Source organism: Juglans regia, chromosome 16, assembly GCF_001411555.2.
Source record: "Juglans regia cultivar Chandler chromosome 16, Walnut 2.0, whole genome shotgun sequence".
Classification (NCBI taxonomy): domain Eukaryota; kingdom Viridiplantae; phylum Streptophyta; class Magnoliopsida; order Fagales; family Juglandaceae; genus Juglans; species Juglans regia.
In genome coordinates this window covers 16323979-16396067 of record NC_049916.1, presented here as the reverse complement: position 1 = coordinate 16396067, position 72089 = coordinate 16323979, and the positions used below count along the sequence as shown (strand labels likewise).

Here is a 72089-nt window from a genome sequence, read left to right as displayed (position 1 = left end):
TAAAATGTCATAATAGTTTGGGCTTTGTGTCATAAAATAACAAGAATCTAAATAATCTTCTCTAGACAATGATCATGTCAATTCAATCAGACTTTACTGCTTTCCAAGACATGCTCCACGAGACCGTATTATTTGTGACCATGAGATAACATGTTGAAGTACCAATATCAAGTTTTCATCTCATGACATAGTTTCAAGTTCAAGAGCATAAGAATAGATCATCTATTGACCTAATAGGGCTCATATAATGATGGAGCAGGGACTCATCCAATCACTTCCTCATACGATCATTTGTAATACATACAATATGAAAATGTATGTTACGGCGGAACTCCCACTCAATTGGACTTGTCCCATTCAAACACTGTAGGATTCTTATTCTAGTCGTCATAAAGGTCTCTAACTTGAGTTTCTTAGCACAGTCACTCATCTATCTCCTACCCGAAATCTCACATTCCGCTTTAATTAGGCTTCATGAAATTGTGCACATACTTTATGTCTAGATCTTGTAAGTCTCATCTTAGCCAAGCTAAGGTGATATTTTTTAAATTTATCTTAAATGGTTCCAAAGCATCAATATGTTTACTTCCTCGTTTTCAAGAGCCAAAATAATCAATTTGTCTCATATTGCTCACTATTCAAGTGCCAAAGTGATCATCCATGTGAGTGGACTGATCTTTACCTAGGGACATTTATAATGTACGTTTTTCACATAGTATCAATTAACTTATGATATGAGAAAAAAATAATAATCTTGTTGGCGCAATAGATACTAACAGTGTCAAATGTACAGTAAAGTCAATAAGGTATTCTTAACACAACATATATCAAATCTAATGAATTCCCAAACTCCTAACTTAAGCTTGAAAAATACTTCTACTAGCAGCCTAATAGCCTTAGTTAGAGGATCAGTTACCATCTTACTAGTAGAGATATGTTGTAGGATCACCTCACCTTGTGTAGTGAAAATGAATATCTATTTGTTTGATTTTTTCATGCTATTTACAATCATAAGCATATGCCAAAGTTTCCATATTATCACTATATATCTTAACTACTTCCACAAGAGTCATTACCTCTAGGTGTTAAAAAAATCTTCTCAACTAAAGAACCTATTACAGTTGATGAATAAGTAATGTACTTTGACTCTATTGTGGATAAAGCAATGCATGATTGTTTATTATTATACCAAGAAACACAATAAGCATAAATCATAACCAGTTGTGGATTTACGTTCAATCTCGTGCATGTGTCCACCCTGGTAGCAAAGAGCCAGATTTTCTTTCTGATGAATGTATTGAAAAATCATCTTAATTGTTTGCCAATGAACAATTCATGGGCCACTCTGATAATGGCCAACCAATCCAATTGCAAAACAAATATCAAGCTGTGTACATAACATTACGCTTTAAGAGCAATGTTCTAGGCTGTACTTATCCCTTGAAATTTTAACCTCAAGCACATAATTTTCTTCACCTATGTCTTTCATCTCAAAAGTAGAGGACAAATCATAATTTTGTGGTGACAACTATCTACATATCATTTTCAGCCAATACATTGTCATCCACGTACAAACATAAAATTTAAAAACTCTTCCCTTGTACATTTGAAATACATAAATTGGTTTTCTTCTAGCTACTCAAAGCCAACTGTGATACCTCGTATTTTAGTGTATTTTAACTAAAAGATTATTTTAATTAATTTAAATATCGGTTCTCTTGTTTTAAAATTTATTGGATTTCTCGTTGGTTTATTTTATGATTTTTTAAGTTGTGAAAATTATTTTGTTATGCTTTATTAATATTAATTATTATTTTGCAAAATTTATTTTAATTTAAATTAGTTGTTTGTAGGTTTTAAAATTATTGAGTTGTTGGATTTAATTATTTTATTTTATTTGGGCTTTGTGTTTAAATTATTTTATTTAAATTTATTGTTTTGAAATAATTTTTGTTGGATCATTTTGTCACCCAAGTTGTGAGGATTGGACCTCATTTATTTCCCTCCATTTTTCTTTTTCCTCTTTTCTTCTTCTTTCTTTTTCTTCTTTTTCTTCCTTCCTCCCATGTTTCCTCCCTCGCGCACGAGCCCCTCTCTCCCTCTCTCCCCATGCGTTTTTCTTCTTCCTTCAGCCTGCACCGTCATGTGCCGCCATGTGCCTCACTACCCCTCCCATTCTCTTCCTCTCCGGCCGGCAACCACCCCTTTCATTCCCAGCCCCTCCCGCGCCACCATTAGCCTCCACTCACGGCTTAAAGCCGCGGCCACCATTTGCTCCAATGCCGCCGTCGCGCCACCTCCGACCACCATCTCTTCACCACATCATCCTTGATCCCCCAACAACCTAAACCACTCATCCCCAGCTCCGATCCGCCACCAGTAAAGCTCCACCAACTCCATTTCTGTTTTGAGCATTTTTGCCTTCAACTGCCCTCTACGCCGCCACCCACGACCAACCACCATCACCTAGGGGTGGCAATATGTGACACGACTTGTTAATCCAAACACGACACGATAAAAGCGGGTTAGGGTTTAACCTTAACGGGTTTGGGTCAAAACGGGTTGACCCATTAAGACAAGATAGCTTAACGTGTTGATAACAGGTCAACCCGTTTTGACCTGTTTTGACCCGTTAAAAATGTTAAAGTTACAATTATACCCTTATACCTAAGAAATAAAATTGTTGAGATTTTAATTTCGATATTTTTATTATTTAGATTGCAATTTTTGACTTGTAGTTAATTTTATATTTTTTATAGATATTGTGATTTTAACATTTATATAAAATTAAGCTAAACTTAACTAGATTAAACAGGTTAATTTTAGGTTTATTCAACCCATTTACATAAATGGGTCAAAACAGGTTAACACGACATGACCCGTTATGTTAATGGGTCGTGTTAGGATTTGAGATTTTGACACGATAAGCTTAATGGGTCAGGTTAGGGTGAACCTATAAAATATAATATACATGTCTTGACACAATACGAACAAGATCCGTTAACACGTTTGACACCCCTACCACCACCATTAGCTTCACTGACATCCCTAAGCCATTCCCTTGTAATCTCAAGTCTTCGTTTGTCCCCGTTCAAAATCTTGCATTTTGAGACCCACGGTCATAGTGCATTTTGCACCGTTACGTTGTTGTGCCGCCACCTCTTGCACCCCCATAATCCTTCGAAAACAATATTATAGCACTGTAAGTATTTTTCCAAATAAATTTTTAGATTTAAATGTATTTTTGCGCTAACTCGTTTATTTACTGTGATTGGTTGGTTGTGCCAGACTTAGTCCGAGGAGTAAGGGGGTCGGTTGGATTAGAGGATGGAATTGTTTGTGTGATTGGTTTATATTGGGATTTTTGGGTTGTTGGATAATGATGTCATGTCTTGTATATTGCATGTTTGCACGCATGTTCATGTTTGTAAATGGAAACTAGGTTTTCATGTAATTGCATTCATGTTCATGTGTTTATTGAAAATTGGATTTTCATGTGAGAGAAAGGAAAGAGACTATAGGGATGGTGGTAGAGTCCCACCTGTGATTCCTGCCCACAGTGCACGCGGTAGGGATGGTGGTATAGTCTCGCCTGTAATTTCCGCCTACAGTGCTCTGATAGGTACTCATGTGTGGAAATGAACATTAGGGATGGTAGTAAGCAGGGATGGTGGAAGAGTAACGCATGTGATTCCCGCCTACGGTGCACGCAGTAGAGATGGTGGTAAGTAGGGATGGTGGTAGTCTCACCTGTGATTCCCGCCTACGGTGCACGTGGTAGGGATGGTGATAAGCCGGGATGGTGGTATAGTCCAGCCTACGATTCCCTCCTACAGTGTCCGATAAATGGTTGAATTTTGTTTGAGTCATTTTCTGGGAAAATGACGGATTATATTTTTGGGCCAAAATGGGATTTTGGCTAGTGTTGGAAAACATTCATTTTCATGAAAATGATATTTTGGGTCTGATGCATATTTCATCATACGCATGCATGTTGGTTGCATTAATGTACTTTTATCTCGTGAGTTGTTTGGATTATTACTTATCTACAGTATCGTTTTATGGTATTGTAGATTTTGATGCAGATGAGGATGAAGAGCCTGAGGGATCGGCTCCGTGAAGGGAATGACATGTGGTTGCTTTTGGATTATAGGATTTGTTTCCCTTTTGTCTATGTATTCAGCTTTTTATTTTATTTTACGGATAACTGTATAATTTTTTAAAGGCAATTTATTTTGAATATTTGTATTAAACAATTCTGGTACTTAGTTGACTACTTTTAATTTGTCCGCTGCGACTTTTGTGGTGCTCTTGTTGCTTGTTGTACACACTTAAGCACTTATCGTTGGGATGTGTGACCCGTGTTGTCATCATCCCGATGCCACGATTCCTGAGTTTCTGTACGTGGGAGTCGGGGCGTCACAGGTGGTATCAAAATAGTTCAACTCTGGGTAAAACCCCATGTCCCATAGGTGCAGTACCTGAAAGTTTTAAAGTTGCAATTTGAAATTATTTTGTTTGAAGTATGTTATTTTAATGGTTTTAAGTTATTGTATGCTTTTATATTTTGTTGGTTTTATTCTATTTTATTTCATGTTATCTTGTTGTATTTTAAATTTATTTTGCTATAGTTATATTTTAATTTGTTTTGAGTTAAAAGTGGGGTTAAAGGTTACGCTATGGCAGGAAGATGGTACGACCGAGAATGTCATCAATAGGTATTAATATTTAGTGAAGTATGTTTGAACTCTTATCGACTTGGGTTGCTTTCATAATCTTGAGGCTTGAAAGGAAAGGCATGGTCTGGGTGATCTCTTTGGGGAGTAGGATAATTGAGGTTTTAGATTTCGTGAAGATATGACATGAGGCTTTAGAATATGAGGTTGTAAGTTCAACAAACTTTTAAGGATAGGTTTACGTGAATTTCACCAAAGGTTTATGGTTTTACAGACTGTAGGAAATGATATGTTATCATTTAATATTTTAGATTTCGAAAGCTTCGGGAGTCGATTGTTTTATTATTGGATATAAGTTCATCGATCTTACAGATTTCGGAAAATGATTCTTATATAATTTAAGATTTTAGAATTGCAGATTTGAAGGAATGATTTGTAACAAGATTTAAGTTTTTAATTCTGCAGGCTTGGTGTGCTAGCTTGATTTATTTTGGAGAATGATTAGTCTGTGACCATTAAATGGTTGATCAGAGTTGAGTTATTGATATACGGATTTTCAAGGGGATTATTTCTTTGAGGATTGAAGGTATTGATCTAGTTTGGATAATGATTGTTATTAGTTTGATGTTTTAGACGCAGGTTTTGGGATTTGAGCCATATCGAATTTAAGGGTAATAGTTGGTGCAGATTCAGGAAGGAATTCTTGGTGATTTTGAGGAAAGTGTAATAATTCATGGTTTTGGGAGATCAAGAATTTTCTACCAAAATGTGATAAGAGTTTTCTGGTTAGTAGGTGTTGGGCTACCTTGTACTTGATGGTGTTATGTTGTGATATAATTAAGGATTCAAACCTTTTGTTGATCTAAAGGAATTAGTGGTCTTTTAAAATTTTGAGATAATACTTGTAATTAGAGATTAAACTTTTGGTGGTGCGGATTTAGGATATGATTCTTGTTGATTTTGAAGGAATAGGTTTGGATGATGGAAATGCTTATTGATGGTTAACTTTGGAAGTGGCTAATAAGTTATCAACTTGTAGAATACAAGGAATGTTTGGAAGTTGGTTTGGAAGTTATAGCATAGGAGTCGATTGTGGTTGGCAGATTTTTGTATGGAGCTAATAATCATCGGAAATTACTAAGTGTTGTAGTAATATTTTTGTGGAAGTGGAGATTTTGGATTACGTGGCTGCCCTAGGAGTACTAGACGTGAGGTGTCATTGGGAGACTAATGCGATTATGATGGAATCGCCTATGGGAGTAGACTCGAGACAACATTATTCATGCCTGTTTGGGAGTTTTTGATGGTATGATTTTCTTAAGTGTGTTCTGAGTTGTATCTTGTAACTGCCTTAGCGTTGATGTTTGGTCTTGCAAATTTCGAGGACAAAATTTTATTTAAGAGGGGGAGGATGTGAGACCCCTTATTTTAGTGTATTTTAACTAAAGGATTATTTTAATTAATTTAAATATTAGTTCTCTTGTTTTAAAATTTATTGGATTTCTGGTTGGTTTATTTTATGATTTTTTAAGTTGTGAAAATTATTTTGTTATGCTTTATTAATATTAATTATTGTTTTACATTTAAATTTCTCTTAATTTAAATTAGTTGTTTGTGGGTTTTCAAATTATTGTGTTGTTGAACTTAATTATTTATTTTACTTGGGCTTTGTGTTTAAATTATTTTATTTAAATTTATTGTTTTGAAATAATTTTCGTTGGATCATTTTGTGACTGAAGTTGTGAGGATTAGACCTCATTTATTTCCCTCCATTTTTCTTTTTCCTCTTTTATTTTTCTCTTTCCTATTTTTCATCTTTCTTTTTCTTCTTTTTCTTCCTTCCTCCCACGTTTCCTCCCTCGCGCACGAGCCCCTCTCTCCCTCTCTCCCCATGTGTTTTTCTTCTTCCTCTAGCCTGCACCCTCATGCACCGCCGTGTGCCTCACCGCCCCTCCCATTCTCTTCCTCTCCGGCCGGCGACCACCCCCTTCATTCCCAACCCCTCCCGCGCCACCATTAGCCTCCACGCACGGCTTAAAGCCACGGCCACCATTTGCTCTAATGCTGCTGTCGCACCACCTCCGGCCACCATCTCTTCACCACATCATCCTTGACCCCCCAGCAACCTAAATCACCCATCTCCAACTCCAATCTGCCACTGGTGAAGCTCCACCAACTCCATTTCCGTTTGAGCATTTTGGCCTTCAACCGCCCTCTACGCCGCCACCCACGGCCAACCACCACCACCATTAGCTTCACTAACATCCCTAAACCCTTCCCTTGTAATCTCAAGTCTTCGTTTGTCACCGTTCAAAATCTTACATTTTGAGACCCACGGCCATAGTGCATTTTGCACTGTTACATTGTTGTGCCACCACCTCTTGCACCCCCGTGATCCTTCGAAAACTATATTATAACGTTATAAGTATTTTCCCAAATAACTTTTAAGATTTAAATGTATTTTTGCGTTAACTCATTTATTTATTGTGATTGGTTGGTTGTGCTGGACTGAGTTCGAGGAGTAAATGGGTCAGTTGGACTGGAGGATGGAGTTGTTTGTGTGATTGGTTTATATTGGGATTTGTTGGTTGTTGGATATTGATGTTGTGTCTTGTACATTGCATGTTTGCACTCATGTTCATGTTTGTAAATAGAAACTGGATATTCGTGTAATTACATTCATGTTCATGTATTTATTGAAAATTGGATTTTCATGTGAGAGAAAGGAAAGAGACTATAAGGATGGTGGTAGAGTTCCGCTTGTGATTCCCGCATACGGTGCACGCAGTAGGGATGGTGGTAGAGTCCCACCTGTGATTCCCGCCTACGGTGCATGCGGTAGGGATGGTGATAAGCAGGGATGGTGGTATAGTCCAGCCTGTGATTCCCGCCTACAATGCTCTGATAGGTACTCATTATGTGAAAAGAAACTGTAGAGATGGTGGTAAGCAGGGATGGTGGTAGAGTCCCGCCTGTGATTCCCGCCTACGGTGCACTCGGTAAGGATGGTGGTAGAGTCCCACCTGTGATTCCCGCCTACGGTGCATGCGGTAGGGATGGTGATAAGCAGGGATGGTGGTATAGTCCTGCCTGTGATTCCCGCCTACAGTGCTCTGATAGGTACTCATTGTGTGGAAAGGAACTGTAGGGATGGTGGTAGAGTCCCGCCTATGATTCCCGCCTACGGTGCACACGGTAGGGATGGTGATAAGCAGGGATGGTGGTATAGTCCCGCCTGTGATTCCAGCCTATAGTGCTCTGATAGGTACTCATTGTGTGGAAAGAAACTGTAGGGATGGTGGTAGAGTCCCGCCTATGATTCCCGCCTACGGTGCATGCAGTAGGGATGGTGATAAGCAGGGATGGTGGTAGAGTCCTGCCTGTGATTCCCGCCTACAGTGCACGAGGTAGGGATGGTGGTATAGTCCCGCTTGCGATTTCTGCCTACAGTGTCTGATAAATGGTTGATTTTTTATGAATCATTTTTCGGGAAAATGACGGATTTATATTTTTGGATCAAAATGGGATTTTTGCTTGTGTTGGAAAACATTCATTTTCGAGAAAATGATATTTTGGGTCTGATGCATATTTCATCATACGCATACATGTTGGTTGCATTAATGCATTTTTATCTTATGAGTTATTTGGATTATTACTTACCTACGGTATCATTTTCTGGTACCGTATATTTTGATGCAAATAAGGACGAAGAGCCTGAGGGATCGGCTTCGTGAAGGGAATGACATGTGGTTGCTTTTGGATTATGGGATTTGTTTCTCTTTTGTCTATGTATTCAGCTTTTTACTTTATTTTATAGATAATTGTATAACTTTTTAAAGGTAATTTATTTTGAATATTTGTATTAAACAATTCTGGTACTTAGTTGACTACTTTTAATTTGTCCGCTACGACTTTTGTGGTGCTCTTGTTGCTTGTTGTACACACTTGAGCACTTTCGTTGGAATGTGTGACCCGTGTTGTCATCATCCCGACGTCATGATTCCCGAGTTTCTATACGTGGGAGTCAGGGCGTCACACCAACTAGTAATGACCACATAAAATCTGAAGTATCATTGTCTATACGATTGTTTAAGGCCATAAATGAAGCGTTTCAACTGGCATACTTTATGTTCTTGTTTCTCTACGTCAAAGTCCACAAGTTGATCCATGCAAATCTTCTTGTCTAGTTCTCGACTGAGAAATGTAGTTTTCACATCAATTTAGAAAAGTTTAAAATTTAAATGTGAAACTATAGCTAGAATGAGGTGATGAAGCAAAAGTCACTACAAAGGAGAATGTTTTTCATAATCTATACTTTCTCTTTGGGTATAGCCCTTCTTCATTAGATAGGCCTTATACTTGTCAAATGATTCATCTACCCGGCGCTTAATTTTTAAAACTCAATTGTTTCCAATAGGTTTGCACCCAGCTGGAGGATCAACTAGCTCCCAAACTTGATTCTTTGCCATATAACTCATCTCATCTCTCAATCCAACTTGCCATTTATTTAAAGCAGGTGAACTTAGTAATTCCTCATAAAAAGCAGGCTCATTAAGGTCACATAAAGCACACATGAAATATTCTTCTCCAATGGTACTGTAACTCCCTCTAGTTCTTACAACTCAAAACATTCAAGATCTTTCTTTGGGCTCTCTGAATATCTTATGAAGATGTGCTTATTCACCATAGAGCTAATTTTCCCATATATATAGGAAATGGTGTGAACATAACCTGCAGAGCCCTAAGGTTACAAATGTTCCATGCGACATTCTATAATTCATATGGGGCTAATGGAAAAATGTAGGCAATAGCTAAAAGAGCATCCCAAAATGATATTGGTAGATTAGCTTATGCCATCATTGATCGAACCATTTTCAATAAGATACAATTCCTCAATTCCCTAACACCATTTTGTGAGTGGAATGGAATAAATAGAATTAGTTCAAAGAAGAGTAAAAATCTTTTGTGTAGTCAGCATTTCCTCTATAAAATGGATTTCTATATTAATCATATCTCAATATTTCTTGTGTTGCATGCTTTACAAAAAGGGAGCATAAATGAGAAGAAAGCAAATAACCTTGCCCAACTTAGATCTCCTAATGGATCTTAAATGAAATAGAGAGATAGACACATAAAGTAGAGCTTATAATATTTATTGAATATTTAATATGACCTATAAGTTCGAATAGGAACTTTAGGAGATCTAAATCCAATTTTGTTTAGAAGTATAATAAAAATTAATGGAAATAAATATTTTGTAATACTACCATTATGGCCTTTTCTTAAATTTTATTTTTTCTATTGAAAAATTGTGTTTTGAGATGATTTCAAGTACAATTTTCATATTATAACTCTTTCAAATATAATTTCACATGAGGAGTATATAAAAAAATCATATCAATGTGTAACCCTTTTGCAAACAAACAATAAAAGTTACTAAAGATCTATTTATGATTATTTTTCTTTCATTAATTTCCATTCCATCCCCTCCATTTCTCCAAACTCAGAGGGAATAAAAATTTAAGTTATGAAAGAAATGAAAGGAATGATCACTAGTATTCCCTTATATCTACTCCATCTCCCTTTTATAAAACTTCCAATGAGGGAATGCTCCTTTAATTTCTTTTTATTTAAACTCCCAAAAAAGGAAAATAATGGAATATTTTAAAAGAATTATATATGCATTCTTTAATTCGATTCACTTCTCCCAAACAAGCCGTAAGGAAAAATTAGTAGATACCCTTGAAGTATGAATGAGCATCCCATAGTAGAAAGAGAGTACTACATTTTCGTATTCAGGACTACTTAATTGATAACCACTTTAGAAAAAGCTCATGTATGCGATCGAATACAAGTAGTATTGAATATTTGAAAGTATCATATGTTCATGAAATTATTTATGCCACTACAACAAATTTTGGCTTTTGGGACGAAATGAGAATCGTCCCAAAACATGTTTTTTAGGGACGAAAATCAGATTTCGCACCAACAAGTTGACAGATGTCATTATCTGTTCGAACATATCATTTTCCGTTCGAAAAAAATATATTGGGATGAACACATTTGTGCCTATTTGAAATATCGTTCGAACTGATACTTAACCATTCAAACCAAAATAAAGTGAACCTTCGAATGGTTATTTGGAACCGTCGAACGTTAAATTAGCGGGTTAAGTTACAAAATTATAACGGGAATTTGAGTAACTGTTCGCACAGTTAATTTGGATGTTTGAAGTTACCGTTCAAATGTCATTTAATGGTTTGAACGAAAATTTTGGCGGGTTAGATGAATAAAAGTATGGCGGGTGTAGAAAACACGTTCGAAGGCTTCTATATGTCCATTCGAACATTGATCCATTTTTAATTTCCAAAAATTTCCTTATTAATTTAGGTAAATATTTAGTTTATATAATAAATATAGTATTTAAATAATATAAATAAATAAAGGAACTCAATAAGTAACTTAGAAAGGAACTCAATATATAACTAATTTAGAAAATGAAAAGACAATGAATATTTAAATTAATTCTACAAAATATAAATAGTCATGATTGTCCATACAAAAAATAAAAAAAAAATGCAAATAAAAGATATACATTATTGGCCTAATCTCATAGCGCCGTCTCGACTCCACCAAGACGTGTCTCAATATCTATCAACCGAGACATGAGCTTTAACTCAATATCTGCCAGGGCGACCCAGACTGCATCAATGATCTTTGATGTCTCTGCGCGCATCTCTGCACGCACGATATCTACAATCTCCTCACAAGTAGCAGTGCATGATGTGCCTTGTGTAGATGCCCCACTCGATACGCCCTATGCATATGCCTTACTCGATACACCCTGTGCATCTCCCTGAGTGTCAACCGCCTTTGTAGTGGGTGCACGAATACAAAATCTAGAGTGTCCCGTGCTACGAGACAAGTAAGTGCAGTTGATCATTCCAATTGGCTCCCGAACACGCTCAAATGCATTTGGCTTGACTCCCTTCGCTAAAAGAAATAGTGTGAGCAGGACCCCAAACGACAATATATCTGATGTAATATAGGTGGCCTCTAATCGAATCCTAGCGAAGATATATCTTGCTAGGTCGTTAGGCACCCCACGAGTGACGCGTAACATAAATCGTGCACGGTCCATGCTAAGCTCAGTCTTGTGCAGTCGCGGATTGATGTTGTTGGCTATTATAATGTTCATGATCTTGAAAAAGCTAAATAAGTCCGCCTGTTTGATGCTCTTGCTCCTATCATAAGAAGGAGCATCTAGACCCACAACCAACTGACGAACCTCATGATCAGTGAGGCCATCAAACTCATCTACTAAAACAATATCCTCTTTCTCAGTAGTCTCCCTATTGCCTGCAGGTGTAGACTCCCTAGGCACCATGCTAGGATATGCAGTGGGCAGTCGAGGGATACCAAGAAAATCGACGACTGCATCAACTGAAAATTGCACTTAGATGCCTCGAACGAAGAAGGTGTATGCATCATCATCCTGGCCGGCACTATCAAGTTATGTATAGAACTCAGATACAATATCAATGTAGGCAACAATCTTGTTCATCCCTTCATCCTTCAGTCGATGATCGGTGTCCAACCACGATCGAGAACAACAGAGGCTAGAGAACGTCTCTCCCACAGAAGATCCTTAAAGTCATCGATCTTCACCTGCCGCTCCAACAAAACAGTCCTCTCTCAAACTTCTTCACTATAAGATTGCCCTGACTTGGCCCGCTTCTTTCCATGAGAAGCCATTGGAATGAAGCTGAATTTAATTTATAAAATTAACGACAATGATTACAAAATATCATAGTTATAATTAGATCAAGGTAATTATATCTAACAATATAACATATGTTACATTATCTATTCAACTCTATAAAAAAAATAAAAAAAAGAAATGTACCGTTCAAATGCTTAGCTACACGTTCAAACGGTTATAGAGTGGATTCGAAGGATAATAGGCCACCGTTCAAAGAATATAATATTGGTCCGAATGTTAACCATTCATGTGGCTTTCAAACGTCTAAGACACATTCGAACGGAGATTCCTTATTTGAGCTCAGCAATGGCTGAGTCGACTCAGTCATTGCCAAAACTGAAAGGAATCAGTGGATTCCTTTCGATTTTCCACAAACAACAATAACGAGAGGCCGGGATGACCATAGAACCATCCCGGCCTCCATTTCAAGCCATATATGGGATTGTAATGGGATTTTTTTCAAAACCTCATTTCCAACCCATTTAAAACGGATTAAATATTAAAATAATGGGATAAGTGGTTGGGTGATCACATACCTGTTGCGGGTTGGAGAGTGGTGGTGGACGGTAGCTTTGACGGCGGCATGTGGTAGCATTTGGATTTGTTGCAGCAGAGAGAATGACCAATACGTTCTAACGGCACTAGCTAGGTCTGGACCCGATATTCAAGCGTTATTTTTGGGAGGAAATCAATTGCTACAAAATCAATATTTCACAAAAACATTTTTTGTGACAAAACCGATCGAGCCATCATTAAGAAAAAAAAAATGTGAAGATTTTTTGTTTAATCGACACAAATATGCATGATTCTGTTGTAGCGCATGCAGAATATATTTATGGTTGGTAGCTATTCAGTGTTCATTTGTTTATTTTGGACGTCCTAGAACTAACCTATTCAGTGTTCATTTGTTTATTTTAAATTCTTCTTTTAAGTGTTCTTATAAATAATCTCTAGTACTGGATATGACATCATGAAGCCCAAATTCATAAATGGATAGAATTATATATTCAATATGCTTACAAATGATAGTGAGAATGAACATTAATATATCAATAATATTATATATAGCTCGATTGATTAGCTACTCTTCAACTTTATAAAGTAAAAGAAAATTTTTATAATTTGATTGAAGAATAGTTAAATTGTTTTGTGTATATCATGTTATATTCCTGAATTCTGAATATCTGATTTTTAATTTGTGAAAAGTCAAGAGCTATGAGTTTAATGCTCTCAAAAATAAAGAAAAAATTTTGATATCTTTTATAAATTCCTTGTCAATTAATCAATTGTATATTTGTAATATATCCAAACCAAATTAATATAATTAAAGTACGTACTAAGAAAGCCGAATCCTTAGTCCTATATATGGAATTTCGTATGACAAACTACTAATTTGTCACAGCTTGTACTTAACGTGCTTCACAAATCATGTTGACCACATCATAATTGCAAACGTTAATTTTTCCAGATATATATATATATATATATATATATATATATATATATATAGCTTTAAAGGAGTACTCATGTCGATCGTCGAAACCTTTTTTTTTCATGTTGCATGCTTATTTCTGTTGGACGTACAGACTATAGTACTGATCTAAATTTGGTTTTGGGTATGCTATATTCATGATCCAATCAAGCATATATAACAACGGGAAAAGAAAAAATAAGAGAGAACAACTGATCTTCTGTATATATATGCCATGACAAAGTCAAAAGAAAATACCAAACTCAAGAAAAAATAAGGAAGAGGAAGGAAAGCAACGACTTTGATAAACTTAATTACTCTTTTATTTATTTTATTACCATGATAAAATAAAGCATTGATAGCTCAGATCTTACACATGTATCTTGAGAATTTTATCTTCCTAATCATGACATTATAATCGGTACCCTAATAATAATGCATGGGCATGATCAGTTTCCCCAGCCATATTTAAACTTGTACTGGTTCGTTTTACGGTTAAGTAGGGAGATTCCAGTATCTTCTGCTTTCCAGATGCAATGGTTTCCACCGCACTCTCTCTTTGTTATTGCATCACTGACGGTGAAAACTTTGCTTGTAAACCCATGTCGCAGATCGCAGCTGAAATCCATGCCGCGTGCAACATCGTAGTGGAACTCATACTCCTCCTTTGGCAAAAGAATTTTAAGGGTCAGATCGATGTATGGTTTCGCGTTTTTGCAGTTGACGTTAAGCACTTTGTTGTCAAGTTGGTTGACGAACTTCACATAGTTCGTCCTCACGCGGCGGGGAGCCCTTGCAGCGCTGCTCAGGCCCAAGGCCAAGGCGAGGACGAGTGCAAGGCAATACAACTTGGCAATTCCCATGCGCTTCATTTTAAGATGCCGACTGATGGAGGACAAGACGTTCTTTGGCTGAAATATGCACTTTTTGCACCTTGACAGCCAAAGAATGCAGCTCTGATCTCGATATTGCTCCAACACAGTACGTCCTAAACTATTGTTTCTTCCCAACTTTATATTGTTGTCTTTACTTGTAAACTTGTGGCCTGTCTCATTTTTAGGGCATGGAAAGGAATGCAAGGTCGAGCTTGATCTGCTATGAAGTATTGTTCGAAGCTAGTCGTACGGCAGACCACGAAAACTACGTACATGGCTTGAAGAAATGTCCATTTTTAGCTAAAATTTTCTATGGCTTTTAACCGCGGAGTGCAAGATTAGTAAATATATAATAGAAACAAACTATAAGACAAGGACCAGAGATGTTTAGGGTACTTGAATTGCCACATCAATATATTATATATGGAATAGTGATAATACATATAATTAATTAATTAATTAAATCCGTTAAAAAAATGCAAAAGATTTGATGACCCCTAATATTATCATACCGTACGTTAATGGAATCCAAATTAATAATTTTTCTTGGTCAATTAACCCAAGTGGGAACAAGTTTTTATGCTTATCTAAAACGTCGACTAGCTGAAACATTAATATTTAGAGTGAAATCCGTCGACGTCGACACACCGGAATATTTAGAGTGAAACCCTTCTATCAATAAATGGTCTCAGATATATAAATTATGTATCTTGGAGCGGCTAAAAATGTTATTTTGAAAGGTAGCCCTCAATATCTCAACTAATGATCTCTGCTTTTATCATGCATGGAATCAATTATGCAACAGTTCAGGTCTCCAAACACCTGATTTTCATGTTTTGCATACATTTTTTTATTTGATTATAAAGTTATGTATGGATTATAGTGTTAGTATTATTACTATTTTCTTTATTTAGTTCAGACTTATAACTAGTTTTATTTTATTAAACAATTTGTAATGTATTTTTTAAATATTATTTAATTATGCCTATTTGTTTTAAATTTTTGGTTAAAATAAAAAATTAACCGTTCAAATAGGATACATCAAAAAAAACTGTTCGAACATCACAATCAACCGTTCGAACGGCTGTTAACTAGCAAATTGTTCGATTCTTTCATTATACGTTCGAACAGCTTACTCAATTCGTAAAATTGTAAAAATATAAGTTATTTTCGATCATCAATTTATTTGTTCGAACATTCCCACATGTCTATTTGGTCGAACGGACTAGTATCGATTGACCACCCATGTAAGATACGTTCGAACATACATATCCGTTCAAACATTTTTTGTTGGCGTTCGAACATCTTTCTGGGAAGAAATTCAGCCATTGCAGAAAAAAATAGCCGTTCGAACGATTGAGCAAATGCTCGTCCCAAAAGATATTTTTTGGGGCAAAATTGTGATTCTTGTCCCAAAATAGATTTTGGGATAATGATATTGGGACAACCTTGAGATGCTAATTTATTTTCGTCCCAAAATGTATTTTGGGATGAAAACCCAATCTTTTGGGACGAAAATTTTCATCTCAAAAGACATGATTTGTTGTAATGATAGAACCCACGGGCCTATGATATCTTAAACGAACATCTACAATTGTTTCTATTTTTCGAGTGTTTTGGAATTTTGGTTAATTGCTATTGATAAATAGTGAATACTTTGGTGTACTTTGATGTATATGTTGTGCAAATATGATAGGTTCATTTAGTGGCTCACAAGTGGAGTTGGAGTGTGGTCGAAAGAGTTTTGGAATGGGCAACAGCGGCAACTGCAGATGAGGAGTCTAGAGTGGGAAGGTTCGTGGAGGGAATAGCGTTGCCAATCTGAGGAAGCATTGGCAGAATGGCGGTCTTTTGAGCAGGCAAAAAATGGAACCCCATCGACTTCGCCTCTTTAGTACTGGGATTCTAATGACGATGATGATGGAGGTATGCCTTTTTCTTACAATCCCCCCTTTCAAGTATGCATCATGTAGACGAATAAAACCCTTTCAAAAGAACACACGATTCTGTAAAGTAAAGACATGTTTAAGCATTTTTCTTTCCTTGATCTTACATTGCTGAAAACGAGATGTGGAGAACATAAATTACACCAAAGAAAATATGCACTACAAGGGTAGTGTATATTTTGGCGTAATGGTCCAAGAAATTGCAGACTCCGAAAGATAATATTACCATGGGTTTTTAATATGGAGTTTTTAATGCTTGAATTTTTTTATAAAGATATTGCAGACTCCTAAAGGTAAAATTATTCACCATTGTTCTTACATAAGCAATTCTTTGTTTTTGCATTTGCTGCTAATAGCTTGAAGGATAACATGTTGACATTCAAACATCTGCATTTATCTGAACACTTAAAAGTGTCTTGATGTTCCATTTGAAATTCTGATTATCTTTCTATGTTTAAAACTAAATTAAGGTTCATTTGTTTTCTCACTATGTTTATCTTCAAATCTTGTCTTGTATGGACAAGTTAAAGTAAATAGTGGCTTACTCATAATGAAATTGTATTCTTCTTAGATACTGAAATTTTGAATGTGTTGATTCTAATTCTAACTGATAGCTCTAATAAGGACCCTGCAAAGTTGTGGTTGAGGCGTATACCACATATGAAAACTAGCAGATAATTACTGGTTATTCTTGTTAGATAATTTATTGATGAGTAATGCTACGTACAGTCTCCAAGTGGGGACTGCTCATGCAAGTCTGGATAATTTTATTTTTAAAAATTTTTTAAAATTACAATAATATCACTCTCAAATTACAATAAATTACATTTAATGAAATATATTAATGGGTCTGCACACGCAGTCCTCTGTACTTAGAGACTATAAATAGAATTTCTCTCCATTGATTAGTTCTTTCAAAAGCTAATTTAATAACTTGTCCTAACATGTTGTAAATCTTAAAGAAGCACGAGACTTCTCCAAGTACATATATGTGTTCAAAGTAATATGTTGATTATCAATAACATCCATACTGACATGACATATATCACTGTGTGCATTGGCTGGCTTTTTATTCTTCTTTATTTCCTGTTTCAAGGTCAATTCCTTTGCAAGTAGGGGGAGAGATTTTCTGCATCCTCCGTTTGAATTTGAATTGATCCACTATTTCATAAATTATTATTTTAATGATATTATAATTTAGATGTAGAGCAAAAGATGCTTTTGTGCACATATTTCATTATTTTCATATACGAAAGATGCTCAAATCCTTACCAGAAACTTGAATGGGAATCTTTGTCTATTGATCTCCTGCTTCATCCTGATGTTCATGGATGTCAATTTAGCCTGCTCCCGAGAAGGAGGAAACTAGAGAAATGATGATGGCGCAAACTGAGTTTTCTTTGGGTGGAGAGTACTTCATAGAAGGAATATCAGGACAAGCTTAAGTAATACAAATCTGACTTTTTAAGTTTATTCATGTATTTTGCTAAGAAAACTATTGTTAGAATATCCAATGTCTTTTAGTTTCCATATTACTCATAGTACCGTTATGTTTTAGTTATTATTATCTATAGATGCTTGTTAAAATTTACTTTTCTGCCCATATGCATTAGACTATTGACTAATCAATTTTATTTAAAAAATCATATTATTTTTGCCCTTTGTGGACATTAGAAAAAGATTTTCTCTCAATTAGGCAAACGTGTCTCGTACGTTACTCCACAGCTAGTGTGTGTATATATATGTGTGTGTGTGTGATTTATTAGAAAACAAAGCACATACACATATATGGAGCAGTTATTTTCAATATCTCTATATATATAAAGCGGCTATCAAACGGTACTAAACGGAAATTCTTGTTTTAACGGAAGAAATTCTTATTTTAACGTCTACCAAATGGAAGTTCTTGATCCCATTCTCTCAAAGCTTCTCCCCCTCCCACTCTCTCGCTCTCTCTCAATCTTCTGTATATTCTCCCACTCTGTATATCCTCTGTGTGCTCCTTTCGTTTTTTCCAAATGGGAATTTCGATGATTCGTCCCTCTGAAGATTTTCTTTATATTTCAGTTTTATCTTTATGAGTTTGATTTTCTCTTTGGTTTGGATTCGCTTCCGTAAGTCAGTCTGATGATTCTTTGATTGAATTGCTTCAAAGTCTAGCAGACATGGATATAACATTTCAAGCATTCAAGGTAAATTATGCTACCAAATTTTTCTTGGGATTTTTAAATTAATCTCTTCGAATTATAATGGTCCTAATTTCTTGATGAAATTTACTCTGTTTTTTTTATTCATTTTGATATTTCCTCTTCGGTTTCTTTTCGATTTTTCGGTTGCCTCTTCGTGTTTTACATTCATTGCACCGTTCGGGAACCAAACTGAATGTTAACGATGCGACTATCTATTGAAGTTCTTGATCGTGTTCATTTCTGTTGTTGATTCTGATTTCTGATCTCCGCGAGTAAATTTATCATTTATACACTCATTTAGTTTTCATATTTTTCTAATGTTTAAGAGCAGAGTAGACAGGGCAATGATCATAATTTCTTGATGAAATTTACTGTTTTTTTTCTTCATTTTGATATTTCCTCTTCGGTTTCTTTTCGATTTTTCGGTTGGCTCTTCATGTTTTACATTCATTGCACCGTTTGGCCATTTTGTTTTAACTATACGGACAAACTGTGCAAATAAATGGTTTGCAGCTTTGCTGGTTCATTCACCATTAATTGCACCGCTTGACCCTTTGTGGGGGACACTTGCTGAATGCAATAACAATTGAACACTTCATTTTGAGACCGACTTTTCATTTGAAATTTGTGAGTCATTGTATCAACTTAATTTGTATGGTTCCTGGTTGAATTTCATTTTTCTGTTCTGGCAGGATTGAAATTACTTATTTTTCATTCTTCTACAGACATGCACAAAAGCTGCAAAAAATGATGAGATGAAAGCACGCAACATATTTGGATTTGAATGGTCTGAACCCTTGGTTACATTTGCACTCTTTTGTGGAAGCTGTTCTTCTTCTCCTGTTGTAAGTTTGTATTCAATCCTGGTGATATTCTTAATTTGTGGGGGAAGTCCCAAGTTTTTTTTTTTAATATTTTGGACCATGAGAGTATAATTCATGCGTTCACAACTGTTCATAAGGTTGATTTTTAATTGGAGAAGTACCCTATAAGTATAATCAGTTTGTTTACAGATTCTGTTGATGAAATTATACAGACAACGACGCTTTATTTATATACTCAGTGAGCTTTGTTGGATATCAGATAACAATAATAATTAATACCCATATATTTAAATAACATATATATACGTATTTGATACTGATTTGAATGCATGTTTATGAATATCTACACATAGCCCCACCCTATCAAGATGGTGGGTTCTTTTCAGAGATGTGATAAGGTTTTTATCTGAAAGAGGACAAGAAAAATGAAATCTTAATGCATTGATTGTGCTTCCTTCCGTTCATTATAGAGAAATGGAGTTTGAAGGAATAGTCTGTTACTCTGTTATAAGTTTCCTGATCGTGATCATAGGTGATGACATCTTTTATGGATTATATATATATATATATATGCATGTATCAGTTGCTGAAATTCGGATGTCTTATTATGTCATTAGATTTTGAATAATTGATGACAATGATGGATAACATTATTGCAAAAACTCAACAAAACTAAGTTCCATCCGTTTAAGAAGTATAGCTGTATAGGTTCAACATATGATGAAAAGTTTGTGAATGTGCTCTTAGAAAGAGATGAGTTCACCTGCTGTTAGGTAATATTTACTCCTTTTGGCTTGTCTATTCTATTATTATGTTTATGAGTGGTTGACAAATTCTACTTGAAATTTATTTTATAAAACAAAGTTAGAAAGAGATGCTGATGAAGAACAGATAAAATTCGCTTACAGGCGCTTTGCCAAATTTTATCATCCAGATGGTTTGTCCTTTATCATGATTTCACTTAATCGAAAGTTCCATATGCATTATATCTGGGTTTCTTTTGTCAACTAACTAGGCAAACGTGCTTTGCACGTTGATACTGTCCTAGTATATATATATATATATTAACTTATTAATTATGAATATGACTATCTTGTATTAGTCCTATAAATTACTACGGCCATGAAAGACCATTGATGATTGGTGATCAGTCCATGAATAACAAAATGTTGGGTTGTTAATATCATAAAATTGAGCCGTTCTCAGAGGATCGGGATACAATGAGTACTAATTCCTCAGTAAATGTTGTACGATATATGGTGTATTGTAATTTTGGGAATTTCTGGGTTGCATAGTCATTATAAATTAAACATTTGTAGATTTACAATATAGTGGTAATTGTCCCAATTTGTTTTAGGTTACACTAATCAATTTCTCAAGTGCAGGCTTTTATTGTTTAACCTCGGTTAAGACATTAATGTTTTGATATTGGTTTGGGTCTAAACTCAAGATCAACATTTGATTGCAGGATTAACAAAGACGTAACTAAGGTGTCACTTTTATCCCACTAAGTATGATGTAGCATATTTATCACCAGTAAATGATCATTTATTGCATGCTTCTTTATAATTTAATGGTGATGAATGTGCCACATACTACTTAATATGATCAAAATAGGATGAGAGTTTGGTGTATAGCATTACTCATTTGTCAAATATGGCTATCATGCCAACTGAGTTAATGGACATTCTAGGTAGGCCTTTAACCCGACGTGATATAGTCAGTTTTGTGCCAGACTCGATCTGAGAAAACAGATTTAAGGTGCCAAACTAGTCCTACCTGACCCGACCCAAATAGAATCGGTATGACCCGATTTTTTATTTTTAAATTTTTTATTTCTTATTTTTAATATAAAATTGAAAATCTTGCACCCTTTTCTTCTTCATCTTCATCAGGCAGAGAAGCCAGCTTTCATTTTTTAATTGAATACCAATTTATTTTCCCCCTAATCAAACTTCAACTTTCAATATTATCTATAATTTCTATCATGCTGATCTCTATAGGAATGCTGAGATTAAAAGAAAACAAAGAAAATTATTATGAACCAGAAAAAAACTGACATTACCACTTCCTTCCCCTTTACACTTTCTCGGAAACCAAACAAATACAAACCCACTAAATATTGGACTGAGTTTGATAAATACTGGACTAAAATATCCATATTAGACCCACTAAAGATCCTTTAAATATGGACTAAACACAGGAAAAAAATCCTTTAAAGATCTAACATTGTTTTCAACACCACAATATTTTTCAGGATTAGCCTCCAAATCGTCCAAAATCATTTGCTCAACAACATGCGTCTATCCTGCACAACAAAAGAGTTCATAATCATGATCATGATGATATAGTAAATATTGATCATACCTAGCAATAGATTTTTTCTTTACTTAACGTCAAAATTAATTTTTTTCCTTCATTTTCTCACGAGCCAAACAATTAACACCATAACAAGAACCCATTTCATTTTTTCCTTCCTTTCCTCATGAGCCAAACATCTAAAATACAACAGATTATATTCAAATACCGAGAAAAAAACCCACAAAATTCAGAAACTTGAAGACTAAGTGAACCAAAAATACCCATAGAACTCCAAATTTGTAATGGGAATCGAAAAAAAAATTTACCCCATGTCATTCAATACAAGAAAGACCTAGAAAAACTTGCTCCAAATCTATGTAGAAATCAGAAAAACTTATCATAATCAGAGAAAAAATTATGAACCCACTCCAACAAAAAACAATGTCTAAGATCCAAACGATGAAACAGAAGAAGAAAAGAAAATCCACAAAAGTTTTAATTGAAAATACTGAAAATGCAAATTAAATGTGAAGCAAGAGAAAACCAAACCAAAAAGATTAACCACATACCATTTCATTCTGAAGTCCTTTGCTACAAACCTCCATTTTCGTTCGTTTCACCGTGAGCAGAATAAAAAACAACCACAGAGCAGAATCCTAATCTCAAAATCAAACCTTGTTTATGCAGATCTCAAAACACGAAAATAGTCATTTACCAGTGAGGAACAATGTTTACAGGTATGGAAGGAAGGAAGGAAGAGAGACGAACGGTGGATGAGAGAGAGAGGGGAGAGAGAGCTTACATAGGGTTTGAGATCTGAAGAGAGCAGCTAGGGTTTGAGATTTGAAGATAGTGATGTTTTTATAGTCGGACGGGTTGACACCCAAAACACAAATCCGCTTCTTGTCGGGTGGGAGATCCGATTAAATAACAAACCGATAAAAGCCAGGTCGGGAGTTCATTTTAATCGGGTCCAGCGGTTCTTCAGATTATATGCATAGCCCTAATTCTAGGCATTGATCAAAGCTTGTCATGTTGGATTTAATTCCTCAGCATCTATGAGTTTTTATATACAAGGAGTATTTGTGACAAGTTATTTGCGACAAGATTGGACTCATTTTGGTAGGAAATAATTATTTTAATAGCAAATAAACATTTTTCTTGTAGCATGATTACATGCATTTTAATTTAATTACTTTCTTAATGCATGAGATTACTTTCTTAATGCATGAGGGGAATGGGGAAATTCTGGAAATTCAATATGTTGAGCTTGGTCTTGACAATTTGCACATATATATATATATATTTGTGAATTTATATATAGAATCTGAAACTTTGTGAGCATGTTGTGGACAATATTCTTGTACTAGTGATAATTTGATCTTTGTGACATATTTTGTCTTCGTTATGACATCGTAGTCTGTAGATATCCATAGTGGTATAATGAGGTCTGTATGACCGCTGGATGGCTGTCTTTGCGAAATTGAGGAGACCGCTCATGCGCGATGGTCATGTGATGTCACATACATTGGATATCTTTGTCGCATATATCGATTTCTCCAATCATATGAATGTACGTAGATAATATTTTATTTTGTTGGAATATTGTATTGGTTGGATTGTCTCCTCTTGATTTGTTGTTTGTAGTTCTCCGAAATATAGTATTTGAGGGTTGAATTTATTTGAGGAAAAAGGCATTGACCAAGCATAAATTGACACGATACATTTTTAAGTGATTTTATTGGCCACCACTTGAATGAAAATCCATTTGAAATGTAACGTACTCAGTAGCATAATAGATGACGATAAAATCAAAGATGAAGTATAACATCTCTCAAGTCAGTTTGGAGTTACAATGAAAGTTAAATAAAATATTATTTTTTAATATTATTATTTTTTTAAAATTTGAAAATATTAAATTGTTTACTATATTATTTCGACAAGATAAATGTTGAAAATAGCCAAATGCTGTATATCCCTCTCTGGGTCCTGGCTGTGAACAACCGACCAAGTCCAGATTGCACTATTTTTGTGCTATGCAGTCAATTGAATTCAAAAAATGGGAGGGAAAACAAAGCCAAGTACATATATAATCATCAATATCATATCCACGGTAAGATAAGACTGAAAGTCTTGATGCACAATAAAACCAATTTAACTATATAGCGCTCAGAGTGAGTGTCACAAAAGTAAACCAGAGTCCCATACCGTTCAACTAAAACTGAGTTCTACAAACAATGTGGGCTCGTTAATCTAATAAAGACAGACAAATAAAAAACAAAAAAAGTGTAATTTTACATAGTTTCAAAATGTAAGAGATTAACGCATTGAGTTCCCAGTATCAGTTACTCAACAATTTCTTCCCCAATTCCCAGAGCAAGATGAAGAAAACCAAGAAACAAAAAAAAAAAAAAACAAAATATTATTTTTGGTCCCTCCCGTTTGTCAAAACTAGAAGATATTTCAATGAATCCACACTTCTGTTCACCACCTCTCCCTTGGCCTCGGCCTGCCAAAAATATCGAAGCACAACGCCATTAGTAGCATTTCGGCATGTTTCGAAATATATTTCACCACCAAAAGGTAAATCTACCACACAAGTTGTAGAGAAGAAAAGAAAAATGTTTGTGCATTTCTGAAGGTTTATCAGCTTCCAGAATTGATAGCAAAGAAGATTTCTGGATTTTCAATTTAAGTGCAAATTATTCCCACACGGCTTTTGCAACTCTTATCTTTCTACTTGATATAACTCCCCACCCAAATAAAGTTCGGTGTTACCCACTTGCCACAATACAACTTCATATCCTTACAGTTCTAATCAGGATTCTGTATCTCAACTAATTCCAGAACTTCTCCAGTTATATTTCAGGAAATTGATAAAAATTTTAGTTCTGGCCCCTGTTTCAATTTCTGAATTCAATATTGAACATCTAAACATTTGAACATCATAAATTCCTTTCTATAACAGAAAATTCTAGGAGAAAATCAACATAAGCAATGCATCTGATAGAATAACCATACCTGTCTAAGTCTCGGTTAACATGAAATCCTCTATCCCTTCCAGCTCCAAAGGATCTTCTGCCATCAGCAGACCTTGTCCACACATCCCCTGTGCCGCGCGATCGAGGCCTATCCATGAACTCCAGATTTCTTGTTTCCTCAATTGACCCAGATTGAGAAGGTGGCCTCTCAGGAAAGCCAGCCACCCTGCCTGCTCCAGAACTAGGCCTGGAACCAGGCCTAGAACCAGGCCTTTCAACCGCTTTCTGCCCAAAGCGAACTTTGACATCCAAATCATGAACCAGTGCTTCCAATTCCGTTTCTTTGAGACGTATTCTATCACATAAACTGGATTGGTCTCCACTAGACTCTTGCAGAGATTCCCTGTTTGCTTCCGTGGTAGATTCCCTCTGAAATTCCTGCTTTAAATGATATAATTCTTCTTTCAATTTCTTTTCCTCCTCTGTTTCAGGCCTGCAGCATTTTTCCTTTATAATTAAACACTGCATGTTCATAGGAGATCCATACCACACATAACATCAAACAAAATTGACAAGAAGTTGTGTCCACAAACAAGCACGTAGGAAAGGGCATCCAAAATCAACCAAAGGACCAAGTTTACAAAATGATACATCACTAAAGAGATATTGAAGGAAGCCTCAAGCTGCAAAAGCTAGAAAAGGTTCTAGTAAATCAGTATGATATAAATAGTATAGATGCAAGAATAAAAAATTTGATTGGATGAATATCCAGTGGTGTATTTTCATCATGATGCAGGAAAATAATAAACAAATTAAGGAAATTCATTGTTTTGAATTCTGGTAAATAGAGGGGAAAAGCCCTTGCATACTTTACGAATGGTTTATACCCGCACAAAACACTGGAGGAGTATACAAGAGATACTGGGAACTAGAATGGTACAAAGGCACCTATCAAAAAAACGAACAGTACAAAGAAAAACTTTTTTTTTAAGTCATCCAAGGTTTTCACAAGGCAAAAGGCAAGCCCTGGTATAAAGGAAGTATACACGAGTTCACCTAATCAAAAATAGGAAAAGAGACAAGGAAATTATGGAAATTCAGCCCCCCTTTTTTTATGATGATGGGGGAACCACCCCACAGCAGAGCCTTTAGGACCCCACCCATGGAACCTAAACTCCCAGGGAGACTAGCACAGCAACCCACTGCCATGGCCTCCCACTTAAATCGCAGTTTGATCCCGGGGGGAATCGAACCTGTGACATGGGGTACATGCACACAAGTTCACCCTTACCACTTGGGCTACCCATGGGTGGGCAAACTCTATAGAAGCTACGCAAAGGAACAAAGTAATAAAAAAGAAAGTTTTAGGCTACATTTGGATAATGAGATGATCTGTGAATAGTAGTAAAAAATAATGAATAGTTGTGAAAAAGTAGCGAATTGTGAATAGTAGCAAACTGTTTGTGAATAGTAGTGAAGTAGTCTCACAAACACAGCCTTAAACTACTCTAACGTCCTCTCACGATCCTCAAAATTTCTATCATTCATTTCCCTCCAAATACACCATGCTAAAAAAATGGAGACCATTGCTACAATTTGGGGACCACCACATAATAGTCCTCTCCAATTGGGCTACTTCACTTACCAAACACAGCCTAAGGTTAGGTTTGGATTGAGAAACACTCTCAACCCATCTCATCTCATCTCATCATTACAACTTTCACAAATTCCCACATAAAATACAATAAACAATTCAACTTTTTCAAATCCCAAAACAATAATAATATTAAAAAACAATATTCTAACAATATTTTATTTAACTTTTAACTTTCATCTCAACTCATCTCATCTCAACTCATTATCTAAACCTAACCTTATGCAAATGCCACTCGGAGCCTAAGCGCAAACACATGCCTAATCGAAGTAAAGCGCACATTTTAAAAATAGTTTTTTTCTTTTTTTTTTTCCTTTCCTTTTAATATTTTCTAATAAAAAGTTTCATAAAATACAATATAAACGATTGAAAAAGCAAGGTAATAAAATATTTAGTCTCTTAACAAATTCATGACAATCAAGTTGATCAACTAATTGTACAAAATGTAAACATAATATTCTACATACTAATCAAAATATGCATAAGTTATAATAGCCATAATCAAAATAAACTAATGGTTGAATGCAATGACCAAAAAAGAACAAGAATTGTAGACATTGACTTATATACTTACATAAGCAACACAATACGATCCTAAAGTGTATAATCATCCTCATCGTTAAGAATTGGAGCATCATCCTTGTATGTTTTTTGCACCCCAACTAGGTGTTTTCTCTTATATCCATCCAGTGTACTTGGCTACACCTATTGGTATTAATAAGTTTTTACTTATAAAAAAAAATCATTGTTATTAAAAGATTTGTAACCCTCATCATATTCCGCAACTACAACTTCTAAATTAATGGTTCATAAAGGGAGTAATGTAAAAATTGATTTATATACAATTTTTTCACAGAAAAAATAAAAACAAAGCACACTTTGTTTGTTGTTAGCAAAGCACTTCAGCCTTACAAATTTACACTTAAGCACGCTTTTACCAACACAGCTCCAAAGGACTTCTAGATGTTTCCAGCTCTTCCAAAATGGCAATGAAACCCTTTTGCTACCCCCACCCACCATATTGCTGAAACCACATATCTTCATTAACTGTTTTTTTTAGGTTAAAGAAATTTATTAAACCAAGTAATTGGGCATAGCCCAAGTACACAGGGAGTATACAACCTTCATTAACTGTTAGAGCCACACTAGAGAATGTATGCCGAGACCCTGAGGATTGTATGCAGTCTTTCTAAATTTCTGCCTGAGAATGCATTCCATATTGGATATAAACCAAGAACACTAAGGCCATGTTTGGTTAATTTTTATGTAAAAAGATTTCAAAAGTTTTTCAAAAACTTTTAAGGTTTTTCCAAAAACTTATCAAAAAAAAAAAAATTCAACTTCAATCCAAACATCTTTCAATCTCAAAAAAGTTTATATTTCAACTTTTTCATCCAATCATTTGCCTAAATTTCAGTGAAAAGTAAAAAACACAAAAATTAAAACAATTTTTACAAGAACTACCCTAAGAAAATTATAAAACAACTTTTCAACTCTATCTATCCACACTACAAATCAAATACAAAACAAATTTAGAAAAAAAAATATTATTCAAGTTTTCCCATCTATTATCACATAACCCAATAAACAATACATCAAAAAAATTCTCAAAATTTCTCTTAACCGAACATACCACCCTAGCTCTTCCTTGAGATACCGAGTGGAGATCTATAAAACAAATTTTTGAACTTGTCACCTTTTCAGGTGCTGTTACCCTTGCACCATGGTCCTCATTACCATTTTGCATACGTAATTATCAATTAATTGTGTGCGTGTGCGTGCACACACCCGTGCGTGGGTGTGGGTGTGGGTGTGGGTGTATGTGTACATGCGTGCACTGGGAGGGGCAATTACAAAGACCATTGTGTACTGCAATGATAAAAGTTAAGACTCTGCCTGCCAAGCACAATGCATGGGTTCGACCATGTTGTTATCAGTAATGTCTGCGCATGAGCTTGTTGGGTATAGAGTGTTTGGCCTTAAAACACTTAATAGAACAAGGAATTAGTGTTGTGGATGAGTCTCCAACCCTGTTTCTCTGCCAACTTGAATGCCTCAAAATCCTTAAATCCCATTCGTCCTCGGAACTTTGAGATGCACAATCTGTTCCAACTAACTCAATGGACTCTTCTTTCATCTCCCCTCAGTCCCCACCAGAATCTTGCAAACGTGCTCTCAAATTCCCCACAGAAACCTTTAGGCAGTTTGAAGCAACTCATTGTATAATTAGGAATGGCCTGTGCCGCTGCCTTAATAAGTACTTCCCGGCCTGCCTGTAACAAGAGTTTCTCCTTCCAGCCTTGTAACTTAGCCCATATTCTTTCCTTAATGCCTCTGAAAATGTGCTTTTTTTTTTCTGCCCACAAAAGAAGGTATCAAATATTTTTCATGATGTCTAACTGATTGCACTCCCCAAACGTTTTTGTGGAGTCATAAATGGGGCTGATTTCTACTTCTCCAGATCTGGAACAGTTCAAATCCTATCTCAAAAGAGTCCTAGCAGGCTGTGTAACAGACTCCTATTGATGCACGAATTCTTCTAAAACAACCCCAAGTGTGGATAGCCTTCATCTAGAGGGTTTCTTGGCACCTAATCTGGTTCTAACTTATAAGGGCTACTGGCTAGTTTCCAATTCTCACGAATTTAACAGCTATAAATCATGGGCTTTGGCTAGAAAATATTTACACTTATCCATTCATATACAGGCCTAATGGACCAAATCTACTCTATTTTGAATCTAGGTCTATAGTTTCATATCCAATCCTATTTCCTCAAACTAGATCCTCAAATAATAGGCACAGGCTAATGTGCCCAATAAATAATCTTCGTTCTAGCCTTAACAAACAAAATTGGGGCCGTGGCCCAAACTTATAAGATCTTCATCCAAACCTATAAAATTTGGGTCTGGGTGTTACATGCAAAGATGGAATCAGGGGAACCGCAGGGGCCATGGCCTCCCTAGTTTTTTTAATTACTTAAATGTGTATAAATATATAATAACTGAAAAATTACTTTTATAGTATTTAATGTATACATAATTGAAAAAAAAATTAAATTTGGTCTCATCAAAACTAAAAGCCATCTCCATATAGTTGGGAAGTTGTAAAAAATTCAACATGTTTAACCTACAGTCTATTATAAACTGTGCATAGAAAAAAATCAATTTAATGTATGGTATGGGATGTTGTTTTATTTATGTTTCTTAAATTTTCCAAATGAATTTCAATCCTATTGAGTTGTTTTGTTGTAATCATTACTTAATACAATTGGATTTAAACATCTTGATGTGGGTTGATTCATATTTGTGTTTCTCAAATTTTCAGATTTGAGTGGATTATAAAGCATATACATATTTTATGCTCTCTTTGATTAAATATGAATACAAGTATTTACGTTATGAAAAGTTGTAAGGAAAACTAGATAATAATTTTATCTGAAAAATAAAAAATTTTCACCCTAAAGAGTAGGTCAATATCCCATACTCTTTTAATTTTGGACTCCGCATGGGGTAATGGATTAAACATACTCAACCCCATTTAGTTATGGTTCTGTCCCTGGTTACATGTACTTGGGCTACTATTATTTTATTATTATCAATAATCAAAAGGCACAACCAAAGTACACGGGAAGTACATAAGAAAGACACATATCTAGAAGGAAAAAAATACATTAGTGTACGTAGAAAAGTCCGCATGAGAAGGGTATTATGAAAAAAAATGCTTTATATAGTTTTAAAATCGAACATTAAATCTAAATGCATACATGTCAAAGAAAACTACTCTCAAAAAGAAAGGAAAGCTTCCCAAGCCCTCTTATTGTTCCACATCCTATTTAGCCATTTCTCCAAGCAATTAAACTTGGCAAGCAGATTTTTTTTTTTTTTTATAGGTAATCAAAGATATTATATTCATAGAAATAGGCAAAGCCCAAATACACAGGAAGTATACATGAAGAAATGCCTAGCTAGAAATTACAATAAACTTGGCAAGCAGATAAAAGCTGAAAAGATAAAAGAGCTTCATTTTTTTTTTTTTTATAAGTAAATAAGTAGCTTTATTGAATAGAATGAAACTAGGCAAAGCCCAAGTACAAAGGAAGTATACAAAGTGAAACACCTAATTACATTCTAGTGAGCTGAAAAGAAGATAGAAACTCATGGACATTCCCACCCCTTCAATACAATAGCAGAAAACCACTGTAAAAGAGACAAACCCTTGTATATTATGGCAAGTCATTCATCAATTCAGCATGGCTTACACTGCAGCAATGGAGTTAGCCCATCCAGGCATAATTATATCCAAGCTGTAAACATTTTGCCACAATGCCTTAGCAATTGCTTGGAACATAGTTCAGTACATTTAAAAAGAAAGTGATCTTTCTGATAGATTAGGAATGTATTGAAAAGCATGCATATGTAAAAACACGAGTGCTACCCAACGGGCCAACAGTATGTGAAGGAACCTTCTTGAGAGCATTATGATAAAGCACACATCAAACTCATGGCGAAATTAATTAAAACCATGTCTAAACTCACTGTATCAAGACCTCTTAAAACTATATACTAAATCATCAAAGTAATGGCACAAGCTTTTCAGTGAAATTATTTTAGCCGTATCAAAAGGTCAAAATTGATGCCTATGCTCCTTGTTCTTGATTATTAATAAAATTCATCGTACCTATAAATAAATAAAGGTCAAGTTAAGGAAGCAAATACAAGATAGCCCTTTTTTTTTTAAGGTTGACGAAGCTGTAAAGATAACTATAGGGTCCTCCCCATGTAAATTCATCACATTCTTATCTTCCACATTAATCAATGACATTATTTCGGCTAATCTACAGCAAACAAATCTTAACGAGCTCCACTCGACGACATACAACCAGCTTGGGATAACGTATCAAAATCACTAGCCAAGCCACTTGATAATTTGGCAATGCAATGTCAGAAAGAATGCAATAGTACGGACCTGTCGACGCTGCGATGCTCCAATTCAAGATCAATCTTCCTCCAATCTTTACCTCGCTCCTCAAGCAAAACCTCCCTAGGCTTGGCATCACCAAAAGGATTCACCTTAGGCCTCGGCTTGACCACATTCTCAAAAACCTGCTGCAGCCCTTGACCCTCAGAGTGGCTTGACTGTGCACTGGAAGGCCTGCTCGAGTGAGCACTTGTCGGTGTACTCGCTTTCTTAGCCTCAATATCCGATTCCATCTTCTTCCAATCCAAACCCTTCTCCGCTAAAACCTGCTCCCTAGGGCGTGCTGCACCAAACGGGTTCGGCTTATTCGAATTCACCACGACCACCGGCGTTTCATTAACGCCCAAATCCCCTCTAGGGGGATCAAATACCAATCTAGGCCGTTCCCGGTCGCTCTCACGAAACCCTCCGCCTCCTCTAGTCCAGCGTTCGGGCTCCTGACCTGAATCTCGAAATCCTGAGCCGAATGTGGAAGATTTAGCAGAAAGAGGCTTTTTCCCAACCGCCCAATTATCAATGTCATCAGCCCTCGACCCGCCACCAAGAGACCCGTACCGATTATTCCGACCCGATTCGAGTGAAGGTGGCAGAGGTTTCTTCGTCAAGGCCCAGTTGTCGACCTCGTCCGCCCTCGAAGGCTGATCCAAATCCGAAACCCTAGACGGAGGGGGACCCCTACGTTCCTGATCAAATCCACCATAGGGCCTACGGGAGCCACCGCCCCAGGAACCATCTCCTTCGTCCCGGTCCCTGCCCCGGCCCGATAAAGAACCGGACCGCCCGTACGAAGAGAACCCGCCTCCGAGCCCACCGTACTGCATTTCCTCGGCAGAGCGCTCTTTGGGACCGGTCGGGAGCCGGAGCATCTCTTCGGGGGTCAACCCTTGGTTGTTTTGGGTTGAGCCGCGGCCACCGGACAACGCGGAGTAGGGGGCCATGTTGAACTCGGATAAGGTCATCTTCTTCTTCTTGGGCTTGGCGGTCGCGGCTTCTTTGAGGCTAGGGAATTTCTGGGACGAGGACTCGGCCGCAGCCGCAGCAGCCGCCGCAACCTCGAGCTCTTCGGCTTCGACATCGGCGGCCCAGGCTCCGATGTTACCCCAGGGTTTTGTCGACATCTCCTTTCTGGCTCAAGATCTGGCTACAAATAGGAAGAGAGATAATAAATGGGAAATCGTTGGTTTACGCTCTTTTTTCCTTTAATGTTCTTTTTCAATTATTGTGCCGGGGCTCCTTTAGTGGAGCCGGAGCTCCGGGAACATGAGAAGAAGAGGGGATTACAGAAGACAGACAGACAGACAGACGGGGAGGGAGTGTTTAAGGTTGTAGTGCGGCGAAATGAGGTTGTGAGGAAAATCTAACGTTGGGCCAAAGCAATTGCGTCTATTTCTTTTTGGGAAATGATAGATGTACCGCTGGGGATACCGCTGGTAGCTCCCGCTACCAATTTTTTATTTTTTTTTTAATTGTTTTACTTAATGATTAAGTTTGTATTTTTTAATAATATTATTATTTTTTTATTTCTTTTTAATATTAAAAAATATAAGTTTATATTTTTTAATAATATTATTATTTTTTTATTTCTTTTTAATATTAAAAAATACATATATAAAAGGAAAAAAAAAAAAAAACAATCCAAGACCAACAGTGGCTCCCAACAAGAGTTGGAAATGGTGGCTGTAGAGCCCTCTTTCTTTTTTGGATTACCCTTCTGCCATCTGAGATTTATTTATAGGGAAAAGTTATGATTACTGTTGGGAGCTCCGGTTTGTAATTTTTTATTTTTTTTTAGTTTTTTATTTTTTGTACTTTATGATTAAGTAAATAATTTTTAATAATGTTGTAAATTTTTTTATTTTTTAAAAAACTATTTAAAGATATTAAAAAAATCTTATAAAAAAAAGCAAAAAACTAAAAAAAGCACAAAATGCATTAGCGGAAGGCCCTAGCGGTGGGCGTCGACCCACCCTTATTTATAACTGTATTTCTTTTTTTGGGATAATTCATAATTGTATTCTTATATTTAGTTCAATTCGTTAATGATAAATTTTATTTTTAAGTCTCTGCCTAGAAATTCTTATTATATGTAATAATTTAATTTGAAAAAATAAATTAAATTTAAATTTTACAAATCAAATCTTAATATTTAAATAATATGAACACTTGAATGATATATTCTATGCATCGCTTTCATTATTTGGTATTACACTCATTCTTTAGTATTACTATCTTCCAATATAATTTATTGTTTATAAATAATAATAAAAATTATAAATTGGTTTGAAAACAAACTCATGATTATATCAATATCTAATTATATTTATGTAATCCTTTTATTCATATCTCTAATTGAAATTATGTAGAAAAAATGTCACAAATGAGAGTATGTTAGAAAAACAATATGTGAAAAACTAGAAAGACAAGTATTATAACTGTGGTACAAGAAGATATTGGTCATATACTTATCATGCAAAAACATTTAGGTCCCGTTTGGATTGAGAAATCATCTCATCTCATTTCATTATCATAACTTTTTCAAATTCTCATACAAAATATAATAAAAAATTAAATTTTTTCAAATCTCAAAATAATAATAATATTAAAAAATAATATTCTAACAATATTTTTTTTAACTTTTATCTAAAATCATATCATATCTCATCTCATCTCATCTCATTATCCAAACGGAAGCTTAATAGACTTTTACGGAACCTCCGAAAAAGAAAAGGAAAAATGATCGAAATTAATTTTGTTGATCACATGGATGTAGCAAATCATCTAGTTTGTTGTTTCCACTTTCTTCATAAACTCCAACAGAAACGTTGATATTTTGATAAATATTTCCACAATTAATTTGCTTTCTTTATCATACTATCGTGAAGAACTTATATTGTTATCCCTTAAGAAATCAGAAGATTTTGTAACTAAGCCTAATTATCCAAGCATTCCCTTTTAAGGTTATTGTTGAATTTCCACCATTTTTGCAAAGAATCTATGGGAATATATGTGGGCCAATATATCCTATTCATAATTGCATTTGCTAGACTTATGACCTAATAATTAGATTTATAGACTCAACTTCCTTTTCTTTTTTCTTTTTTTTTTTTTAACTTATACACTCAATTTCCTCATTATCTAATCAAGTCTATTTGTTTTGTTTGGATACTATAGGTAAATCTAAGTACCAACTTTTGGTTATTATCGCATATTAATCGGATTGATGTTGAATTTCCTTTTCCATAAACCTATTTCAGAATGATTAGTTTAATCATTCATTAAACTACTTCAATTAATTGTTAAATGATTTTTTATGAAAAATATTACTTGTATGTGTTTAGGAATTTATAATTCAACATGATACATTATTAGTTTAGGTCAAACTACCTCACTATAATGAATATTTCTTGTTATATAACTTCAACTTGTATTTTGTCAATGACCAAAAAGTTTTTACCTTTGCATTTTTAGTTTTATAGTGCATGTTCCCATTGGACCCCTAACGTACTAGGATGAGTTCTCAACCTTTGGCATGGAATTTGAATTGATTCTGATTAACATTTTAATAGTAGATACACTGAGTCTTTAATTGATGGTATTTTTAAAGCATGCAAATATTATCATATTGATAAAACGATCTTTCTATCATTAAGGAGAGAAAAGTTAGCAAGAGAACGTAGAGGTGCTACCTAGCCTTATCTACATGAGTGAGTAGCCACCCATTCCCCCCACTTGGATGGAGAGTCATTTTTGCCCCTCACACCCTGTCCCTACCTCCGTATACTCTCTAGCCCCATCCGTTAGATGGGCGAACGGGTGGCACAGTCCATTGGCTATATCTCTACCTCTATGCACCACTTTTTAAGCCTTCTTTTTATCCAGTAAAAAAAAACCATAGTCATGCACAAGGGGTGCACCATGGAACGTGACAAGGTAGAAATCAAACCACCAAAGGGATGGCCACCACCTCGATCTGGGCTGCCCAAAGGATTGGCCAACGATCGCGCCACATGGTGGCCCTTGGCGGCCACCCATAGGGCCACCCTCCACCCTCTACTAGGCGGGCACATTATCCGGCCTATATGCACCTTCATATCCACAACGTAGCAAGTCATTTGAGTTGAGGTGACAGATATGCTCTTTATTTCAGGTGAAAAAGATAATATTATATAACATGAGATATTTTGGCCATTTTAGATGCTATCTGTTTTGAGTGGAACGGATATTATCTATTGTACAACAATGGATATTTTGGCCCTATCTCATGTTTTACTAAATTAATACTGTCCATTTCAAGTGAAATGGAGAGGTTTTTTTTTTAATGGTTTTGTTTTGACCTGCACTTCAGAAAGAGATTTACATTGATTTGGAGTAATACATGATAAATTACATAGTTCTTTGTTTACATAGATTTGGAGTGATACATGAAAAATTACATAGTTCTTTGTGTTCAAGGTAATAGATTATCGAACAATCAGAAGTCAAAACTGCCGAGTGTCTGCCCAAGGACGGGACGGGTAAAACAGATGATCTGAAGGCGAACCCGCTCACATTATTATGATGTACGTTAGAACCTCACTCCTGCTGGCCAGTAACTCCACTGCATCTCCAAATTTCTAGCCACTCCCTGCAGATTTCTTCTCTTCCAGACATTGGGCTCCAACCAACTTGCATTTCGAATGAGAATGAACTTGTTGGTGAAGGAGATGCTCCAGTGGTAAACATTCATATGTGGAAATCCTTGCGATCAAGCTTTACACATGCAAGGAGTCAGTGGGTTCTCCCAGAGGTCATAGTTGGGAAATGTCTCTTCCGGCAATCCAGCCCGTGTCTGGTGGGTGACAACCACATCCTCCACGAAGGTCGCCCAGCCCACATACGGATCCCCAAAGGATTTAGCCATAAGCCCCTTGTCGGGTTTTATAGATTTCTGACGGTGACCCATGTATCTGCGTGCCCCGATTATCAGTTTAGCAAAGTTCCCTCCATGAGTCATCACAAACACATCAGATTTCAAGCAGACCAAGAAGTCGAGGGCTGCTAAGCTTGTCACATGCTTCCTGAAACCAACCAACTCCTCCTTAGTTGCTAACTCCTCTTTGGTAACCTGTAATGAATACTCAAGATGAGCCATATTATTTCAGATAAGGCAAATTGAAGAGAACTCAACAAGAATCTTCCCTTGTTCAATTCCATGAATTTCTTCCCATGCCCACGGAACCAGAAACACCTTTCTCTACCATGTCATATCATGCCTTAAAATTTCTCAATTTTTAATTTCTTTATAATCCAATAAATATACAATACTTCAGCTAATTTTTTCCACTATAAACTTTTAAAGTCTGAGAAGAGAAATTATCATTAGAAACTGGCAGCCATTGCCCCTGCCAAACGGGAGTGGGTGGGGTTGTGCAAAACAATTCCAAAAATGAAAAACCATTATGCGGCTGTGCTTTTTCAAAACAAGTTGTGGGGATAGCTTAAACAATATAATAATTAAAATTTACCAAATTCGGGAACATGTTCCTGAGGGGCGCCATCCTGTTATGCCCACCATAGACCTGCCCCGAAGCAACATAAATTTGAGTTTCCTTGGGATAGCCCATTCCCAGAAGAAGCACAGCCACTTCTCCAGGCTCAAGAGGGCATCGGCCTTCCTTCCGCTTCTGCAGGGCCAGTTGCCATAGGTGGGAACCATTCTGCACATCAAACTACCATATGGTGAGAAACATGTCACCGATGTTTCTATTAACTTCTACACAGAAACCTGACAAGGTAGTATCATTGCAGGTCACCTTATAACGTCGAGGCCATTCCTTCTTTCTATATTCCGCCATTATGGCTTTCTCCTCCCTTGTTCCCACAAAATCACAGAACGATAGGCCTACCATCCCTTTCTCAAACCGAAGATGAAGAGCCCTATTTGATGTAAATTGTTAGTACAGATGGATGCTAACAAGACCCAGAATATTTCAAAAAACTTTCACACACCAACTTCGCATACATATAAGGATTTGAACTGCCTGTACGGTTTCTCATCCTTGATGCCAGTAAATCAGCCATCTGCTCTATCTCGGGAAGAAATTTCAAAGCATGATAATTCACCCTGCACCTTAGCCTGTTGATTTCTGGAGGAACATTGTCATACCTGAACCCAGATGATTGGCATGTCATAACCATTCATTTATAAAGCCAAAATGTGACTGCAATACAACATATATTTGAAACAAAAAATCCATAACCTACCCAAGCCGATCAACAAAAGGTTTTAGTGCCATTATCTTCTTCTCCTTGAGTCGGGGCAGAACATTATCAATGTAAAATTGTGCTGGTGCATACTTTGGAATATTTTTTACTGTCCGTCTATAAAAAATAATGAAAATCTTAATAAATAACAGCTGTAACAAATTGGAATAAATAAATCTCAAGAAAATATGTGTTCTACTGGATCACAATTTTTGATCGGGTTCTACTGGATCACAAGTGATGGCATTCCAGTTTATAACACATTATATTAAGTGAAACCTTAAATAAACTATCCTGAAGTCATTTTTCACTTCCCTCTATTCTTGTCATAAAAAGTAGAATCAATTTCAATAAAAAGTTCAGAATTCAGAATGAACAATTTTGTCTAGGGACAAATCTCATAAGGTTAGTGCAAAGATGCGTACACAGAACATATACATAAAATCCACTTAACTATCAAAAGGAAAAAGGGATAAAAAAATACGGAAAGTTAAAACTAGAGATGGCTCTAGTAAACTATTAAAGACAACATTCTATAAATCCTGCAGCAGAAGAACATGTGATTATTGACTTTGGGTTATTGTGATTGTTAATGGCTCTAAACCAGAAACATATCAATCCATTAAACCTTATACTTGTGAAAAGCTCTGATTTGTCTGTAAACCACTTAGGGATATCACGGACAATTCGCACGTCATCCTTTAGGTAGTCAATGAAATGATCTACATCAAAGATGTCTTCAAATTTCCTGCATATATTTAAAAAGAAGAGTAAGGATAGGCGGTTCTCTTTTAAAAGAAAAAAGTTAACCGTGTAATACCAATGACCTCTAGCACAAACACAATAATGGGATGACGATGAGATTGTGAGTGCAGGACTGCGTACATGTACACTTTTCAATGAAAACACACCAACATCCAGCGCTCAATTGCAGAGGTAGTATCCATTGACCAAAACAAAATATGGGAATTTTCTCAAAATCAGTGTGCAACTAAGAAATGTACCATTGATAATAGAATGGAACCACTGTGCGAAAAGAAACAGTTTAGACAATAATTCAATTTAAACTTTAAAAGTTGGCAAAGTAAATTTCAGTAATTGAAACCAAATTGAATAAGCATTTTTGTTATGTATAAGAGTCAGAATTGAAATAAGAACTGTGATCTGCTCTAAACGTTTTCGATAAGTGTGATCTGCTCTAATGTGAATGCCTTAAAAATATCAATGAATAAGTCTCACTGAATTGAGGGTTCTGCTCTTGCAGCCCATACATCATGAATTGCCAAAGTTGGTGATATGGGAATGGGTGGTTGCGGCAGCATCGTGGCCAATGAGTGGTTCTGATGGGTGCAATGGAAATAGTGTCGATGGGAAGAATATTTTGAGGGTGTTGGCAAAAGGGCTGACAACAATGATGTCAGAAGCAGAAGATGTGGCATTTGATAGTTGGTACTAATAAACTCTTATAAAACAAAAGTGCTAGTGGAGTTGGAAATTTAATTGCTGGAGTGGTACTAGTAGCTGAGGATATTCTTGCAGTGGTGAGGATAATAACAGTGCAATTTTCTGAGCTGTAATTAGACCCAATTGAATTTAAGGACCCAATTAGATTCATCTGGATACTGAGTAATATAATCTAACTAATTATCTACTTTGCAAACATACTAAAAGGTAAATGATTACAAAGTAATTTCCTAATATTTTTTCATATATGAATGAATAAAAGATGACTAAATAGGCACCCTGATACAATTGTGCATTAATTCAGTGTATATCAAAAACATGGTCTGTCAAATTTCTTGCTTAGTTTTTTACAATGAACTTCACAAAACTAATATATAGCACAGTAAAGGCAGAGGCATAGACATAAACTATAAAAATCAGAGTATAGAACAGGGTTGGGAGAAAGTCAATGTCATTGCTGGTACTTCTGGTCTTTCTTTACTTTATTCAATTAAAAAAACATTCCAATCCCCAAAGTTCTTCAATGGTAAAATCATTATCAAATTCTTAAAGCTTATAAGAAAACACAATAGAATTACTTATCAAAAGTATCACTTTTGATCAATAAAATTTTGTTTACCGATCAAAAAAAAAAAAATTACTTATCAAAAAAAGAAAACACAATAGAACTGAAAATATTACAACAACAATTTCTCATGATAGAATGGAAGTGGGAACCACTAGTATCATCGATTATATTGTAGTGTTGTTTAAATATGCTAGTATACTGAATGAGCAAACAGGTTACAGCATTATATAACAGTCAAGATGTCTCACGTTTGGTCTTTCCAGATCTGGTCTTGCTTCAACACTGGCAAAATAAGGGTGGCATTCATTATTTTAGCCACAGCAACTGCATTGCATATCTGTACACAAGAAAGATTCACCAAGTGTAAATAGTTCTGAAATTATAAGCCGTTTCATATATAAACATAAAGCAATGTTTTCTTTTATATATATAAGTAAGAATAAAATCTTGTTAAAAGGAGAGAGTCATAGCCCAAGTACACAAAAAGTATACACAGAAGACATCTAGCATCATCGAGGGACTAGAAACGGATACAAGCAAATTGTGGAAACTATCCCAGTTACAATCAATGACTGAAGTCCAAGAAAAAAAAAAAAACATAAAGCAATTCTATAGAGAAGTCACTCAAAGAACCTCACCTAATACAAATGACAATTGTAGTGGGAAACATAACATCAAACTATCACCATGACTTGCAATCAAGGAATGAAAAAGTTTAATCTTCTTCAGAAATAACACTTCTGTTTAAGAACTGTATTAAACCATTCTGCTGGACTCCATTTACAAAGATATAAGATTCTGCGTAAGTAGTAGATTACCATAACACGCAAAACCAGTTTACGCATTAAAAATATCTATACCTCAGCAGGATACACAGACGATAGCCAAAAAAAATTTTTTGATAATGTCCCACTTCTTCCAAAATGATGTATATTAAAACTTGAATATAATCACAGTAAGGGGTAGTGGTGAAGCTTTTTCACAATGCAAGTCACAACTATAATTTTCTTTTTGATTGTTTGAACAAGTATTAATATACTTGGAATCTGTTAATTGCAGCAAAGTTAATTATTACATGTTGCTTTCTATTTCCTACTCTCAGTGCGAATTATAGATTTATTTGGGAAAAACAGTAACACGATGATCTTCCTTTTGCTTGCAAACCTTTGAACGTCTGCAATCAACTATTATTATATGATTCTTCTAAAACATTGTTTTGGTGTCTGTTCACCACATCATGATTTCAGATCCTGATAAATCGATTCTAAAATGTATAGACAAAGGAATTAATAGAAATCAAAATGCGGCTCTATATCCTCAAATGCACTTTGACCAAATACATAACAAGCAACGAAGCCAGTTCAACAATACATTGCTATGCCAGTTTGAAAGATAGCAAGCGATAGAAATTGAACTTAATTCATTAGTTTTGTGAGTGAGATCTGATTGCTCCATTTCATTAGTTAAGTTTAATGCAAGTAATCCCTCAAATCTTGACCAAGGTACAATGTCAATTTTTTTTTTTTTTTTTTTTTTATAAGTAATAAAAATTTTATTCATATGAATGAAATAGGCATAGCCTGTTTACACAGGAAGTATACAAAAGAAAACACCTAATTACATTCTAACTAAAGAAAGAAAGTCATGGACATTGTTTCCATCAAATACAATGGCTGAAAACCATAGCATTAAAGTGCGCATAAAGAAATTCTGAAACTCCTCCATTGTGCGTTCCCTATCTTCAAAATATCTCTCATTCCTCTTGGACCATGTGCACCACATGATACACAACGGAATCATCTTCCACACTGCCGCCACTTGGGGACAGCCTTGAAGCTCCTTCCAAGAAGCCAATAAATCCACCACCCGCAGAGGCATTACCCAAGTAATATCCATTCTTCGAAAGATCTCATTCCATAACCCCCTCGTGACCTCACAATGCAAAAGTAAGTGATCTACAGGTTCTCCCTTTTTTTGCACAAATAGCACCAATCCATCACTAATGATTCCCCTCTTTCTCAAATTGTTCATAGTCAAGATCTTCCCAAGAGCGGCAGTCCATACGAAGAAAGCTACCTTAGTAGGCACCTGTGATCTCCAAATCCTCTTCCATGGAAATGATACATGGCCTTGGGTTGACAAAATCTTGTAGTAGGTCCTGACTGTACATTTTTTACTACCATTAGCTCTCCATTGCAACCTATCCTCTTGAGCCGTAATATTTCCCATAGAATAGGGCAACCTGAGGAAATCAGATACAGCCTGCAGTTCCCAATCATGAATATTTCTATTAAAAAGAATATTCCACTAATAAGATCCATGGGAGAATACCCTCATATCTGCAACAAATGCCTCTCTGTTAGCTGCAATACTATAGAGTGCTGGAAATGCCCTGTATAAAGCGCACTCTCCACACCAAACATCATGCCAAAACCTGATTATGGAACCATCTCCCAACCACAAATCGTATGTGACTTTCGAAGCCCTACCAACCCTTCCTAATAAATTTCCATAAGCCCACACCATATCTCCCTCTTACTTCCTTAAAGCACCATCCTCCCCACCCACTCCCATGTCTAGAATCAATAATCTCCTTCCATAGTGTGTTCCCCTCTAAGTGGTACCTCCCTCCATAACCATTTACCCAATAAAACTTTATTGAACGGTCACAAATTGCATATCCCCAAGCCTCCATTCGAAATAGGAGAACAAACCTTGTTCCAGTTAACTAGATGCAATTTGGTTTCCTCCCCCCCCCCCCCCCCCACAAAAAGGCTAGGAATAATCTTTCAATTCTAGTCGCCACCCCTGCAAGCAAAGGAAAGAGTGAAAGGAAAAAAGTGGAGAGATTGGTTAATGAACTCTTAATTAAAGTAAGTCGACCCCCTTTCGATAGATACATCCATTTCCACCCAGCAAGCTTCCTTTCTACTTTCTCCACCACCCCATCCCAAATGGCTCGAGCCTTAAAATTGGTCCCCAGTGGAAGACCCAAATATTTCATAGGCAATGACGACACCTTGCAATCCAACAACCGCGCCAAGTTGTTAATAATAGGCACCGCACCCACCACAACCATCTCGGATTTACTAAGATTAACCTTAAGCCCCGACACCGCTTCAAAGCATAGCAAGAGAGCTCGCAGAGATTGAATCTGACCAGTATCCGCATCACAAAATAAGAGAGTATCATCTGCAAATAAGAGATGAGAGAGTGAAGTAGGACCATTTGTGCCATTACCCACTGAAAAACCGAATAAAAAACCTCTGCCAACAGCAGCCATCACCAACCGCCCCAGTGCCTCCATAACAATGACGAACAAGAGAGGAGACAAGGAATCCCCCTGCCTCAAACCACGTGAGCTGTTAAAGAACCCAGCAGGAGTACCATTAACTAATACTGAAAAGCGGACAGTAGATATACAACGGATCCAAGAAATCCACCTGTCACCAAAACCACACCTACCAAGCAAATAAAAAAGGAAATCCCAATTCACATGGTCATAAGTATTTTCCATGTCAAGCTTGCAAAGAATACCTAGGACGCCTTCCCGCAACCTATGATCCAAGCACTCGATGGCAATAAGCACCGGATCCAGAATCTGTCTCCCCCTAATGAAGGAATTTTGAGGCTTAGAAATAATATGTTTCATCACTGAGCTAAGCCTATTTGCCAGGACCTTGGAGATAATTTTGTAAACTCCACTCACTAGGCTTATGGGGCGAAAATCTTCAACTACCTTAGCCCCATTTTTCTTTGGAATAAGAGCAATAAATGTCGCATTGAGGCTTTTCTCAAATTTATGGAAGAATTCTACAAAAACCTGCATAATATCACATTTTACTACATCCCAACAAGCCTAGAAAAAACCTATCGAGAAACCATCTGGGCCCGGTGCCTTGTCCTTCGTCATGCTACTAATAACCAACCTTACACACCTCATCTTCCACAAATAACCTTTCCAACCCATTAGCACTTTGTGAATCAATAGACTCGAATGACAAGCCATCAAGTTTTGGCCTCAAGCATACCGGTTCTGAAAGGAGGTTCTCAAAATGCTGCACAATATGATTTTCCAAATCATCAGAGGATGAAAACACTTGGGTACCTGAGGAGTGACTCAATAGTGTTACTGCGTCAATGTGAATTCGCCACTTTATGGAAAAACTTCATACATTTATCACCCTCTTTTAGCCAAAGAGCCCTGGATTTTTGTCGCCACAAAATCTCTTCCATCAATAGCACATTCTCCAGATAAATTACAACCGTTCTTTTTCTAGCAAGGGCCTCCTCCAAGAGGTCTCCCGCCAATTCCCTGTTCTCCAAATCTTGTAGTTCCTCCATAAGAGTATTCTTTTGATTGTTAATGCTACCAAACACTTCCAAATTTCATTTCTTTAGATCTTGCTTCAAAGCTTTGAGCTTACAAGCTAGAATGAAACTAGGGTTGCCTATAATTATATAAGAGGACCCACCAAGAACACAACTTCTCTACAAAACCCTCTGCCGCTAACAACATATTTTCAACCTTGAATGGTCTGCATCTACCAATAATACCTCCACAGTCCAGAACAATAGGAAAATGGTCAGAGCACACACGGGGCAACCGTTTCTAAGAAAGTTCAGGAAAGTAAGCCTCCCACGACGGGGAGACAAGGAACATATCCAATCTCGACCATCCCAGACCATATGAACTCACCCCCGAGGAGAGGGAGATCCATAAGATCTAAATCAAATACAAACTCCGAGAACTCCTCCATAGCTGCCGAGTGGCGGTGAGTCCCCGAACGCTCACTGAGAAAGCGAACAATATTAAAATCTCCCTCCATGCACCACAACACCTCCCATAAATAAATAAGACCCACAAACTCCTCCCATAGTCGCCTCCTCTCATTATCCAAATTTCCCGCAAAGGCCCATTCTCATCCATCATTCGTATTTATAAAGTGACTAGCAACCGAAAAATTCCCAACACATTCATCAACCGACTCCACCACTCTTTTGTCCCACATTAAAAGACCCTGGACGCACCCAACAATGCCAAGTAAAACCACCCTACATATGGACACCCCCACAAGCTACGGATTATTCTTCTATCGACTACCCTCAACTTAGTTTCTTGAAAGCACACTACGTCCACTTTCCATGGCCTCAATAAAGATCTTATATGAAGACGTTTATTGCAATCATTCAGCCCCTTCACGCTCCATGATAATAACTTAGGCTTCATAGTTACAAAGAGTACCCCTCCCTTTCAGTCTATCTCTTCCACCACCCCCCCCCTTTTTTTCTTTAGCTTCATAGTTGATAGTGCAAGAAAGCCTTTGAAGTTCCCTGTCTCACTTCATGGTCGACTTTGAACGACTATTTTCAATAGCAATGAAAAGGGCTCTAAATTGATCCTCATAGCCTACACAAGAAATACCAAGAGCAAAATACATCTCCTCCACCTGCTTAAACATCCAATCTAATCCAAGTTAGGGGAAATTGTACATAAAGGAGCTGGTTCCTCCATCCCCTCAACAGAAGGCCCATTGTCTAGACTAGTCACTACCAAAGCCAAGTCTTGATCCCACAGCTGAGGTTGAAAATAAGTTTTCATGTCCATTAGCACCCCTTCAGAAAGTAAGACAGCCACCTGCAGAGGAGATGAGGCTACTACTGCCGTTGAGGACTCACCTAATTCCATCGGCCTGTTTTGTGGCTTCATCGGCCTGTTCTGTTGGGGAAAAAACAGAGAAACTGCTTCACACGGCACCTCCAGAGGAAATAGAATAGTCGCCGGCGGTGGAACAGGTGCCACGACTGCCGTTGAAAGCCAAGCAGCCTTAGTCGACCGAGTCTGTGGATGACCCAGCATGGTAAAGCCCGTGAGGTGGTGCATAAATTCACACCAGCTTCAGCATCTCCAACAATGGCTAATACAGTCACTGACTGTTGAATAGGGGGGACGACAGCTGTCAAAGGCCCAATAGCCTCAGTCGACCAAGTCTGTGCATGACCCAGCACGTCCATGTCACGTGAAGTAGTGCAGGAGATCACACCACCTTCAACGTTTCTGCCAGTCACATCGCCTGAGCCACCCCTTCGAACACCCTCTGACGGAGGTGCCACTACCTTCGCCGAAAACCCCAGAGCCTTTGCCGGCACCGGAGCAAGGCCCTCGCCGACCTCGATGCAAGCCACAGCTATGGGTGGAAGGGAAGCCCTGCACCTCCTCCACACAGGTCCCATGGGTCTGAATGCTAACCTAGCGGGCCTAGGCCCATTGGATGGGCCCTTTCCCTTAGCAGGCCCAGAAGAGGGACCAACTTCAGGCCCACACGGAAGTGCCTTGGACTCCTTACCCTTTGGCTGACCCTTGGGCTCCTGGCCCTTTAACTGCCCAATAACAAGCCCATTGCCCTAACCAGAAATCAAACACCACCCTTGATCCTCAACGCACCGTTTCAGCCAAATAATATTACCTTGCAGTTCCTCCATCTGCGTTTGCATATTAGACAATACTCACATGATAGTTTCCTTTTGAAGGCCAACAAATCTCTTGCCAACCTCCTCACGTCCCTGAGTACCGACCGAAACAATGCTACTGTTATCCCCACTAGCCACCCTCCTGTCCAACTAATGAAATATGTCCATAGACAGTGATATTTGGAGAGCCTCCTTATACGACTAAGGAGGTTTCAAAAGTGAAGCATCAACCGTCGTTGGTAGTGCCTGCCCACCGAAACGAGCAGCCTCCCTTAAGACCTCAACAAGTTTCCTCCATCCCCTCCCATCTCTGTCATCTAGGACAAAAATACAGTTACGACGCCCACCCCCTCGGTGCTCTTCCAATGCCATGAATGCACCTTGAAAATATGAGCACCTATGCACAATGAAGCCCCTGTCCCCTTCACGATGGCTAGCATAAAACCCCTTTCTCCTTGCATTCACGCCATCCTCCAGGACTCTGCAGAACCACCGTGCCGTGGCAAACTCCATTTTCATGCTTTTCACAAACTTCCACCGTCTCTCTGTAAGAATCAGCCATCGATCCTCCCCAGAAATCTCAAAAGATTTTAGTTCAATGGCAATGGTTTTCCCAAAAACCATTTCTCCTTCCAACCAATCACAACTCAAACTTTCAACCAATCATGAACACCATCCTGAACTAATTTCACTCGAAAAAGAATACTGAGAAAGAATGTGTACAGAGAGGATTTTCTCTCTAAACTTTCCCTCTAAAAACAATCAAGCTCCCTATACAATGTTAAATAATCATGTGCATATGTACTCCACAGACTAATGCTTATATTGATGCATATTGTTCACATTAATTTCTCAACACATGTTGAAGAACCATGAAATACACCACACCGTATATTGGAAGAGGGTGTAGATAATTAAGTGGTCACATGTGTAAGAGTGGTGTTGCATGTGTAAATCATTGATTGATTGATGTTGCATGTGTAAGAGTGGGGAATCCATTGGAAGTGGAACCCTAATTTTTGTGTGGTAACTTCGATTAAAGTGGATCCTAAAGGGTCTTTTTAGAAGTGAAAATTGAAAGGGATTTTTGGAATTGAAAATTGAAGGGTCTCTTATGCAACAAATGGTCATTTAAATAGTAGGGGCAGTGTAAGAGATATGAGTAAGTGAATAATCATAATGGAGGAAGTAGAAAAGTTGGTATTGTAATTAAGAGAATAATAAAATTAAGGAACCAATAAAATAGTAAAAAAAAATAAGGTGATTCGGAAAATGCGACGGCGGATTGATGGAGCGAAGGTAATGCTTCAGAAATTATATAGGTAATATATGTACTTGGGTTGCACCTTTTGCACTTTCTAATAAAGACTTATTACTTACTAAAAAAGCATCTGTAAATTTCTTGTTCGACAAGTAAATGTTTTTTTTTTATAGGTAAACAAATTTTATTAATCAAAGAATTAGGCAAAGCCCGATACAAATACAAGAAACATTGTGTGCCCTAATTAAGAAGGCACCAAAGAAACACAAGTAAATGTTAAAGTACTACTTTCGCTATGCCATGCAATAAATGTGCAGATTGAAAACAATAAAGAGGGAAAAGGAACTTTCTTAATTGGATTTCAATTGTCCAGAAAGAAAAGAAGTCATACAGCAATTCTTTGTTGATTCAGACCACCCTCAGCATGGATGAATATATAGCCTGCTGTTTCATTTTCAGATGGAAGATCTGCAAAGAGCCAAGAAAGTTGCTAGGATACAGAGGAATATAATGGAAAAGTAGAAGAGGAGCTAAACTTGATTAGAGTATCAGATGAAGGGAAGATAGAATAGCATCCAGATCTTTTCTACACAAGCGAATTAAGAAAAATTCGGGTTCAAATTAAATATTTCAGTCAACTCATCTCTTAACTCCGTGATCAGTCATAAAGACTCAACCTGTGCATAAAAGAAACATATCGTCCTAATGGCTTTTCAGTGTATAGGGCAAACAACATGCACACCAGATCTCCAACCTCAATAATCTCTCCAAAAGAAAAAGAACAGAAAAAGAAGAAGAAGAGAACATTCATTAGTTATGGCAGTCTATGAACCCCAGTAATACACTATGGCTCTACTTTCTCTTCCAAATATCCCACAACCCCCGGAACACTAGATAGCCCAACTTGATTATGATGGGTCCCACCCAAAGCGTACTGCATTTACTAGTCAATGAATGGACTGTAGATTTAACAGCAGATAAGAGAATGGCCCTATGAACTGGGATGATACCCAGCATATATTATTGAAGACAACTGAATCTTACTTGACATTCCACCATCACGGTGCTCCGCACAAGGCTTCCAGGATGTGGTGGCTGAGAATGGATTCTCCCAGAGTGAAGGAGATTCTTTGACCTAAAAATAGGAAATTATATATACATTTGGCACAAATCAACAAGCACATGTGAACTGAAGGAAAGAAATGACCAAAGAAGGTCCTTTAACTTACATGTGGGCAGTGAAGAACAATGCCATCTTTTCTACACAAGTAAGGAGCATTCTACAATAAGTTGAAAGGAGAATTAGGAATACAGATTATGAGTGCAAAGAACACATGTGAGAATGCTGGCACCTATTTATCCTCTACATGTTGGTAATTTCATATCACACATAATTCTTGGCCCTCATGACCTTTTCATCATATCAATGAGTGTATTTCGCTATCTATGAAAAATGGGTCAACAAGGAAAACTAAAGAGCAAATCAGACAGGAAACAATAGTGTGACAATAACCAAAACTAAATCATCCACAGCATTTTACCACATAAGACAATACATCTCATTTGAAGATGCACCAAAGCCCAAGCAAAAAAAAAAAGATGCATCAACATACATAACCCAAAACAAATCAAATAGGAATGTATATAATCATTTTGCAGTAACATCCACATTCGACTGTCATGCTTTAGAGACCAATCCAGTTTAGAAGGGTGATGCTAAAGAACTTATCAATCCAGATATTTTGAAGTCCAAAGCACCCTCAAATTACTAGAATAAATCCTAATCTCTTATTATTAAAATCATACGTAGTCAAAATTCAACATTACTCAGACTGTCTACTGAGAAAGCGTTTAAAACAACACCAGAAATAATAAGTAACAAACAATATAAAACCAGTAAATGGTGCCTAATTCAGTCGTTCTCCCCAGTGGAGTTCCATAGCCTATGTTTTCAAAATTTCTGAGTAACCAAACACGCACATAATAGAAGGAAAACCGAGAGTTCCAAATCAAAATCCCAAAATGCAGAGCACCAGGAGATAACATACTAACCAATCGGTTTACGATTGATAAAACTGAAATCAAACCAGCGAGGAGGAGGAGGAGGAGGAGTAAGACGAGGCAGATCCTGGAGTTGTGCGGAGAAAACCTAGCATCGTCGTTGAAGAAGGGGCATATGGAGTGGAAATGGTACCAGAACGGGCGGTCACGATCCTTGGAGGAGTAGCGATCGTGATCGTCGTCGTCGTTAGGCTGGCTATCGGGAATTAAAGGGGACAAGTCGCCATCGCGCTTCATCGGAGAGGAAGAACCTCGGCTCCCGATCGAGATTGAGTGCCTGAGCTCCACCATGGCTCGCGTCGGACAGAAAGCCGGCTCTGTATTTTGGTCTTTTGGCTTCATTATTTTGGGGTTTAAATTGGTTTTGTCACGTGACTGTCGTATCTTAGTAAATTTTATAAAAAACAAATTTATAGATGTTGAATAAAAAATTATAAAATTATTTTTATTATAAAATAAATCTAAAATATTATATAAAAATATTTAAATATATAAATTTCTTTTTATAAAAAATATTTTTTAGTTTTAAGAGTGATTTAAATTGAAAGATGAGTTAAAATTGTTTATGACTAATAGAATAAAATTTAAATTATTATTATATTTTATGTAAAAATTTATAAAAATTAAAAAAATTAAATTATTTATTATATTTGGTCTGAAAATTTAAAAAAATTATAGTAATAAGATAGAATAAATTGAAATAAATTTTAAATCTAAATGAGACCTTAAACTTCTCTTCATCTAATAGAAAGTTGCAACGCATGACATATCAATAGATGTCTAGTGATAACCTTATTAAAATTAAGAAAAATTTAAATATTAAAAATTAAGTTTGAAAAACAAAAAAATAGATAAAAATATTTATAAATATTAAATAATAAATATTTTTCTTTTCAAAAAGAAAAATAATTCTGGGGGAGACCACGTGAGAGAGGATCTCCTCCCCAAGCCACTACCGGGTGGCCGCAACCCCTAAACTACTGTAGGGGGCTCACCAACCAAGTCGCTACAGGCCCCACATGGGAAGAGCGGTCCCTTTCAGTCAAGATTTTGGCCCCACGTGGAGACGAAGAGGGGGAACCCCCTCAGTCAAGATTTTTTTTTTCTTTTAAATATTTTAATTATTTTAATTTTTTATAAATTATTAAATATTTAAAAATTTGTTTTTTCAAAATAACATTTAGGATTCTTCAAATATTTTTCATAATGTTCTAAATTTTCTAATCTTGTTTTAAATAATTATCTAGTTTTATTCTTATAATTTCAAGATAATTAGTTTTATTTATTTATTAGTATTTAAATTATTAACATTTTTTAGTTTTAATTTGTTTGTTTTAACAATTTTTCTATTTTAAGATTAGCATTTAAGTTTCATTTTTTATACCCCATTCTATTAATATTTTTGAAGTTTCTTTGAAATACTTTCAACATGTCTAAGTAATATTTGCCCTTTCTAAAATAATTATCTTAATTTTTTAAAATTGTTTAAATTTTTATTCTAATTCTTAGAGTGTTTGTGTTTACTATTTGTCAATAAAAACTTGTTTGGATTTAGAAATGAGTTGAGATGGTTTGTAAATAGTAGTGAGATTGTTGAGTTGAGATGAAATGAGATGGTTTTTGAAATTTTTTTGTATTTGAATTAGGAAGTGAGATAAGATGGTTTTAACTTTTTAGAGATTTGATATATGTGGGTCCCACCAATTATAATTTTGTTTTATAAATGAACTTTTGTACTGTGCACGTATCATATGCACCCATTGCGCACGTATCACATGCACCACCCATTGCACACGTATCACATGCACCACCCACTGCATGCACAGTGGAATCAAAAGTGCACGTAACACTGTGAGCCTCCAACTGTGAGCCCGGTGAATGTCAGTGCCTTCTGCCACAGCGGGAACAATCATTGACCCACGAAAGTCGTGCTCGCCGTGGCCCTAAGCCACGGTGGCCATGAACATAGAGTGCATCTGTGAGGGGAAAGGTGGGCAGCGAGTGCACATTGTTATGCACCCAAAGATGCCCTCCTCGTGGCGTCCGTGGGCGAGCAGGGTCACCATCGGCCGACACCAGGATGAACGACGTTTTCTGTCATCGACAAGGTGTCCGTCGACCGCCCAGGCGACGCAGTCACCGCCAGTTTCCCCACTGGTCGTTTTATGTTGAGGCTGCCAGTGGCTACAACTAGATATGCCGTGTTTTCTATCACCGACGTGATGGTCCCTGACAACAAAAAGTGCCGGTGGGACCTTTCCCACCAGTCACACAGCAGTAGACTCTAGATCTCGACACAAGCTTCTCGCCCAAAGATGGAGGATCTCGCCACCCTCCCTCAGCCACAAGCTTTTCACCTACGAAGTGGCCGAGGCGCTTCTCAGCCATGGAAGGCCCTCGCCACCATCCCTCGTTCACAACATGCTTACTTGCCACCACAACCATTTTCTTACCTCACCACAGTTGGCAAGCTTCTTGCCCAACGGACTCCATCATCACGAGAACTTGACAGTAAAGTGAGATGATTTTCAATCTGAGTAAAACAAAGTGTTTGGATTGGAAAGTATCTATCCGTACAAAGTGAAACAATCTCATCTCTAAATCCAAACCACGCCTAAATACCGACGTTGTGTCGAGCTATGATTGGTTGTCATATGGCAATCTCGTCGTTCGTTGAACTGAAATTTAATAAAATCCATCATTCCGTCTCCTTTCTCTTTTATTTATCAATCGATAGGAGAATTATTGCTCAAGTTTAGGGGTGTTTTTCCCGGCCGACTCTAACTCTGACTCCAGCTCTACTATATAATCCGACTCTGATCACTGTCTCTGGCATGGTCATTATATCTACAATACATACCCACATTCACTCACACACATATATTTATACCTACACAATTCTTTCATATTATGATCATATAATGATATACTAAATACTTATATTTATTTTAACTATAAGCATTAATAATTATATGATATATCATAATATACACACACACACAATACTCAATGCCATTATCGATCATCGTACATCAATCACTATAATGAATAAAAAATAAGTGGACCCTCCGCCTTTTTATCCTTCCTTCTTACTTTCACTAATTTGGAGTCTTTTTCTTGCAATTCATTTAATTCTAAATAATCCACTAGCTGCACTTTGTGCGCTGCTTCAATTATTCCCTTTTGCGGTGAATCTCCTAGCAATAGTCTATGTATGACACTATATGGATGTCATGTCGATAGACATATCGGCCAAATATGTATGTGTTTTGTGACTCAATGCATTTGCTACTAGATTTGACTTTCGTAGGTGATACATAATCTCCCATTAATAGTCACTAATAATTTTTAACTATCTCCGTCATCGCATATTCAGACTCTATTAATCGAACAAATATTTTAAGCTTTTGTGATCTGAATAAATCTTGTAGGCTTCACCATATAAGTAGTGCTTGCATATCTTCAAGGTGAAGGCTATTGTTGCAAGTTCCATATCATGGGTGTGGTAGTTATTCTTGTGATCCTTTAGTTGATGACAAATATAAGCTACTACACAACTTTCTTACATCAACACGCACCCAAGTTCATGCTTAAGTGCTTCAATATATACCACCAGTCGGTTATGCAATTCAGTCTAAAGCATAAGTTGTCGTCAATCTTTTCATCAGCTTCAGAAAACTAGTTTGACACTCGTTAGACCATACAAACTTTATGTTTTTCTTAATCTGTGTTGTGAGTAGTCCAAACAATTTGGAAAAACCCTCCACAAGACTCTATAACAATTGGCAAGACCTAAAAAACTTATAATCCAGTATGCATACATCGTGCATTACTAGTTAACTACGACCTCTATTTTGCTCGGATCTGCTACTACCCTTTCCTTTGAAATCACATAGCCAAGGACCTTCACATTCTCCAACTAGAATTCACATCTACTCAACTTGGCATACAATTTGTTCTCTCAATCTTCCCAACACTTGTATGAGGTGTTCCTTGTGGGTTTCTTGGTCCTCGAATGATATAAAAATATCGTCAATAAACATCACCGCAAAGGAATTTGGATATGGCTTGAATATCATGTTCATTAGATGTAACACCTTACCAAATCATGCAAATGGACCAAGAAGACATTGGGATGTTGGCAATAGTGACTAACAAATTGGGTTGAGTGATTATATGGACTTTTAAAAGAAAATATCAGTTTGAGTATCTAGAGTTAAGATGTAGTCAAATGGCTTCCATTACTTAAGATAGGATCTTTAGAAAATTCCTGGATCAATGGGCTTGGAGATGAACCTATAGCATACTATGGATCTTAAAAGGATATGAAGAGAACTCAAATTTAGTTAAATGACATATCAAAGTTTTAAAAAAAGAGGACAAAGATGGGCCCAAGGCAAGGCCCAAGATGAGGTCCAATATGAAGCTCAAGTTGAGGCCCAATGTAGTAAGATAGTTAGGCCCAAGGGAAGACCCAACAAGCTAGACCTAAGGCCCAACAACAAGGCCAGATGGGAAGGCCCAACCCAAAGTCCAAAACAAATCCTAGCCCAACATACAAACTTGGGGCCAAAGTTACCCGAACTTGTAGACTAAGCCAAGAACCTTGCTCAACACACCTGGCTTTAGGAATGCAACACCTAAATCTGAATCTTTTACCAGGGCCAAACCACATGGCGCCTTAGAAGACTTTAGATGCCAAGTTTTGCCTTCCACTGTTATTCACAAGATAAATTCTGAAATTAGTACGACACTATAAGACAAACACACAATATGATGGCATATATACTAGGTATCTGCCGATTGACTCAATCTCACTTCTCTTAAAAATCTTTTCTCTTGTATTAGGTCAAGCATCAACAGAACTAGGATTTTAAAATTTAATTTTTTATATCATATTTAAAACATTTTTTATATTATATTATATATTATATACTAAATTTCTAATTAATATAAAATAAAATTTTAAAATCTTATTATTTATGTATAATAATCCAATAACGTAAGATTAATATAACATTTGATAAAACATATAAATTTTAATCTTATAACATAAAATTAATATAACATAAAATTTTAATTTTAGACATGAATATTAATAATAAGTTATTAATATAAACCTACTTTTGATATATATATATCGTGGATAAATATGTTTTATGACATAATAAATTTTAATACATTTTTTTGTTTATAAATATATTTCTACACCTTTGATCATATATACTCATATAAAAAGTGTATAGTATAACTTATATAGACTATAGTAGTATAGTTAATTCAATACTATACTAGTATGTGTTAATTATTATAAAACCTTTACATAGAACTATAGAAGCTGATGAGTGCAAGAAAATATACTTTAAATACCTTATTATTGGACTAAAATATGAAGAGAAATCATAGAAATTAATATGCATTCTTGAATTGAGTTTCTATTTACTTTGGGATACTCCTAAACAGTTTTTTACGTTTAATTTCAGAATATATAAAAGAGCAAGTCAAAACTCAATTAGATTCAAATGAGGACTTTCAAGTGGGCAAGACTTTGGAACAAGTTAATAACTTTTAACGAATGTAGAACTCTTCAAATAAGGATAATGATGGAGTTTGAGAGTAATTCAGATCAAGAAAAAAAATTACAAAAGGAAACCGCAAAAAGTCCAAGTCCGAAATTCGCTAGGAGACAGTCTGGACATATTTTAGTATTTTGATTGTAATGTTCCACTCACATATCAGATTGATGTGATTCTTGATGCGTTAAAAAACTATCTTAAAGGGTTACAACTTTATCTTTAATAAGGATTTTTAAATTCGAACTCTTAAAGTACGTACGTGTTTGCCAATATGAATATTAAAATTTAGATAATTTTTTATGCGAGAATCATGAAGACATTAAAGTTTCTTTCCTACCCTATATAAACATATCATTATCACAAAATTGGGGCGTTTTTAAACAGATGAGGCACAGATCTAGAGAAGACAAAAATACCATTTTTATTTTTTAGTTCTTCTATGAAGAACTAAATCTTGGGTAAAGCTTAGAGCATAAATTGATTGGTGAAAATACTTTGATTATATTTCAATTCATAGATTAAGTTTTATTATTTAAGATTCTAGGATTCAATTCTCTATTTTTTTTTTTTTATTATAAGTTTGAAACAATTATATTAAATCTTGTCATTGTTTGATTTTGTTGAGTTATAGGATTATGAATATATGATTATGACTTAAACAGGTTTTTCATGCTATTGATGTGATCTTTTGCTGCATTATTGTTTGTGAATATAGTATCGTCTCAAAATCTAATATTCATTTTTATATATGAAAACTGTGGTTTGTAAAGGGAAAATAGATTCTATAATTAAATTTAAGAAAGGAAATGAATATAATGACGTATCTTCAAATTAAGAATTTGGTACTATAATTCTTAATTGTGTATATCGTTTGGATTGAAAAAGTCATATTATTAAATCCAGTTGATGGAAGCCCAAAACCTTACTTGCCTTCTTATACGTGCCTTAATCTCATTATTACATGTTTTAGGTAGGGGTGTAACCGGTCCGGTCCGGTTCGGTTTTGGATAAAATTTAGGACCGAACCGGTATGTACCGGTTTACTATTTTTCAAAACCGATTACGCACCGGTTACTCTCCTCAACCGGTACTTCCGGTTTTACCGGTTTCCGATCCGGTCCGGTCCGGTTTTCCGGTTTTTTTAAAATGTAAGTTTCACAATTTGTCATTAAAAATTTGTTTATAAAAAAAATATTCTTTTGTTTTAAAAAAACTGTTTTATACTTTTATTAATATATTAGACTATATAATAGTATTAATATTAGACTATTGGTATAGTTATAAGTTATATATTAGTATTAGTTATAAAATTTTAGTGATTTAGTATTAACATTTTATGTAATAATTTATAAATTATAACAAGAAATTATTTCATATATTAATATATATATTATATGTAAAATTTCACATAAAAATTTATAATTATACATTATATATAAAACTTATATATATTAATATTTAATATATATAAAATATTTTGTATAAAACTTATATATAAAAATATTATTTTTTATTTTTTTTAATCAACCGGTCCGGTCCGGTTCGGTTCGGCCCAAAAAATCCCGGAACTGGAACCGGCCGATTTTTACATTTTAAAAACCGATTCCGGACTAGACCGGTTCAAAACTGGTAAAACCGGTCCTGTCCGGACCGGTTTTCCGGTTTGAGTTTACACCCCTAGTTTTAGGTAGAATTTTCAAATTATTGTCATATTGTAATTTAATTTTTTCTTTTAAACTTATATCTTGTTGTGTTTCTTTCAACTCCGTATGAATAGACACTCTGAACTATATACTATAACACTGTGTACTAGTTTGGGTGTAATCAAATTTTGGAGTCGTTGCCGGGGAGACGGTGGAAGAATCGATACAAATAATTTATTTCAGTAGTTTGTAAAGACGGTAATTTCGTTCACTGTTTTAGTTTATTGCATTTTGTTTTCTTTTTGTAGTAATTTTAGTTTTTAGCATTAAATTTGTTTTCTTTTTAACTTTGCATGCACAGATATAAAGATGCATTGGGTAGATTTGCTTGCAGGCTTGTGCTAGAGTCAGAATCAAATTTTTTAAATCCTTTATTTAATAATCCATCTAGTTCCGAAGAAATGAGTGAACACGAAAATTAACCCACTAGAACTCTTCAGGATTACCTCCACCCTACACACACAACCATACCATCATGCATCATGTTTCCAGCCAACACTCATCAACTTGATTTTAAAATAGAGATGATACAACTACTTCCCACCATTCATAGTTTAGAGAATGAAAATTCTTATTTGCACATTAGAGAGTTTGAGGAAATAGTTGCGACTTTCCTTAGTCATAATGTTACAAATAATATTATGAGACTTAAGTTCTTTCTTTTTTATTTGAAGGATAGAGCAAAGAGGTAGTTGTACTCACTAAGACCACGATCCATACGATCATGGAATGAGATGACACATGTTTTCTTTAATAAATAATTTTCTCAACATAAGACCAATGCTTTGAAAAGGCAAATCTCCATATTTATACAAAAGGATAGTGAGACCTTGTATTAGGCTTATGAGAGGTTTAATGAGTTATTGAGTATGTGTCCTTATCATGGGTATAAGAACTGGCTCTTAGTTAGTTATTTCTATGAGAGACTTACACTTAGAGAGCGTCAATTCATAGAGATAATGTGTAATGATGAATTTTTGTAAAACGATCCAGATGAGACCATAGAATATCTTAATGAGCTTGCTGAAAAAACTCACACTTGGACTGGACCTAGTGCTACTGAGAGTACAAATAGGTCACGGCCTGCTGGAAATCCAAATGGTGGTAGAATTTACCATCTTAGGGAAGATGATAACCTAAAAGTTAAGGTAAAGATGCTTAGTAGGGAGTTAAAGGTGTTAAAAACTAAAGATTTAAAGCCAACACACATGTATACTCGTGTTAAGTCCTTTGGACCATGTTTTGTGTGTGGTGTAGTAGATCACCTAGCTCAAGAGTGCCCCACATTTGCTGAAATGAGAGGAATGTATGAGGAACAATATAATGTCTTAGATATGTACAAGAAACATTTTACACCTTCTTCTGATACCTATAATCTGGGGTGGTGTAATCACCCTAATTTTAGCTAAAAATATGAAAACTAGTAGCCTGCACAACTACCTAGAGCTTATTCTATACCGTATTATGCATCATCTTCTTCTAGGAACTCCTTAGAAGATACTTTACATGCTTTTATTGAGTCACAGGGTAAAACTAATCAAAAGTTTGAATATTTAATTACACATGTTGTTGAAGAAACCAAGGAGATAAAAAGTCATGTATCCAAGTTGACGAGCTATTTGAGTGTGAATAAGCATGTCAAATTCTATTCTCAAGCTTAATCCACACTCCCAAGGTCAACATATGGCTCAAGAAAATTTGAAGGCGGTCAATGCTATTGTGACACGAAGTGGTAAATCCTTACACATCCCAACAATTGATAAGCCAGAGAATGTTGAAGAGGAACAAAGCAGTGATAGTGCTGAGTTGCCCAAAGAAGTCGAGGTAATCAAGAACCCAGTTAAGGTACCATTTTCTCAAGCTTTAAAATCTGGTATGCGAACTTTGGATTCTAGCAATTAAATCTTGAAGAACCTCAGACAAGTGAAAATCAATTTTCCTCTTTTGTATGTTATTAAACAAGTTCTTATTTATGCAAAAGTTCTCAAAGATTTGTGTACAGTTAAGAAAACATACCATGTTAAGAAGATAACATTCATGACAAAGTAAGTTAGTGCTCTAATTGAGCAGCGAATTCCTCATAAGTACAAAGATCCTAGTTGTCCAACCATTGCATGTAATATTGAGAATCATGAGTTTGGGTAAGCGTTGCTAGATTTAGGAGCTAATGTAAATTTGATACCTTGTTCCATTTATTTGCAGCTTGGTTTGGATGAAATTAAGTCCACTTCTGTTATGCTTCAATTGGTTGACTGTTCAGTTAAGAAATTTAGAGGAATAGTTGATGATATTTTGATCCAAATTGACAAGTTTTACTACCCTGCTGATTTTTTAATTTTTGATACTCAGTCGGTTGTTGAGTTTGACTCTAAGATTCATCTAATCTTAGGTAGACATTTCCTTGCTACTACTAATGCCCTTATTAATTGCAAGAATGGTCTAATGAAGCTCTCTTTTAGGAATATGACTTTATAGGTGAGTATTTTCCATATTGAAAAATAGCCAAAAGATGATGATGAATGCCACCACACGTACATGATTGACACACTCATAGATAATGGAGCTCAAATAATTCATAATTCTAATTCCTTTGAATATTTTCTTATTAATTTTAAATTTAATACTATTAGTGATTCATCTGATATTGTTGATATTTGTGCTATTTTTTATAAAATTCAGGATTATGGTATAAGGGCTTGGCAACCGAAATTAGAGGAATTACTTAAGAAAAATGAAAAACAGATTCTTTCAAGTATGGAAGCACCAAGAGTTGAATTGAAACATTTGCCTAAGAGTTTAAAACATTTTTTCCTTGGCCAAGTTGATGTTTTTCCTGTTATTATCTTATTTGAATTGTTTTAATCTCAAGATGAGCAATTATTTCGAACCTTAAATGAGCATAAGTCAGCCATAGATGTGAAGCATTGCAGATATTAAAGGTGTTAGCCCTTTAATCTGTTCCCATAAAATTAATTTAGAGGAAGAAACTAGCCCTCGTAGATACTCTCAACATAGACTTAATCTCACCATGAAAGAAGTGGTAAAAAATGAAGTGATAAAACTGTTAGATGCAGGAATTATATATCATACTGCCGACAGTAAATGGGTTAGTCATATGCAAGTTGTCTCCAAGAAGTCAGGTATTACTGTGGTGAAGAATGAATTAGGAGAGTTAGTAACTACTAAGCTTGGGTGGCGGATGTGTATTGATTACAGAAAATTGAATGTCTTCACTCGAAAAGACCATTTTCCGCTCTTTTTTATTGATCAAATCCTTGAGCGTGTAGCTGGTCACCCATTTTATTATTTTTAGATGGTTATTCTGGTTATTATCAAATTGAAATTGCATTAGAAGACAATGATAAAACCACTTTCATTTGTCCTTTTGATACTTATGCTTTCCGTAGAATGTCATTTGGATTGTGTAATGCCTCTACTACTTTTTAACGCTGCATGATGAGCATTTTTAGTGACATGGTTGAAAATTGTATGGAATTTTTTATGGATGATTTGACTGTTTTTCAAAACTTCTTTTGATGCATGCTTTCTGAATTTAAAGAGAGCGTTGACCCGTTGCGAGGAAAATGAACTGGTTTTGAATTGGAAAAAATGTCACTTTATGTTACTTCAGGTATTGTCCTAGGACATTATTTCTTTTAAGGGAATAGAGGTTGATCAATTTAAGATTGAATTAATTTCTAAGTTACCTACACCTAGGACTTTCTTAGTCTTGCGGGTTTTTATAGGAGATTCATAGAGAATTTTTTCGCATATCTAGACCACTATGCAACCTCCTAGTTAAAGATACCCAATTTGAGTGGACACAAGCCTGTCAAGAGGCCTTTAAAACACTGATTGACAAGATAACTTCTGCACCCATAATGCATCCTCTTGATTGGGTTTTACCTTTTGAAATTATGTGAGATGCTATTGATTATGTTGTAGGTGCTATCATTGAACAACGATGGGAAGAGAAGCCCTATATCATTTACTATGCTAGTAGAACTCTAAATAATGCTCAAATGAATTACTCAACCACTGAAAAAGAATTGTTAGTTGTAGTTTTTTATTTGGATAAGTTCCGTCCTTACTTAATTGGTTTTCTTATTATAATTTTTACAGATCATGCAGTCCTTTAAGTATCTTCTCACAAAAGAGGATGCTAAAGCGCAATTAGTATGATGAATTTTACTTTTGCAAGAATTTGACATCACCATCAAAGATAAGAAAAGAGTGAAGAATGTAGTGGCCGACCATCTCCCGAGACTCACATTTGAGGACACCACCGACCACATGCTAATTAGGGATATGATTTTTCATATGAGCATTTATTCTCTATTACTTCTTTACCATGGTTTGCTCATATTGTGAATTATTTGGTTGCAGACGAGATACTGATAGATTGGAGTACGTAAGACAAGAGGAGGTTTATGGTTGAGGTACGCAATTTCTATTGGGATGAACATTTTCTTTTCAAACATTGTCCTGACCGAGTTATAAGACGTTGCAACCCTGATGAGGAGATTGCTAGTGTCTTAGAATTTGTCATTCTCAAGCATGTGGGGGTCATTTTTCAATGAAAAAAATCGCTGCAAAAATTCTACAATCTAGATTTTATTGGCCCACCTTATTTAAAGATATAAACATCTATTGTCATTAATGTGAAATGAGGTGTCAAAAGCTATGAGCTTTGTTCCTTTGTAGTATGATGTCCTTAAACTTGATCTTAGTGATTGAAATTTTTTATTGTTGGGACATTGATTTCATGGGATCTTTCATTCATTCTTTTGGATACCAATATATTATTGTAGCAGTAGATTATGTGTCAAAATGAGTAGAAACAATATCTTGTAGGAGCAATGATAATAAGTTGGTAATTAAATTTCTTAAAAATGTTGTCTCGGTTTGGTATACCACGTGCTATCATTAGTGACCGGGGTACACACTTTTGCAACCATTCATTTGAGGTTTTGATGAAAAAATATGGGGTTATTCATAAAATTTTTACTGCCTAGCACTCTCAATCAAGTGAACTGGTAGAACTTGTCAATAGGAAAATTAAGCAAATCCTAGAGAAAACAATAAATCATGATCGCAAATATTGGTCTTTAAGACTAATTGATACGCTTTGGGCCTACTGTACAGCTTTCAAAACTCACTTAGGTATGTCACCTTATAGGCTTATTTTTGGAAAGTTTTGCCACCTACCCGTAGAGCTAGAGCATCAAGCTTATTGGGTTATCAAACATTTTAATTTTGACCTTAGAGAGGCGGGTAAATTTAGAAAATTTCAGTTGATCGAGTGAGAGGAGTTGAGAAATGATGCTTATGAGAACTCAAAAATCTATAAAATTAAAATGAAAGAGTTTCATGATAAAAATATTCTTAGGAAAATGTTTAAGTCTAATGACCGAGTATACTTATATGATTTTAGACTTCACAAGCATCCAGGAAAACTTCGGTCTTGGTGGACTGGCCCCTTTGTAGTGAAACATGTTTTTAAAAATTGGACGGTAGAAATAGAGGACCCTAGGGATGGCTGGGTCTTTAAAGTAAATGATCAACGCCTCAAAATCCTTATTGATGGGCATGTGCTTGAAGTGAGAGATATTTCACTTGTAGACCTAGTCTATCAACCTTAATTACTCCATGCAGGTATGTTTTTTTTATTATTATTATTTGCTTTTTTTTTTTATGTTCATTTTCTTTCTTTTTGTTTGTTATTTTTTTCTTTGTTTTCTGATTTCAGATAAGTGTCATTTCACCATTTCAGTTTGCCATCTCTTATGCTTACTTGGCTGCTAATGTCACATATCATGTGTATTCTACCATTTTCAGTTACTCTCCATTCAGTTTTGATTTTTAAACATTGAGGATAATGTTTCGTTTAAGTTGGGGTCGTGCAAATTATGCATTTACAAATGCTTGTTGGAACTCTGTGGCACGTTTACATGTGTTATAAGTTTTTTTTAGCATCACATGTACATCCTTTTACACGTGTACTTATTCTCATGCATCGCCATCTAAGTGAATTCAATAAACTCGTCTTGATCATTATGCTGAGGTATTCACAGGATTTCTAATGCACTCATCCAAGTTTTGTGGTAAGATGGTGGTTTAACACATATATCTAGAGGACTCTTTTGCTTAAGTCGTTATTTGTAAGTTTTGAAGAGTATTGGGAGCCAACAAATGCTGAAAATTGTGATAAGCGTTTATTGATTTTTTGAATTGGGCACTTTTTTTAAAAATATTATTGTATGGTTTGTAGTATGATATACTTGAGATATGATGAAAGTCAATTTAGGATTAATGTTTGAGCCTTTCAAGCTAACCCTTTCAATTATAGATACCTAGTAGCTAACTTTGAGCCAAGAAACACATATAACTTTTTTTCTTCATATACCTATATTATCCACACCTCTCCACATTGAAGTATAACCTATACACTGATTTTTCTTACCCTTGTTACTTCTAAGTGTATACTAGATGTGTAATTTTTTTTTGCAAGGAATTAAAAAAAAAAGAGAGAAAAGAGAAAAAAAAATGGTAGAACACGAGTTACAAGGTGCGTGAGTTATGGAGTTGAACTTTTTACTTAAGACGTTCTTGATGTTGCATGTGTCAAAGTTAGTGGTAAGATGGTTATGGCTTGGAAAACCCACACACACCCTGTCAATTGTTATAAATGGATTGATCTTGATGGGTTATTGGATTATTTAGTTTGTTTTGATAAGTGAATTTGGAAAATGTGAATTGTTGGCCTATTTTAGTGACTCTCATCTCTTTCATCTCTTTAGCATTGAAATTGCTAGGGACTAGCAATAAGCAAATTGAGGGGTGTGATGAGTGTATGAAAGTGCACTCTAAATATCCTATTATTGAACTAAAATGCTAAAATATGAATAGAAATCATAGAAATTAATTTATATTCTTAAGTTTAGTTTCTATTTACTTTGATATATTCCTAAGTATACTTTTATGTTTAATTTCATAATCTTTAAAAGAGGAGACCAAAAATCAAAGTCAAATTGAGCATGACAACCCACATTGAAAGACTTAAAAAAGGCCAATTAAAAACACATCAGGTGTTATGAGTGCTAGCCAAATGAATGAAGTTGAAAAGTGAAGGACTTTGCCCAACTGAAGAGTAACGCACCAGAACATATGAGAGAGATTGGTGGAGGACTTTTGAAGATTATGGATACTGGGTGGAATAAGAAGTTGGTGGAAGGATTGGATAAACAAGTATTTTTCAAATTAAAAAAGAAAAAAGAAAAAAAAAAGAATAACTCTTTTTGAATGATATGATAATGATGAGTTGTTAGGGAGGTAGGTGAATTACGTTTGAGATATTGTGATAAGGATGGATTGGTGAGGATATGGGTGAAATTCAAATTCAAATTAAATTCAATGTGAGGTGGGGACTACAACACGTGAACAATAGAATTTAATTGAAATTTAAATGGCACAAGACTTCCAATGTACAAGAGACTCTTCAATGTGTGGCGTTCTATTTCAAAGATAAAGAAAACCATTTTGACGGCAGGTACATAATTATTTTATTATTTTGGGTTTTCTTTGGATATTCTTATTTTTGGAGAGTTTTTATTGTTCTTGCTCAAATGGACAACTAAATTCTTCAACAATGTTAGGGATGAACTTGCACAATTGAGGATATTTTTAGTTTATTTTTATTCATGTGATTATTTTTTATTCATATGATTGTTCTTTATTGATGCAAACTCTTATTTATCATTATCTAATTATCGATGGTATTTTCTCATCTCTAAATAATCTTGGAATTGATTCTCTTCATAGATTCAATCATGTTTTTTTTTATAGAATAGTTTATTTTATTTTATTTTTTATTTTTATAAAGAGTCGGTGATCACCTATCCAAGAGTAATCCCTCCCAATATTTATTAAAACATCCTCACTTATGACGGAGGAATAATATGGTAACAATCAAGTCTCAACGAATATACACAAGAAATCTCCATCCCATGTAACATCACCTTATTTACGAATGTAAGGCAATTCCAAAAAGTCCATGCACAAGAGACCATGCAAACGTCCCGACCCAATATTATTTTCATCAAAATCTAAGTTTTTTCCTATTGCACCTTCATTTGCTAAAAAATCTGCTACCATGTTGGCTTCCCTATAAATATGACATATTTGGCAATTAAGAATCTGAAACAGTGATTTAACATCTTCATAAAAATCCCACATATACCAAAAGTTGCAAGCACCCGCCTTAATCCAATTCACCACAACTGTAGAATCTGACTTCACCCACACATTCGTAATGCCCAGCTGCTGAACCATACGTAAACCATCAAGTAAAGCATGTCCCTCAGCCATCGTGTTAGTCAAAACACCAAACGAACGTGCAAAACCTACCACAACCAACCCATCCTCATCTCTAATAATGACCCTACCACCTGCAGCCCAGATTACCATTCAACCCTCCATCCACATTGAGTTTGAAACCACCACAACTCGGTCTCGACCAGTTAATAAATTTAGAAATATTTGTAGTCAACGTCACCAGTGGACAGTTCAACTCTTTCAGAATAGACTTATCCTTACTAGATAGCCTTTTAAGCCGGCCAAATTGAGTAGTGATATCGAGCAACGCAGCTTTCACAGTATGAATCACAGCACCACAGTTCGGCACTTTATCCTCTATACGAGCTTTGCATCTTAACTTCCAAAGAGCCCATGTAATTAAAATCGGAATGATACCTCTACTCAGACCAGCTTGGGACGACTTTGAAGCACGAAGCCACCAAATATTCATAATCCCCTGCCAAGATCTTACCTGCGGTAATTGAATACCAAAAATAGTTGCAAAATAATTCCAACATTTTTTGCTAAATCACTGTCGCCCAAAGCGTGATCCACTGTTTCTTGTTGCGAAGCTATACAACAAATACACTTAGACGCTAGAGAGATGCCGAGCTTCATAATTAACGCATCCACCGGTAAAGCTTGTTTTCGAGGTCTCCAACAAACAAAAGACATCTTCTTAGAAACATACTTATGTCAAAGCCACTTCTTCCAAATACAAGAAATACTTTTTTGCCGAATCAACTCCAAGGCCGATTTTGTAGTGAAAGTTCCTTCCGTATTCAGCTTCCATACAAGAAGAATATCACTCCCATTTTTCAGCTGTACAGGATAAGCCAAAATTTTATTAACAATTTCCATCGGAACAATAGTCGCCAACCTCGATATATTTCATCCTGAATTTGCACAAATTTCGTTAACCTTCAGAGAAGGCTCCCCTCTCACTTCAAGAACCTCAGCCAAGGCACCATCACCCATCCAATTATCATACCAAAAGTTTATATCCCCACACCGAACCAGCATTTTTGTGTTTTTTATCACCACGGGGAGCATAGAAAGGACACCCCTCCAAAATCTGGAACCCCTTTGCAGGACAAACCCCAGATGTGCCTCACCAACATATTTTTTCCTAAAAAACTCAGCCCATAACGATTTTCCAACTAGCAATTTCCAAGTAAATTTCATAAATAAAGAAGATTGCAGTTCAGATAATTTTCTAATTCCCAAACCGCCCTCCTCCACCGATAAACAAATTTTATTCCAAACTACCTATTTTTTTCTCTTTACCTCCTCCCCCGAACCCCAAAGGAAATTGGAAAAAATTGAAACTAAAGATTTATGCACCGCCTTTGGGATATTCAACACCGATAAAATATAAATGAGAATACTACTGAGCACATGTTTAATAAGAGTAATTTTTTTCCCGGAAGACAAAAGCTTACTTTTCCAACCTGCCAATTTTTTTTGCACTTTAAGGAGCAAGGGATCAAATAAGCAAATAGTCATTCTTCCCACATGCAAAGAAACTCCAAGATAATTACAAGGCCACTTTCCTTCCAAAAAACCTGTGACTCTCAGTACTTCCACTTTCCTATTGAGAGCAAAGTTTTTAGAGAAGGGAAGAAAATAAAGGATTTGGCATTGCTCACCAGTTGGCCCGAAATATATTCATAATCTTTTGAATTGAACTCTTCCCTCCATTAGCAAATAACAGTATTCGCATAAAACAAGTGACTAATCAACATACCGCCCGATGGATTGGAAGGCTTAATAACATTAGTAAATTCCTTTCGATTCATACGAGATATAATTTCTTCAGATAATATAAATAGGTATGGGGATAAAGGATCACCTTGATGAAGATCCCGATAAGGCTTAAAAAAACCTTTAACCATCCCATTCATCATTATAGAGCACAACGGTGAAGAAATATAATTAAGAGCTAGATCTCGCCATTTTACTGAGAAGCACAATCTCTTCATTACTTCTATAAAAAATTTCCAATTCACCCTAGCATACGCTTTGGCCATATCCACCTTAATCATAATATTGCCCCTCCCCCCCCGCGCCCCCGGCGGGAACTCGTCTATTTATTCCCTATACCAATTCCTGTGCAATCGCAATATTATCAAAAATATTACACCTTTTAAGAAAAGCTACTTGCTCTTTGGAAATTACCTTCCCCATTAAGGGCGCCAATCTGTGAACTATAATTTTTGTGAGCATCTTATACACCACAGAACACAAACTGATGGGTCGAAACTTAGAGAAGCTATCTGGGTAAACTACTTTTGGTATCAACACGATATTTGTCGCTCCAAGAAAATTAGTGAGCGGTATCCCATCAAAAAATTCCGTAGCCATTCGGAGTAAGTCATCCTTTACAATATCCCATGCATGCTAAAAAAACTTGTCGAGAATCCGTCCGGACCTGGACTACTGTCTTGCGGGATCGACCAAAGGGTTTCCTTCACCTTCTCCATCGAAGGGGACCTGCACAAAAGTAACTTCTCATCTTCTGAAATAATCGGTGTTAATAAACTCATAGCTTCCTCATTAGCGTTAATCGAAGACGTAAACAGTAACTCTGGGAAATAGTTAACAGCGCCCAAATGCACATCATTCACTGAGTTTAGTAGACTACCATCCTCCAACTTCATATGCTCAATTATTTTACTCTTCTTCTTGCACTTTAACAAGGCATGAAAGAACACATTGTTTGAATCACCTTCTTGTAACCACTTAATCCTCTATTTTGACATCCCATAACTTCTTGGCAATGTAAAACCTGAAGATGTTGTTGTTTATATAACAAGAGATCAGGCTTAGCTTCCTCGGAAAAATTCTGCATTACCACCTGCTCTAAGGCCATCAAATATTTCTCAATGGCTGAAAGCTACATCTCCACACTGCCAAAAACTTCAGCGTTCCACTTCCTCAATACCTGTTTTAATTACTTCAATTTCCGACCCACCCTCACCATCCCACAACCCTCTACCTCCTGCTCCCAACATTCCCTAACAACATCCATAAATGTTGAATGAGAATAGCACATTCGTTGAGACCAAAACAGACGAGGTCCACCTCGCTGCACATGAAACAAGTCAGAGATCATTGGAGAATGATCCGATGATGTTCTAGATAGATATATCATCATTCCATTTGCAAAAGATGTCAAGAATTCTGAATTTATAAGCACTCTATCAAGCCGAGCTCATATTCTACCACCCCCTATCCTCCCATTACACCAAGAAAAGCATTGTCTAGATGATGGAAGATCAAGCAATCTACATGCTTGTATGCAGTCATTGAACTCCCGAATGGCTCTAGCAGACCTAAAATTACCACCCAATCTTTCATTCCCGTCCCTGATTATGTTAAAATCTCCACCTAGAAACCAAGGACAACCATGAACATGAATATCACAAAGATACCTCCACAGTACACGACGCTGTAATTGGAAGCAACTAGCATAAATAAATGTAGGTAGAATCTGAGACTCTCCACACGAAAATCGACCAGTTAATGCTTGATTCATAGCAGATATCAACTCAAAATCAAGTAATTTATTGATTTAATCTAAAGACCCTTGATTATGTTTGAATTAATTTATTGTCTTTATTGATTTAATTCTCTACTACAATATTGCCAACTAGGTATACTTTTGTCGTTGGGTTTTGTCAATAAGGATGATAATTCACAGAGTTTAAAAAGTGGTGAATGATTTCTCAAAGAGTTATCTCTGGATTAGTGTGGTTTGTAGTTCTATATCTTCCAATTGGAAACTTTGGAGTTGAATTCTTAATTGTGTAATTCAAAGAATCAAGAATAAACAAAAATAGCTGATTTGAGCAAAGAATTCCAAATGATTTGCTATTAGTAGTTTGAGTAATCCTTATTTTTATCATTATAGTTTTAGTTTAAATTACATTTAAAACTAGTTCTTTCTTATTGATCATTAAATATTTTACTTTAGTTTTCTTGTTCTTTTTTATGTTTCTTTAATCTGTCTCCTTGAGGAATTGACACTCCAAAACTGTGCTACAACTATTGCGCTATTATTTGGGCGTAATCAATTGCTATAATATGAATAAACTAATAGTTCTAGTATATGTGACCATCATATTATCACTAACATATATAATAAAATATATAAATAAGTTAGACACTAGTATAATAACATGAAATTAGATACTATAATATGTAAATAAATTAAATACCACTACAGTACTTACTAGTAGTCTAGTATAGAAATAAGTGTAGTATAATATGTTTATATCACTAATTATACTATACTAAGTTAATTTCGCTAATAACTAATAAGTTAGATACTAGTATAATTAGACAATAATGAATTAGTAATTATTAATAATTAATACTAAATTCTAACAATTAAAATTAGAGTTGAAAAAATTATAAAAACCATAAATAAAAATATTTATGGATAAAAGTCTAAGAGCATTGGCATTGGCTTAGCCAAATGCCAGTGAAGTAAAAAAATATGGCTAATTTTTACTTAAGTTAGTTGCATTAGACTAGCTAAAGTTCTTCAAGTGAGACTATAAGTTATAGCAAATCAAAAGCTAGGGTCATAGTTGGCGAGTTACTATTCACCGATCAAAAACATATTTTATTAACAAATAATCACCAACGGCTCACTTTCTCTCGAGCCCGACACTCCCTTTCTCTTTCCCTTTTTCAGTTTGGTTATCCATTGTGTGATTTCATCCATCTCGGCCTGTGTGAAGAACCAAACAACAGCTAGGACAATTGACATCGACAATCAGCAGCTAGAACCAAATGGGCTATGCCACGACGCCTTGTGACGATCTTCGAATTTAGCCCTAGATTACCTCACCGAAACTCTCTATTTCGATTTTGATATATGCAAGGGTAAAAAGTTCTAAAATTTCTCTTTGATCTTACTTTATTTTGTGCTGATCTTTGCTCTTATTAGTTGTGATTTTGCTGATTTTAGTTGTTGTTTAGTGGTTATGTTTTGTTGAAGTAATTTTTTATTTTATGTTTTGTTGAAGTGTTCTTACTTTGGGTTTTAGTATTTGTCCTTCTAGGTGGATCCATGTGTATTGATTTGTTGTTCATGACATTTTGACATTTGTTTAATGGTTGTCTGATGATTGTGCCGTATGTTTATTGGATGAATTTTTGATTTTAGGTTTTGTTAAAGTGTTTTTGCTTAGGATTTAAGTGTTTGTGCTTTTGGGTGGTGCCATGTTTACTGATTTGTTGTTCATAACATTGTGACATTTGTTTAGTGTTTTGGCTGGACGGTTTTGAGTTATATAGTTGGATAGTTTTGAGTTATATGGCTGGACAATTTTTTTTTATTTGCTCCATGCTCATGGTTGGATAGTTTTAAGTTACATGGTTGAACAATTTTTTTCTTTACTCTATGTTTGCTCTATACTCATGGCTGGATTGTTTTGAGTTACATGGCTGGAAATTTCTTTTTCTTTACTTTATGCTCATGGCTTGACGGTTACAATTTCTTTGCTCTATGCTTCATTGCTCATTAGTTGGTATTCAAGTTGTTCGACTCCTTAACAATTATAATTTCCTTAAGGATGAACACACTATTCGATGAGGATGCCTTCTTCACCACTCTCTTACACAGTGGTGGACAAGGTTGTAATAGCACCTCCAATCTACATGCACAATTTTAATATTGTGATCCAAGCATCACAAGTTAATGGTGAAAAGAGGCCACCCACTAAAAAATCTCAAAAAGGTACATCTTTCATTGTAGAGAATGACAACCTTCATGTTTCCACTTGACTCAACATTAACATTGATGTTATACAAAGTAATGACCAAAAATCCAGTCAAATATGAGACATAATTTTTGGTTTGTATCATGAGTATAAAAAGCCAAACACTTTTGAACGTTCTGTTGTGTCATTGATGAATCGCTGGTCCTTGATCCAAAAATGCATAAATAAGTTTTGTGCATCTTTAGCACAAGTAGAATCATTGTACCCGAGTGGTGCCGTGGAGCTAGATAATGTATGTGCTCTTTTCCTTTAATTATGCATTTGTTTTGGGCTGATTTACGAAATCATAATATTTTTTCGTCCTTTTAGATTGAGAAGATAAAACTTATGTACAATGAGATGAAGAATATGAACAATACAATGAAACACTATTGGTGTCTGATACCAATCCAAATAGGAGCAACACATGATGACATTGAATACGAGGAGAAGATCATTAGAAAAACTCCAACCATTAACCACTCAAGTGAAGTTACCGACGACACTGTGGAGGAGAACGCTGAGGTTCTTGGTGAGAGAACTCAGGCTAAAAACCTGAGAAAGAAAGGGAGAGAAAGCGGAAGTCTTAAGAATCCAATAATGTTGAGTTTAAGTATATCTTAGCCTGAATGAACGAGAATAGAAACATGTGCATGGTAGAGAGGAGAGCAGCGGTCATGAAGGCAGAGCGAGATAGAAGTCAACAACTAGAATTTGAAAAGAAACTGAGATTATGAGATTAGATCTTACTGGCTTGAATGCAATGCAGCAAGACTATTTCCTTAATCTTCAGAGTGAAATTTATGGGGTTTTGAAGAATAATCCTGAAGCTACATATACATCTTCATGCACACCTCATAGAGGTTTGTAACTGTTGTAACAATTCTAATATTTTGATTTTAGTGGCTACCTAGCCACATGTTATGGAAAAATATGTGGCTGGGTAGCAACTGTGACCAG

General features: G+C 35.8%; 2 protein-coding genes and 1 non-coding gene across 3 annotated transcripts; all 3 read right to left on the bottom strand.

Moving 5' to 3' along the window:
• Positions 1 to 24177: 24177 nt before the first annotated feature.
• Positions 24178 to 33025, bottom strand: LOC108991509 (eukaryotic translation initiation factor 4B2-like). The gene is made up of 3 exons (XM_018965776.2): positions 31645 to 33025; positions 25066 to 25518; positions 24178 to 24553 (listed from the first exon to the last, which is right to left on the bottom strand). Exons 1-3 carry the CDS (start codon positions 32772 to 32774, stop codon positions 24529 to 24531), a joined length of 1608 nt encoding a protein of 535 aa, XP_018821321.1. The 5' UTR covers positions 32775 to 33025; the 3' UTR covers positions 24178 to 24528.
• Positions 33026 to 35995: 2970 nt separating this feature from the next.
• Positions 35996 to 50071, bottom strand: LOC108991511 (protein PECTIC ARABINOGALACTAN SYNTHESIS-RELATED-like). Its single transcript, XM_018965782.2, has 11 exons — positions 49716 to 50071; positions 48893 to 48943; positions 48708 to 48798; positions 48055 to 48131; positions 40180 to 40268; positions 38528 to 38647; positions 37900 to 38016; positions 37658 to 37801; positions 37449 to 37572; positions 37161 to 37352; positions 35996 to 36760 (listed from the first exon to the last, which is right to left on the bottom strand). Exons 1-11 carry the CDS (start codon positions 50064 to 50066, stop codon positions 36401 to 36403), a joined length of 1716 nt encoding a protein of 571 aa, XP_018821327.1. The 5' UTR covers positions 50067 to 50071; the 3' UTR covers positions 35996 to 36400.
• Positions 50072 to 57784: 7713 nt separating this feature from the next.
• On the bottom strand, positions 57785 to 57892 carry LOC118344949. Its single transcript, XR_004798676.1, has one exon. It is a non-coding gene; the product is annotated as a small nucleolar RNA R71 (small nucleolar RNA).
• Positions 57893 to 72089: the final 14197 nt, after the last annotated feature.

Excerpts from the sequence above, each read along its gene's own strand:
- LOC108991509 (XM_018965776.2), bottom strand. The coding sequence starts at position 32,774 with ATGTCGACAAAACCCTGGGGTAACATCGGAGCCTGGGCCGCCGATGTC. Across the intron at positions 25,519-31,644 it reads GAGCATCGCAGCGTCGACAG|GCCTGAAACAGAGGAGGAAA; the intron begins GTCCGTACTATT and ends AAAATGCTGCAG. Across the intron at positions 24,554-25,065 it reads GTTAACCGAGACTTAGACAG|GCCGAGGCCAAGGGAGAGGT; the intron begins GTATGGTTATTC and ends TATTTTTGGCAG.
- LOC108991511 (XM_018965782.2), bottom strand. The coding sequence starts at position 50,066 with ATGAAGCCAAAAGACCAAAATACAGAGCCGGCTTTCTGTCCGACGCGA. Across the intron at positions 37,802-37,899 it reads CCTTTTGTTGATCGGCTTGG|GTATGACAATGTTCCTCCAG; the intron begins GTAGGTTATGGA and ends ATCTGGGTTCAG. Across the intron at positions 37,353-37,448 it reads AATGGCCTCGACGTTATAAG|AATGGTTCCCACCTATGGCA; the intron begins GTGACCTGCAAT and ends TTTGATGTGCAG.